At 40.9% G+C, this 50,893-nt stretch overlaps 1 protein-coding gene across 1 annotated transcript; it reads left to right on the forward strand.

Moving 5' to 3' along the window:
* Nucleotides 1-2,242: 2,242 nt before the first annotated feature.
* LOC128644602 (microtubule-associated serine/threonine-protein kinase 3-like) lies at nt 2,243-32,723 on the forward strand (the record flags this gene model as incomplete). The annotated part of the gene is made up of 6 exons (XM_053697148.1): nt 2,243-2,355; nt 4,188-4,342; nt 14,633-14,835; nt 31,884-32,084; nt 32,290-32,516; nt 32,601-32,723. Coding segments are annotated over 6 exons (1,022 nt in total), but the record flags the coding sequence as incomplete, so codon positions are not given.
* Nucleotides 32,724-50,893: the final 18,170 nt, after the last annotated feature.

Raw genomic sequence — 50,893 nt, forward strand, 5'->3', positions numbered from 1 at the left:
TACAAGCAACCAAGGATTTCCATCAAACATCTTCTTTATTTGTAGTTTATTCTGGAAAGCGTAGGGGTCAAAAAGCTACAGCTACCTCTCTTTCTTTTTGGTTGAAAAGCAGCATCCGTTTGGCATACAAGACTGCTGGACAGCAGCCTCTTGAAAAAAATTACAGCTCATTCTACTAGAGCGGTGGCTTCCACATGGGCTTTTAAAAACGATGCTTCTGTTGAACAGATTTGTAAGGCTGCGACTTGGTCCTCCCTTCATACTTTTTACAAATTTTACAAATTTGATACTTTTGCTTCTTCTGAGGCTATTTTTGGGAGAAAAGTTCTTCAAGCAGTGGTGCCTTCTGTTTAGGTATCTGTCTTGTCCCACAAGTAAGGATGAATCCATGGACTTGTCTTATCTAGTAGAAGAAAAGGAAATTTATGCTTACCTGATAAATTGATTTCTTCTAAGATACGACGAGTCCATGGCCCTCCCTGTCATTTTAGACAGATTATATTTTTGTTTTCAAACTTCAGTCACCTCTGCACCTTTTTTAGTTTCTCCTTTTTCTTCCTATACCTTCGGTCGAATGACTGGGGGGTGGAGTCAAAGGAAGAGCTATATAGACAGCTCTGCTGTGGTGCTCTTTGCCACTTCCTGTTAGCAGGAGGATAATATCCCACAGGTAAGGATGAATCTGTGGACTTGTCGTATCTTAGAAGATATCAATTTATCAGGGAAGCATATTTTTTTTTTTTTTAAAGAGTATGAAAGAAAATACAATCTACAGTTAAGTTAGTTAAAGGTAAACTTTCATGATTCACATAGAGCATGCAGTTTAAAGGGACAGTCTAGGCCAAAATAAACTTTCATGATTCAGATAGAGCATGTAATTTTAAACAATTTTCCAATTTATGCCGATAAGGCTGTCCGCACTGGGTAGGGATCTCTCTCTAAGGTTGTGTCTGATTGCAACATTAATCAGGAGATTGTAGTTCCTTCATTGTGTCCTAACCCTTCTTCTTCAGAAGAACGGTTACTTCATAACTTGGTTGTGGTTCGAGCTTTGAAGTTTTATCTTCAGGCTACTAAGGATTTCAGACAGACTTCAGCATTGTTTGTTGTCTATTCGGGGGAAGCGCAAAGGGCAGAAAGCTTCTTCCTCTTCCCTATCTTTTTTTTGGCTGAGGAGCATGATTCGCCTGGCTTATGAGACAGCAGGACATAAGCCTCCTCAGAGGATTACAGCTCACTCAACTAGAGCTGTGGCTTTTTCTTGGGCCTTCAAGAATGAGGCCTCTATGAAGCAGATTTGTAAGGCGGCTACCTGGTCCTCCTTACATACTTTTTCAAAGTTTTACAAGTTTGACGTGTTTGCTTTGGCTCAAGCAGCTTTTGGGAGAAAGTTTTGCAGGCTGTGGTGCCCTCAGTCTAGGATCCGCCTCTTTTTAACCCTCCCATTTTCATTCAGTGTCCTCTAGAGTTTGGGTATTTGTTTCCCACAAGTAATGAATGAAGCTGTGGACTCTCCTTGTATTAAGAAGAAAAACATAAATTATGCTTACCTGATAATTTCATTTCCATCTGTACGAAGAGAGTCCACGGCTCCCGTCCAGTTCTTCGTTGGGCAGACCTAAATTTTCTTTTGCTTTTTATTCTGGCACCATTTATACCCTGATATTTCTCCTACTGTTCCTTGTTCCCTTGGCAGAATTACTGGGGGATAAGGGGAGTGGGGGAGGTATTTAAGCCTTTGGCTGAGGTGTCTGTGCCTCCTCCTGGTGGCCATGTTCTTCATTCCCACAAGTAATGAATAAAGCCGTGGACTCTCTTTGTACAGGTGGAAATAAAATTATCAGGTAAGCATAATTTTATGTTTTTTCACATTCTTAGAAATATGCAGAGGCCTACCCTGTCATACTATTTTGTTTGTATGATATTTCCCTACTGGGGACAGCCATCTGACTTCCATTCACTATAGATTCTCCCATGTCTCTCTGTGAAATGATGAAAGGTAAAGGGGAAAGATGTGTATGTGGGAAAGGGGAGGCATCCATTAAAAAGTTTAAGTGCTTACTACCTTCTTCAAGGACAAAATAGAACTGTACTCACACTTATACAACAAGTGTCACAAAACAAATTTTATCGCTTAGTATTATTGATTTTTTTTTGCTTACTTTGACTTCTGTCACCTAGACTAAGTGCACATTATTTAGCAGGCTCAAGTTTAGCCTTCATATTTCTACTCCTTTTCCAGCTCGATCTGAGCGTTATCACCACCTTGCATCAGAAGAAGATGAAGAGACAAATGATGAAGAGACCTCAGTGGAAATTCGTCAGTTCTCATCCTGCTCTAACCGCTTCAGTAAGGTACGTCATTAATATCGTTTCAAAAGAGCTGGTTCCTTCACTGGGTAAACAAGCTGTGTACTAAAGAGTGACCACCTGCACATTGCATAGAAAGCTTAAACAGTAGAACAGTAAAAACCTGTCAGTTATTATTACTTACGTCTATTCTAAATTTTAATCTTTCTAATAAACTGCAACTTAATACCCGGATTTAAAATCTGTTACTTTTTTCCCCTATACGTACAATAATCTCATTGTCATTTAGAGGTTTCTAACAACTCTTTGATGTTATCCCTCCACAGCATGTAAAAATTAGCTTGTTAAAGGGACATAAAAGTCAAAAATAAGTTGTCATGCTTGTGATATAGCAATTTTTAGAAACGTAAGTTTACTTCTATAATCAAATGTATTTTATTCTCTTTGTATACTTTATTAAAAAGAATACTTGGTGAAAGGGATAATAACCCCACCTTTTTTCTTTTAAGGTTCAGATAGAGCATACCATTTTAATTAACTTTCTAATTTACGTCTATCAATTTTTCTTCGTTCTCTTGGTATCTTTATTTGAAAAGCAGGAATGTAAGCTTAGGAGCCGGCCCATTTTTGGTTCAGAACTTGGGTAGCGCTTGGTGATTGGTGGCTAAATTGATAATAGGAGTAAATTAGAAAGTTGCTTAATATGAGTCATAAAAGAAAGTTTGGGTTTCATATCCCTTTCATTTTTTTTAAAGCAAATTCAAGAATATTAATGTATTGAGTCTTACCCTGAATTTTAAGTCTTGCCGCTTACTCTGAATCTTAATTTCTTTTTAAGGAAAAAACTGAAATGCTCAATAAGTGTATAAAGCAAGGCCATTATTGTTCAGAGGTTATTTATAATACATTTGAATAAATAAGTAGTCTTATGGAATATATGGGACCTAGCTTTGCATAAAGGACTCCATGATGAATAACTATTCAGACAGATTACACATTGCCTTAATGGTTTTTGTTTTTCTCTAGTTATTGATAAAATTGTAACCAGATGTTTAACGTTGTTAACTGTCATGTTTTCTGTGTGATACTGGTTTTAATAAAATGAAAAAATACTTAGGTAGGCTTCAGAGCAGCAGTGCACTACTGGGGAGATAGCTGGTAATTGGTGGCTATACACATATGCCTCTTGCCATTGGATCACATGATCTGTTCAGCTAGCTCCCAGTAGTGCATTCCTGTTAACAATGTGTTTAAAGAACAATTAAAAACAGTATAATTGCATAACCAACATGTATATAATAAAGACAATTATATACCGCTTACTCTGTATCTTAAATAAGCAGTAGATTTTAGCTATACGTATCCACTGTGAACTCTTGTAAATGCTCAGTGGGAGCTGGGGCCTCCATAAACTGTGCATATAGAAAGACTGCACAATTTTATAATGGAACTATACAAACTCATGCTCTATCTGAATCATGACTTTAATTTTGAATTGTGTTCCTTTAACCCCTTTGCAAGCAATAGTTCAATAATAAAAGGCTCTTAAATACATTAGAATATTTTATGTGCCTTTTTAAAATAGCTTTTTTGAATATAATTTACAGGTATATCACATATTTTGCTTTCACTGCCTTCTATACCTTTGCATTTAGACACTGTTATAGCATTTATTGAGGACTGAGAAAAAGAAAGGCTGAAGATTCCTTTCTGTAGTATTGGGTCACACAGTTAGGAATGTTTTTGTTGTTTACAAAATGGAAATCCCATGAGCCTCTAATGTTGGATTACAGCTCTGTATGTCTTTAGAGATGCCCCCTCCCGAGAGTGGAGATGAGTTTCTTTTCATACCGGCTTTGTCTTTTTTCCATTACCAGGTATACAGCAGCTCTGAGCACCTAGCTACTCAGCTCAACCTCAGCTTCTCCTCCACTGAGAGAAGCCACAGTGATGAGAAGGAGGAGCGAGGGGAGAAGTGGGAGAGGATCACATCTGGAGAAGAGGATAAGGGCCGGCTCTTTAATGAGACTAGGTAAGAGTAAAATTAACAGGCATTTGCTATAGTCAAATTGTCAACTTAAAGTTATGGTAAATCCAAGCGTTAAACGCTAGAATTTACCATCACTAAAAATCAAGGGGGGTTTAAGTGATCAGTTCTAAAATAAAAGGGTGTTCAGCTCACCCTTCCTGTGCCTTTGTCCAGCCCTAAATAGAGCGGCTCCAGCCGCCTACGGCACATTGGTCTCCTTCAATGAGGTGACGTTTGCACCTCTGAACCAATATCCATGCATGCCAACTGACAGTGTTCTGTATGCACGCATGGCTATTGGTTCAGAGGTGCAAGTGGCACCTCATTGCTAGAAGACCGATGTGTCATGGGCGTCCGGAGCCCCTGAGTTTAGCGCTGTGCAACGGCACAGAAAGGGTGTGTTTAGCACCCTTTTTTAATTTTTTGGTCTGATCACTTTAACTCCTCTTGATTTTTAGTGATGGTAAATCCTAGTGTTTAAGGCTTGGATTTACCATCACTTTAATGATGCAAAGCATAATCATAGTTGGAAATAAAAATAAAAATTCTAATAACTAAATAAGAGAATTGCTCATAATTTCTTTGCATTTACCTAATTAGATTGCTATTTTAGTGGCTGACAGACAACATAAAAGCTAACCATGTCTCATCCGCATTTAAGGAACATTTACTTAATTGAATTTACCATAACATATTTAATGTTGTATAGTTTACTTTGCATAACATTTTTATTTATTTATTCTCTTCATTTTTTTCATTCTCATTTTAACTAGAGCAGGTATTAGTAAACTGGTTAGCTAATAAGCTTTACAAATTAAGAAAATGAGACCTTTCATATCAATGTAATGGCATTTGGGTGGACATGAACAATTTTCTGAATAATTTTTTTATATTGTCACAATGCAGATTTTTCTCAAGCCTTTTACCTGAGATTTAATGTATACGTCATTGCTTCATGCCGTATAAGAGGCTATATACGCACCATTTCTCCAACATAGGTGTGTCCGGTCCACGGCGTCATCCTTACTTGTGGGATATTCTCCTCCCCAACAGGAAATGGCAAAGAGCCCAGCAAAGCTGGCCACATGATCCCTCCTAGGCTCCGCCTACCCCAGTCATTCTCTTTGCCGTTGTACAGGCAACATCTCCACGGAGATGGCTTAGAGTTTTTTAGTGTTTAACTGTAGTTTTTATTATTCAATCAAGAGTTTGTTATTTTGAAATAGTGCTGGTATGTACTATTTACTCAGAAACAGAAAAGAGATGAAGATTTCTGTTTGTATGAGGAAAATGATTTTAGTAACCGTAACTAAAATCCATGGCTGTTCCACACAGGACTGTTGAGAGCTACTAACTTCAGTTGGGGGAACAGTATGCAGTCTCTTGCTGCTTGAGGTATGACACATTCTAACAAGACGATGTAATGCTGGAAGCTGTCATTTTCCCTATGGGATCCGGTAAGCCATGTTTATTACGATCATAAATAAGGGCTTCACAAGGGCTTATTAAGACTGTAGACTTTTCTGGGCTAAATCGATTCATTATTAACACATATTTAGCCTTGAGGAATCATTTTATCTGGGTATTTTGATATAAGAATATCGGCAGGCACTGGATTAGACACCTTATTACTTAGGGACTTTCCCAAAGCATAAGCAGAGCCTCATTTTCGCGCCGGTGTGGCGCACTTGTTTTTGAGAGGCATGGCATGCAGTCGCATGTGTGAGGAGCTCTGATACTTAGAAAAGACTTTCTGAAGGCGTCATTTGGTATCGTATTCCCCTTTGGGCTTGGTTGGGTCTCAGCAAAGCAGATACCAGGGACTGTAAAGGGGTTAAAGTTTAAAACGGCTCCGGTTCCGTTATTTTAAGGGTTAAAGCTTCCAAATTTAGTGTGCAATACTTTTAAGGCTTTAAGACACTGTGGTGAAAATTTGTACAATTCCTTCATGTTTTTTCGCAATTGCAGTAATAAAGTGTGTTCAGTTTAAAATTTAAAGTGACAGTAACGGTTTTATTTTAAAACGTTTTTGTACTTTGTTATCAAGTTTATGCCTGTTTAACATGTCTGAACTACCAGATAGACTGTGTTCTGAATGTGGGGAAGCCAGAATTCCTATTCATTTAAATAAATGTGATTTATGTGATAATGACAATGATGCCCAAGATGATTCCTCAAGTGAGGGGAGTAAGCATGGTACTGCATCATTCCCTCCTTCGTCTACACGAGTCTTGCCCACTCAGGAGGCCCCTAGTACATCTAGCGCGCCAATACTCCTTACTATGCAACAATTAACGGCTGTAATGGATAATTCTGTCAAAAACATTTTAGCCCAAATGAACACTTGTCAGCGTAAGCGCGGCTGCTCTGTTTTAGATACTGAAGAGCATGGCAACGCTGATACTAATATCTCTGAAGGGCCCCTAACCCAGTCTGATGGGGCCAGGGAGGTTTTGTCTGAGGGAGAAATTACTGATTCAGGGAACATTTCTCAACAGGCTGAACCTGATGTGATTGCATTTAAATTTAAGTTGGAACATCTCCGCATTCTGCTTAAGGAGGTATTATCCACTCTGGATGATTGTGACAAGTTGGTCATCCCAGAGAAGCTATGTAAAATGGACAAGTTCCTAGAGGTGCCGGGGCTCCCAGAAGCTTTTCCTATACCCAAGCGGGTGGCGGACATTGTTAATAAAGAATGGGAAAGGCCCGGTATTCCTTTCGTCCCTCCCCCCATATTTAAAAAATTGTTTCCTTTGGTCGACCCCAGAAAGGACTTATGGCAGACAGTCCCCAAGGTCGAGGGAGCGGTTTCCACTTTAAACAAACGCACCACTATACCCATAGAGGATAGTTGTGCTTTCAAAGATCCTATGGATAAAAAATTAGAAGGTTTGCTTAAAAAGATGTTTGTTCAGCAGGGTTACCTTCTACAACCAATTGCATGCATTGTCCCTGTCGCTACAGCCGCATGTTTCTGGTTCGATGAGCTGATAAAGGCGGTCGATAGTGATTCTCCTCCTTATGAGGAGATTATGGACAGAATCAATGCTCTCAAATTGGCTAATTCTTTCACCCTAGACGCCACTTTGCAATTGGCTAGGTTAGCGGCTAAGAATTCTGGGTTTGCTATTGTGGCGCGCAGAGCGCTTTGGTTGAAATCTTGGTCGGCTGATGCGTCTTCCAAGAACAAGCTACTTAACATTCCTTTCAAGGGGAAAACGCTGTTTGGCCCTGACTTGAAAGAGATTATCTCTGATATCACTGGGGGTAAGGGCCACGCCCTTCCTCAGGATCGGCCTTTCAAGGCAAAAAATAAACCTAATTTTCGTCCCTTTCGTAGAAACGGACCAGCCCGAGGTGTTACGTCCTCTAAGCAAGAGGGTGATACTTCTCAAGCCAAGCCAGCTTGGAGACCAATGCAAGGCTGGAACAAGGGAAAGCAGGCCAAGAAACCTGCCACTGCTACCAAGACTGCATGAAATGTTGGCCCCCGATCCGGGACCGGATCTGGTGGGGGGCAGACTCTCTCTCTTCGCTCAGGCTTGGGCAAGAGATGTTCTGGATCCTTGGGCGCTAGAAATAGTCTCCCAAGGTTATCTTCTGGAATTCAAGGGACTTCCCCCAAGGGGGAGGTTCCACAGGTCTCAGTTGTCTTCAGACCATATAAAAAGACAGGCATTCTTACATTGTGTAGAAGACCTGTTAAAAATGGGAGTGATTCATCCTGTTCCATTAAGAGAACAAGGGATGGGGTTCTACTCCAATCTGTTCATAGTTCCCAAAAAAGAGGGAACGTTCAGACCAATCTTAGATCTCAAGATCTTAAACAAGTTTCTCAAGGTTCCATCGTTCAAGATGGAAACCATTCGAACTATTCTTCCTTCCATCCAGGAAGGTCAATTCATGACCACGGTGGATTTAAAGGATGCGTATCTACATATTCCTATCCACAAGGAACATCATCGGTTCCTAAGGTTCGCATTCCTGGACAAGCATTACCAGTTTGTGGCGCTTCCTTTCGGATTAGCCACTGCTCCAAGGATTTTCACAAAGGTACTAGGGTCCCTTCTAGCTGTGCTAAGACCAAGGGGCATTGCTGTAGTACCTTACTTGGACGACATTCTGATTCAAGCGTCGTCCCTTCCTCAAGCAAAGGCTCACACGGACATCGTCCTGGCCTTTCTCAGATCTCACGGATGGAAAGTGAACGTGGAAAAGAGTTCTCTATCTCCGTCAACAAGGGTTTCCTTCTTGGGAACAATAATAGACTCCTTAGAAATGAGGATATTTCTGACAGAGGCCAGAAAAACAAAGCTTCTAGACTCTTGTCGGATACTTCATTCCGTTCCTCTTCCTTCCATAGCTCAGTGCATGGAAGTGATCGGGTTGATGGTAGCGGCTATGGACATAGTTCCTTTTGCGCGCATTCATCTAAGACCATTACAACTGTGCATGCTCAGTCAGTGGAATGGGGATTATACAGACTTGTCTCCGAAGATACAAGTAAATCAGAGGACCAGAGACTCACTCCGTTGGTGGCTGTCCCTGGACAACCTGTCACGAGGGATGACATTCCGCAGACCAGAGTGGGTCATTGTTACGACCGACGCCAGTCTGATGGGCTGGGGCGCGATCTGGGGATCCCTGAAAGCTCAGGGTCTTTGGTCTCGGGAAGAATCTCTTCTACCGATAAATATTCTGGAACTGAGAGCGATATTCAATGCTCTCAAGGCTTGGCCTCAGCTAGCGAGGGCCAAGTTCATACGGTTTCAATCAGACAACATGACAACTGTTGCGTACATCAACCATCAGGGGGGAACAAGGAGTTCCCTAGCGATGGAAGAAGTGACCAAAATCATTCTATGGGCGGAGTCTCACTCCTGCCACCTGTCCGCTATCCACATCCCAGGAGTGGAAAATTGGGAAGCGGATTTTCTGAGTCGTCAGGCATTGCATCCGGGGGAGTGGGAACTCCATCCGGAAATCTTTGCCCAAGTCACTCAGCTGTGGGGCATTCCAGACATGGATCTGATGGCCTCTCGTCAGAACTTCAAAGTTCCTTGCTACGGGTCCAGATCCAGGGATCCCAAGGCGGCTCTAGTGGATGCACTAGTAGCACCTTGGACCTTCAAACTAGCTTATGTGTTCCCGCCGTTCCCTCTCATCCCCAGGCTGGTAGCCAGGATCAATCAGGAGAGGGCGTCGGTGATCTTGATAGCTCCTGCGTGGCCACGCAGGACTTGGTATGCAGATCTGGTGAATATGTCATCGGCTCCACCTTGGAAGCTACCTTTGAGACGAGACCTTCTTGTTCAGGGTCCGTTCGAACATCCGAACCTGGTTTCACTCCAGCTGACTGCTTGGAGATTGAACGCTTGATCTTATCGAAGCGAGGGTTCTCAGATTCTGTTATCGATACTCTTGTTCAGGCCAGAAAGCCTGTAACTAGAAAGATTTACCACAAAATTTGGAAAAAATATATCTGTTGGTGTGAATCTAAAGGATTCCCTTGGGACAAGGTTAAGATTCCTAAGATTCTATCCTTCCTTCAAGAAGGATTGGAAAAAGGATTATCTGCAAGTTCCCTGAAGGGACAGATTTCTGCCTTGTCTGTGTTACTTCACAAAAAGCTGGCAGCTGTGCCAGATGTTCAAGCCTTTGTTCAGGCTCTGGTTAGAATTAAGCCTGTTTACAAACCTTTGACTCCTCCTTGGAGTCTCAATTTAGTTCTTTCAGTTCTTCAGGGGGTTCCGTTTGAACCTTTACATTCCGTTGATATTAAGTTATTATCTTGGAAAGTTTTGTTTTTGGTTGCAATCTCTTCTGCTAGAAGAGTCTCAGAATTATCTGCTCTGCAGTGTTCTCCTCCTTATCTGGTGTTCCATGCAGATAAGGTGGTTTTACGTACTAAACCTGGTTTTCTTCCAAAAGTTGTTTCTAACAAAAACATTAACCAGGAGATTATCGTACCTTCTCTGTGTCCGAAACCAGTTTCAAAGAAGGAACGTTTGTTGCACAATTTGGATGTTGTTCGTGCTCTAAAATTCTATTTAGATGCTACAAAGGATTTTAGACAAACATCTTCCTTGTTTGTTGTTTATTCTGGTAAAAGGAGAGGTCAAAAAGCAACTTCTACCTCTCTCTCTTTTTGGATTAAAAGCATCATCAGATTGGCTTACGAGACTGCCGGACGGCAGCCTCCCGAAAGAATCACAGCTCATTCCACTAGGGCTGTGGCTTCCACATGGGCCTTCAAGAACGAGGCTTCTGTTGATCAGATATGTAGGGCAGCGACTTGGTCTTCACTGCACACTTTTACCAAATTTTACAAGTTTGATACTTTTGCTTCTTCTGAGGCTATTTTTGGGAGAAAGGTTTTGCAAGCCGTGGTGCCTTCCATTTAGGTGACCTGATTTGCTCCCTCCCTTCATCCGTGTCCTAAAGCTTTGGTATTGGTTCCCACAAGTAAGGATGACGCCGTGGACCGGACACACCGATGTTGGAGAAAACAGAAATTATGTTTACCTGATAAATTACTTTCTCCAACGGTGTGTCCGGTCCACGGCCCGCCCTGGTTTTTTTAATCAGGTCTGATAATTTATTTTCTTTAACTACAGTCACCACGGTACCATATGGTTTCTCCTATGCAAATATTCCTCCTTAACGTCGGTCGAATGACTGGGGTAGGCGGAGCCTAGGAGGGATCATGTGGCCAGCTTTGCTGGGCTCTTTGCCATTTCCTGTTGGGGAGGAGAATATCCCACAAGTAAGGATGACGCCGTGGACCGGACACACCGTTGGAGAAAGTAATTTATCAGGTAAACATAAATTCTGTTTTCCTAACATAGATTTTCAGTTGATGCTTTAAGTTTTGCTGCTAATGATGTAGATACTAGCCTTGAAAGTAAATGCATAGCAGAAAAAGCAGCCATATAGATCAAATATTCAAAACGATGTTGTTAGAAATGTGTTGAAATAGTTACAGATTACATTTCACACAATATTACCTTAGTACTGCCTAACATGCAATAAAAGGTAATACACTTGTAATACCATCTATCACCTACACCAGTTATGGCTATCCTTGGTCCCCTGATGTTTCAAAACTACGTTTCCCATGATGCTCAACTAGAATGCAGGTGCTAAGGTTAGCCATCACGGATTTCAGGCAAATCACACAGCGCTACCTACTGGAATTACAATGTGGCAAACATTCTTCCAGTAGTGATATCAACCGCCTAACCCAGCACTGCTATTAAAAACAAGTGCTAACCTAAGTGTCACCTCTCTAGGTGTGGTGGAATTTACTTATTTTGTGCTAAAAGACTTATACAATGTGACATATAGATTGGAGGGTAAACATTTTTTGTCCTTGAGGAACCCTAAGCCTTTTGCCATCCGATGTCTAAAATTAACTAGCTGTGCCTGGTACCTTTTTAACATCAAGAGCTACAAAACGCCTTGTTATTGTAGCGTCCCTCAGTTTCCACTTTTTAAATGATCATAGACTCGTATGGATGCTAAAGTCAAGAGTTTTGTATAGCACGGAACTTAGTATAAATGAGTAATTGGCAAATACACAATAATAAAAAAAAACAATACAATAGCACTTACTTTGTGTTTGAAATGAGCAGTAAAATATTTTCTGGCAAATTTCAAAGTTAATCCAATTTCCCTCCCCCTGTGTCATGCAACAGCCATCAGCCAATTACAAGATTCATTTATGTGTATATTGTGCACTTTTGCACAGAATAATTGAAACACAGGGCCGCCACTAGAAATGTTGGGGCCCCTGACTTAACCATTAATCAGCCCCCCCCCCCCCTCCTTTGACATGTGCAATTTTTGACCAAGTGACTAAAACGTATATGCACTTTATTCTTAAGTGTCTATTTAAACTTGGAAATGTTGTAAAGGTAGTAACATACAGACACACTCATACACTGAAACACACACACTCACACATAAGGATTCACATATAGACACTCTAGCCGACATGAAAAGAAACACACTCAGACACCCAAACAGACACTCAGCACTTGTTTACATTGACCTGACAAGTAATGAGGTAAACTACAGTTTTGTAAAAAAAAAAAGAGATTTAGAAAACAAAGTTTCTGATTATCTGTTTGTAAAGGAAGATGCCAACTAAATCATGACAACAGCATGCAGTGGCTGAAAGGAAGGGCCCTGAACTGCCTAAATAATAATTTAAAGGTTAAATGGTGGATTGGTGACTTTCGGAAAGGTCTCATTAGTCTCAAAGTCTGTAGAAAAATTTGAATATTCAGTAGTAAGGTCAAAATGTCCTAAAAAGGAACAGACAATGGACACACACACACACACACAAACTCAAGCTTGCACATACACCCAAGGAAACACCGACAGAGACAGCCTCAGAAAACACACAAAGACATACACACACACAGAGACACCCACAGAAAACACACAGACATACACACACAGAGAGACAACTACATAAAACACAGAAAGACATACATACACACACCCTCACTGAGACATCCACAGAAAACACACAAAGACATACACACACCCTCACTGAGACATCCACAGAAAACACACAAAGACATACACACACCCTCACAGAGACACCAACAGAAAACACACACCCTCACAGGGACATCCACAGAAAACAGACATACACACCCACCCTCACAGAGGCATCCAGAGAAAATACACAAAGACAAACATAGACACACCCTCACAGAGACACCAATAGAAAAAGCTCAGACATATGCACACACCCTCACGGACATCCACAGAAAATGCACAAAGACATACACACCAACCCTCACAGAGAGACCCACAGAAAAAAAATACATACATACTCATAGAGACACAAATCAAAGCATAAAGCCATGAACACAGACACCCACAGAAACACTCACAGGAGGAAACATTTATGCACCTTGCATCCCCTAAATCAACAGTGTGTGACATGCATGATAAAAAATTGCAGAAATTAAGAGATCACTTTTTAAAGAATCATATTTGTAAATGTGCAAACAAAAATAATTCTGTGAATTCAAAATTGTACATTAATGATCTGGGTAGATGGCTAGATAAAGAAAAGTACTTTTAAAAGGTTGACATATGTTTGTTTTTTCCCCATTTTCCCCAACCAAGAGCACCACTTCAAATATAGTGTACAAATGTTCCCATCTGTCAGCTGTACTTATGGCTTTTGAAAATGCTGTACTCTATATGGTCTTGGTGGAACCATAAGCTGTGGTACTCATACCATTAGATCTGGTTAAATGCAGGATTTAGGCTTGTTGGTATGTATTTCAAAATTGTCAGCTGTAGTGTAAACTGAACAGTTTTAAGTTAACCTGTCTCATTTCAAACACTTAGCAATCTTAGTCTGAGAGTATAACATTTTATGCAGACGTAAAAATCTTAGATAAAATGCCTCCTTGCATCTGGAAAGTCCTTGCATAAAGGGGCAGTAAACTGGAATGTAATTAATGGTAGGTGCCCTTTTGGCAGATATGCATTTTATTTATATATATATATATATATATCTGACAAAAGGGCATCTTCCATTTGTGTATTGCAGAGGAAACATTTCTGCATGGTTTTAAATATAGAATTTCTACAGCATTGTCAAATAATCATAAATACACTGCTGCTAAAAAAAAAAGTGTTTTTATGGACCCCTGGCCCCACCATACAACTACTACAACACTGAAGTTACAATCTGAAATTGCACAAAGAAATAAAAAAACACTTGCTAAGTAAGTCCTACCTCCTCTGCAAATGAAAGTGATCTGCCGTCTTACTCAGGCACACACTGTACAAACAAAGTGACAAGTCTGTCTCACACTGTGCATAGTGGTTTAGTGCACACTCAGAAATCCTCTCAAATGCTAATACTTTACTCCTTGTAATAACATTTCCCATGCTCGATTAGCACTCTGCTGTAGTACCCACTGGTGGCTGACAAAATTAAAATATTTTTTTTTTTGTTCTTGCCTCATGGGGCCCCCTGGCCCATTGGGCCCCTGACAGGAGTCACCCCTGTCACTTCCTGATTGCGGCCCTGTTGAAACATATCGGAAAGTTTTTTTGTTTTTTTTAAATTGCATAGTTTATATAAATCATGATACTTTTATTTTGACTTTAGTGGCCCCTAAACTTGGGTAATTATCTTCATGACTGACCTTTTATATCCCTTGTCTTGCCAGTTACATTATTCCTTGAGAACCTTTTTGTTTTTAAACACAAAGACAAGTGAATGTGAGTCAAGCTTTTTTGTTGTCTTTGTAGATTACGTTCATGGACATCTTCTGGTTCCTCCCACCATTCATTTTTAAGTGATCGCAGTACCAGCCCCTGTGTCCTGACCAGCACCTGCAGCCTGGACACCATGCCTAAATTTGCATTCTCATCAGAAGATGAAAACTCTGACCATAAATCTGAAAGACCCAGCTTTATAATAGGAAACACCTCAAAACCTACTTCACTTTGTGGTAAGGGTAATGACCTGAGAAAAATGCGCTCTTTTGTTATAGCAATTTATTTTTTTATACATTTTCTAGGTTTATTTAATATTTAAGCAATTTTTAGTTATCTTTTATACATGCAAAACAAAAAAACTTGGCTCACCTTAGTAGCACTCGCCAACAAAGACAAGCCCTTTAAGTAGGAGCTGGACAGAAAACCCATGCAGATGTATTTTAATATGCCTATGTTAAAGGGATATGAATGTTAAAATTTAAACATGCATTATTCAGAAAAACTGTAGAATTTTAAACAACTTTCTTATTTCTAATATCAGTTACTTATTTTTACTTTGTATCCTATTGTTGAAACATCACTCCTTTCCATGAGAGCATATTAAAGCAGACTCCGAGGTTTGTACTTGTCTTGAGCACTTTAGTGCTCAAGCGACACATACACGCTCCTGAGCCTACCTAAGTATGTTGTCATGGAAATATGCTATGTTTCTACAAAGTAGGTTAAAAGAAGGTCAATTTGATATATGCTATATATGATTTTGCTATACTTCTCCAAGGAGCGTTCCCTGCATTTCTGGATGTGAAGGAAATACAAGCTCATTGCAATATAGCACTGCATAACATGACTATTATGCTGCATTTATGCTTTGTATTTTATATTACTTTGCTCTTCAGATTAAGTTTTATTACATTTAAACTTTGGACTTTATATTTTGTATTTTATTTTGTATACAACAGTGTATTTATTTAGGATCATGATTTTACAATTTCTGATTATGCTTTCACAGTTTCTGTGTAGCTTTAACAAATTAGGATCATACTTTGTATTTAAATGTATCTTCTGCAAATTGCATTGCACTTTGTTTTTAATCTTTTAAAATAAAATTGAAAAACTGACCGCTCCAGTTCCCCAGAGAGCTTCTTTACTTTATATGGGCTCGATAAGCAAATGAGAAAATGATAGTGCAGACTTCACAGTGGCTGAAATCACTGAATTCTATAGGAGAAATGGCGGAATCTGAGAGATGTCTTCCATAGAGAATGGAAAATACCTGGGGCTGATATAAAGCCTCAGTTTGCATCAATTACAAATTAAACTGAAATCTTTTACTACAACTTCATTTTGCCTATAGTTTAGTATCCATTACTTTTCTGTCAGCTACATACAGCTGGTGAGAAAAATCAGTGAGACCGGCTTGTTTAAAATTCATACAGCATTTCACAAGACTTGTGGGAGAGCTTCAGACATACCCTGGGAAACTCCCCTGTTCAGCCCAGGGAACTGCTCTGTCACTCCCACTTTCTGAAACTTTTATTTTACAATAGAGAAAATACTAAGTGCAATGTAAGTTGAAAAATATAGACAGAAATACAAAAAGTATTATCCTTATTTGTTAAAGTGACACAAACTTTCAAAACATAATCAGAATTTGTAAAATCACAGCTGGATCTAAATCTTAAATGTATTAACAAATAAAATGGTAAGTTCAAAGCTTGAATTTAATAATACTGAAAAGACCCAATCTGATGTGTAAAGTAATCTAAAAGCAATGCAGTAAGTCAGGACTCGACAAACCCTGGAGCCAGGTAGCTACTGACTCCTAGAATTTTACCTCTGGCTCCTAACTTTTTGGATTATTCTCCAATTTCTACATATAATTACCACTGTCTGGCTCCTAAAAGTATGACTGGCTCATAAATATTCATACTGGCTCCTAAATTTTAAACAAATTGGTCAACACCTGCAGTTAGTGTAACAAAACTCTCATAAAATGTAGTGCTGTATTGCACGGTGCTTGTCTTTCCTTCAGATTCAGAAATGAGAGATCTTGCAGTGCTGGAGAATTCAGCCCTTTTTCTTTAAACATTCAGTGGGTTCAGCCCCTGTGTAGTCTGCACTACAATTATTCTCCAACTAGGAGAATCTTTGATCATCAGGCCCCATGCAAGAACTTTTTCTTCACCCCAGTTGCACTTCCCCCTGCATTGTCACCATTTCTACCCCATAAAACTGGGCTTTGCAAGTACACAATTCAATAATAATTATTCCCAAAATAGTGCTTTATAAGCATGCGTCTAGCAGACATACTGGCATTTATTATTAAACACTTTGTTCATAAACCCTGTTGTGCTATCAGCCTTGATTCTGGCAAATAAATTACACCTATTTTACTTTATTGTCTATAACTCTTGATACCGAATATGTACTTTAACCTTCTTACACCAACAAGGAGCTTATGAAATGAAAATCATAACATCCTTTGAAATTTTCCTCCTTTGCCAAAGTTGTAAAAAAAAAAACAGCAGTAGCACCATGACAGTTCTGTTTTTGTTAGAAAAGCAGAAATATCTTATGAAATAGTTAGGAATTATAGGACATATGACTGCACTTTTTGGCCTCCTTACTAGCATAGACATTGAGCAGGTTTCAGCAGCCCTATTTTTTATTCTTATTTTATTAGAAGTGTGACGTTTCCCATAATCTAGTACCCTGCTATTTAGGAACATTGTACAGCTTCAAAAGCCTTTATCCAAACTACTTTAATAGTTTGGAATTTTTCAGACTATTTTAATGGAACCGCTTGGAGAGGGGATGGGACCAACATTGACTTATTCCATTTAGGTGTCATAATACAGCTTATACATGCAATCTAAAGTTAGTTTTCTATAACATTTTTTGAATACCTTTTTATACATAGTACCATCAGAAAGATTTATGCAATATTTATATTTAATAAAGGTTTCCTTCTTAAGATAGGGAGAGTCCACGGCTTCATTTCTTACTGTTGGGAAATACAACACCTGGCCAACAGGAGGAGGCAAAGACACCCCAGCCAAAGGCTTAGATATCCCTCCAACTTCCTCATCACCCCAGTCTTTCTTTGCCTTTTGTTACGTTAGGAGGTGGCAGAGAAGTGGCAGAAGATTCAGAGATTCCTGAAAAAGGGTATCTGCCCTTCGAGATAGGACTGTATTTTAAGTAGTCATGTCAACCTCTCAGTGAGAGTGTTGATAAAAGTTAGAGTCTGGAGATGCAGGGAAAGGTTTTCTGTGAAACCATCCAGACTACTGCTAACAGCTCCTAAGCAATCAGTGTTGACGAGTTTCACTGCCTGCTTTCTCTCACTCAAGTCCATGTCAGGATCACTGCTAAAAGACTGTTACACTTGAGAGGCTGTGTTCTGTTCCACAGCATGGATCCTGGAGGTAAGATTGTTTAAATTTTTACACATAAAACGCTATAACAGGGTTACAGTGTGGCTCCTTTATACTTTGATAGGGTCCAGGGTTAATGTCCTCTGAAGGGAGTTTATTGAACAGTTGGGGTTAATTAATCAGTGTATTAATTATTTACATGCTGCTTTGTGTGATTTTTTTCCTGGGCTGATAGACTGTGTGTTTTTGGCTGGAGCAAACAGGTTTCACTTTCGTTTTTGAAAGTGTTGCACAGCTGCTATTACTTGCTGTACTTAACTCTGTTAATTTCCCCCATTCTGCCTTAGACTTGAACCTGAGGAGAGCGTTTCCTCTGTTTACTGTCTAGGAGGTTCTGAGTGCCCCAGCCATTGGGAGTATAAAGGTGCAGTTTTCTATGATAAAAAACGTTTTTATTTGTGTCCTTCTGTGGGTATAACGTGAGCTTTGGAGGAGTCTGACATGTTAGAAGGTACTCCTTCTGTACTAAATCATACCTGTTTATATTGTGAGGAGGCCGTGGTTTTCCCGCCCACTCAATTATGTTCCACATGCCTTAACACCGTTATAAAGTCTAAGAAGGGAGACAAACAAGCCTGCTAAGGATCTTAGTCCCTCTGAGCCGTCTACCTCTCAGGACTCTGTGTCCCGTAAGATTACTACCTTGCTACATTATCCACTCCACATGCAGTTCCCCATAGCACATCTAATCCTCATCCGGAGGGGGCCTTATTCCTGTGGACTTTGCCACGCAGTTACAAACGGCGGTTTCTGCGGCCCTCAGTGCATTACCTCGCTCTAACAAATGCATGAGAAAGGTTAAACATAGTTCTCCTGACCCGGAGTCATCTAAATATTTATCGGATTTAGCTATTAGTCTGTTATCCTATGATGAGTTAACCTCTGTAGCTTCAGAGGGTGAATGTTCTGGGTCGGAGTCCTCAGCGTCTAAGCCTCCTGCTGCAGAGGAACCGTCCTTTTAGATTTAAAATTGAGCACTTGCGTTTTTTATTAAAGGAGATTCTGTCTACGTTAGAGGTTCCAGAGGCCGCGCTGGCCGAAGAACCTATGATACCTAAAGTCGACAGAGTTTACAAAGACAGGAAAGTTCCTTTTACTTTTCCTGTGCCGGTTAAAATGGCGAACATTATTAAGAACGAATGGGAAAGAATTGGTTCTTCCTTTTCCCCCTCGTCTTCTTTTAAAAAGTTGCTCCTGGTCTTGGACTCTCAACTTGATTTGTGGGGCTCCATTCCTAAGGTGGATGGTGCTATCTCTATGCTTGCTAAACGTACTACTATACCTGTTGAGGATAGTTCTTAGTTCACAGAGCCAATGGATAAGAAAATAACCTTTCTGAGAAAAATGTTTCAACACACAGGATTTTAGTTTCAACCGGAGGCTGCAGTTGCGGCTACCTACTGGTGAGGCTCTTTGTCGGAAATCATTGAGGTGCAGTCTCCCCTCAAGTCAGAATTAAAGCTCTGAGAATTGCTAATTCTTTTATCTGTGATGCGAACATGCAAATTAATTGCCTAAATGCAAAGGCCTCTGGTTGAAGTCTTGGTCTGCGGATATGACTTCTAAGTCCAGACTCCTTTCTCTTCCCTTCAAGGGAAAGATTTTATTTGGTCCATGCCTGAACTCCATTATTTCTACGGTTATCGGAGGCAAGGGTGCCTTCCTACCGCAAGATAAGAAGTCTAAGGGACGACAATCTTCTAATTTTCGTTTCTTTCGTTCTAACAAATCCCAACGACAACAATCCTCCAAGCCTTAGCAACCCAAGAGTACTTGGAAGCCGGCTCAGTCCTGGAATAAATCCAAGCAGAATAAGAAGCCCACCCAAAACAAATCGTCATGAAGGGGCATCCCCCGATCTGGGATCAGATTGTGTAGGGGGCAGACTGTCTCTTTTTTCAGATGTCTGGTTCAAGGACGTACAGGATCTGTGGGTCCTGGAGGTGGTATCTCAGGGATATAAGATAGGGTTCAAATCTCATCCGCCAAGAGGCAGATTTCTTTTCTCAAATCTGTCTACCAGACCAGAAAAGAGGGATGCCTTTCTCGGGTGTGTCTGGGGTCTATCCTACTTAGGAGTTGTTGTCCCAGTGCCTATCGAAAAAAGAGGTTTGGGGTTTTATTCGAACCTTTTCGTGGTCCCAAAGAAGGAGGGAACTTTCCGCCCAATTCTGGACCTAAAGTGCTTAAACAAATTTCTCAGTGTCCCTTCCTTCAAGATGGAGACAATAAGGTCCATCCTTCCTTTAATTTAGGAAGGCCAGTTTATGACCACTATAGATCTGAAGGAAGCTTACCTTCATGTTCCAATCCACAGGGAGCACTTTCAGTTCCTGAGGTTTGCATTCCTGGACCAGCACTTCCAGTTCATTGCCCTTCCATTTGGCGTAGCTACTGCCCCAAGAATCATTACGAAGGTTCTGGGGGCTCTTCTAGCCATTGCCAGAACTCAGGGTATTGCAGTAGCCCCATACTTGAATGATATTCTGGTTCAAGCACCATCCTTTCATCTTTCGGAAGAATTCTCGGAGTCCCTTCTGGATGGAAGATAAACTTGGAAAAGAGTTCTCTTATCCCTAGTACCATGGTGTAATTCCTGGGTACTATAATAGACTCCATATCCATGAGGATATTTCTAACAGACCAGAGACGTTGCAAGCTATCTTCAGCATGTCTTGCCCTCCGGACCTCTTTGAGTCCTTCTGTGGCTCAGTGTATGGAGGTGATTGGTTTCATAGTGTCCTGCATGGACATCATTCCTTTTGCCAGGTTCCGTCTCAGACCTTTACAACTGTGCGTGCTGAGACAGTGGAACTAGCAGTGCCCTGGAGCAGTGTCCTGGAGGTTCAAACTCATATTTCTGTTTCCCCCATTACCTCGAGTGGTGGCCCGCATCAAGCAGGACTGGGTGTCAGTAAACCTGATTTCTCCATCGTTGCAGGGAAGGATGTGGTTCACGGATCTAGTGGGGATGTCCTCATCTCCTCCCTGGAAGTTACCTTGTCGCAGAGACCTGCTGATACAAGGTCCTTTTGTTCATCAAAATCTAGATTCTCCGAGACTGACTGCATGGTGATTGAACTGTTAGTCTTAGCCAAGAGAGTTTTCTTTCAGAGTGTCATTGATACTGTTATTCAAGCTCGTAAACCAGTTAATCGGCGTATCTACCACAAGGTGTGGAGGATCTACTTATTCTGGTGTGAAGAGTGTGGTTTTTCCTGGCACAGAGTTAAGGTTGCCAGGATCTTATCTTTTATCCAGGATGGGCTGAAAAAGGGCCTTTCTGCTAGTTCCCCGAGGGGACGGATTTCGGCCCTGTCGGTTTTATTGCACAAGAGACTGGCTGAGCTTCGAGGCGTGCAGTCTTTTGTTAGTGCTCTCTTTAGGATCAGACCTGTGTTTAGATCTGGGGCTCCTCCTTGGAGCCTAAATCTTGTTCTTCAGGTATTGCAACAGGTTCCGTTTGAGCCTCTGCATTCCGTTGACATTAAATTGTTTTCTTGGAAGGTTCTCCTTTTATATGCTATTGTCTCTGCACACAGAGTTTTTTGAGATCTCTGCTTTGCAATGTGAGCCCCCTTATCTGATTTTTCATGCAGATAAGGCAGTTTTACGTACTAACTTAGGTTTTCTTCCTAAGGTTGTGTCAGATCGCAACATCAATCAGGGGAGATTGTGGTTCCTTCCTTGTGTCCTAATCCTTCATCGAAGGAACGCTTACTTCACAATTTGGATGTGGTTCGCGTGTTGAAGTTCTATCTTCCGGCTACTAAGGAGTTTAGACAATCTTCCTCTTTGTTTGTTGTCTATTCGGGAAAGCGTAAAGGGGCAGAATGCTACTTCAACTTCCCTATCTTTTTGGTTAAGGAGTGTCATGCGCTTAGCTTACGAGACAGCGGGACATCGTCCTCCTGTGAGGATAACGGCTCATTCCACTAGAGCAGTGGCTTCCTCTTGGGCCTTTAAGAACGAGGCCTCTATGGATCAGATTTGTAAGTTGGCTACCTGGTCCTCCTTACATATTTTTTCAAAATTTTACAAGTTTGATGTTTTTGCTTCAGCTGAAGCAGCTTTCAGGAGAAAAGTTTTGCAGGCTGTGGTGCCCTCAGAATAGGGTCCGCCTCTTCCTTTTTGCTCCCTCCCGACAGGGCCGTCTTTAATATTGACTGGACTCTGGGCAAAAATTTTCTTTGCCCCCCCCCCCCCCACCCCATGCAATTTCGCTCTCCACCCCAACATCCCAAAAAACAACTAAATCAATTTATTTTATAATTGTTTTCAAAATTATTAGCCCAGTAGTGGATCATCCACTGCTGGGCTAATCATTTAAAAAAAAAAATTGCAATATGTGAAACTGTACCTAAGCAGTATTAATAAGCAAATAAATATATAAATTCCTCCACTGTGGATTTATTTAATATTCTTTTGAATGTGATTCTGGTGTGAGGTTAGCTGGTTAAATATATTTAGGGCAGCCAACAGGAGCAAAGCAAGTTAAAGACTGAGGAGGAAGCATGGAGGTGCAGACAAATATAAGTTTACTGACTGGAACAGCAGAACTGCTATGGGAAACTGTAAAATCTGAGACAGAGAGAAAACAAAAACTATAAAAATAAACCTTACATTAATGTTTAAAGTATCAGCATGACACTATACATCAGCCACAGCAGCACATGTTACTTCTTTGCTAGGGACAAGTTCCCTCTCACCCTGCACTAGACAATGCTGCATGGGGAGGGGCATGTGTGCACTCACTTATTCTTCCCACTGACACCTTTCTACAAAGCACTGTTCCCCTAACAAACTTCAGTTAGTTTATCTTGGCCACAGCAGAAAGAGCAGGGCTAAGGGGACCAGCAGACTGGATGCTGTCTTCCCAAGGCTGCATGGCTACAGTGTGAGATGTGTCATACAGCCTCAAGACTGAAAAGAGAAGTGTATGCAGCTGCACAGATGTTCAAATCCTCATGTGCCTGCCGCTCCAGCTTTCTGCTGCATGTGCCTACAGTCAGCCCTACCCAGAAACAATCCCCACCACCAGAGCAGTTACCTGGTAACAGTGGTAACCCCAGTAGGACCTTTTCTGATGCAGTGGGAATGGCTGGATGCCAAGTTAGCGCTTTGCATTCAGTGCTGCACAGTGCACATCTAAAACAGCATATGGCTATAGCTTGGCATGTCACATGACACTGGCACGGTCTGGCACAGTTTTTTTTTTTTTAAATATATAAGCAGAGTACTTTTGACTGTGACAGTATTATGACTGAATGTGTGTGTTCCCCATGTCACATCAGCCGTCTGGTATAAACCATAAAAAAAAAAAAATTTTTTTTTTTTTAGGACTCTTGGGCCCCTCAACAGAGACTGGGCCCTGGGCAGCTGCCCCTTTTGCCCTGTGTTAAAGATGGTCCTGCCTCCCGATATTCATTCAGTGTCCTCTGGAGCTTGGGTATAGTTTTCCAAACAGTAAGGAATGAAGCCATGGACTCTTCCTATCTTAGGAAGGAAAACAATTTATGCTTAACAGATAAATTCCTTTCCTTCCAGATAGGTAGAGTCCACAGCCCCCGTTTGTTTGTTTTTTCTTGTCTATGTGCGGTCCCCTATTATTTATTTTATTCTTCTGGCACCATTTATACCCTAATGTTTCTCTTACTTTTCCTTGTTCCCTCAGCAGAATGACTGGGGTAATGAGGAAGTGGGAGGGATATTTAAGCATTTGGCTGGGGTGTCTCTGCCTCCTCCTTGTGGCCAGGTGTTGTATTTTCCAACAGTAAGGAATGAAGCCGTGGACTCCGGACAGAAAGGAATTTATCTGGTAAGCATAAATTGTGTTTTTTATGAATTTACTGTTAAAATTTTACATTCCAATGATCTGAACATAGCAGAATATGTTGTAAGTATTTTTAAATAGATATATATTTCTCCAACATAGGTGTGTCCGGTCCACGGCGTCATCCTTACTTGTGGGATATTCTCCTCCCCAACAGGAAATGGCAAAGAGCCCAGCAAAGCTGGTCACATGATCCCTCCTAGGCTCCGCCTACCCCAGTCATTCTCTTTGCCGTTGTACAGGCAACATCTCCACGGAGATGGCTTAGAGTTTTTTAGTGTTTAACTGTAGTTTTTATTATTCAATCAAGAGTTTGTTATTTTAAAATAGTGCTGGTATGTACTATTTACTCAGAAACAGAAAAGAGATGAAGATTTCTGTTTGTATGAGGAAAATGATTTTAGCACCGTAACTAAAATCCATGGCTGTTCCACACAGGACTGTTGAGAGCAATTAACTTCAGTTGGGGGAACAGTGTGCAGTCTCTTACTGCTTGAGGTATGACACATTCTAACAAGACGATGTAATGCTGGAAGCTGTCATTTTCCCTATGGGATCCGGTAAGCCATGTTTATTAAGATAGTAAATAAGGGCTTCACAAGGGCTTATTAAGACTGTAGACTTTTTCTGGGCTAAATCGATTCATTATTAACACATATTTAGCCTTGAGGAATCATTTATTCTGGGTATTTTGATATGATTATATCGGCAGGCACTGTTTTTGACACCTTATTCTTTAGGGGCTTTCCCTAATCATAGTCAGAGCCTCATTTTCGCGCCGGTATGGCGCACTTGTTTTTGAGGACAGCATGGCATGCAGCTGCATGTGTGTGGAGCTCTGATACATAGAAAAGTCTTTCTGAAGGCATCATTTGGTATCGTATTCCCCTTTGGGCTTGGTTGGGTCTCAGCAAAGCAGATTCCAGGGACTGTAAAGGGGTTAAATATAAAAACGGCTCCGGTTCCGTTATTTTAAGGGTTAAAGCTTCCAAATTTGGTGTGCAATACTTTTAAGGCTTTAAGACACTGTGGTGAAATTTTGGTGAATTTTGAACAATTCCTTCATACTTTTTCGCAATTGCAGTAATAAAGTGTGTTTAGTTTAAAATTTAAAGTGACAGTAACGGTTTTATTTTAAAACGTTTTTTGTGCTTTGTTATCAAGTTTATGCCTGTTTACAATGTCTGAACTACCAGATAGATTGTGTTCTGACTGTGGGGAAACCAAGGTTCCTTCTCATTTAACTATATGTATTTTATGTCATAAAAAAATTTAGTAAAAATGATGCCCAAGATGATTCCTCAAGTGAGGGGAGTAAGCATGGTACTGCATCATCCCCTCCTTCGTCTACACCAGTCTTGCCCATACAGGAGGCCCCTAGTACATCTAGTGCGCCAATACTCCTTACTATGCAACATTTAACGGCTGTAATGGATAATTCTATCAAAAACATTTTAGCCAATATGCCCACTTATCAGTGAAAGCGCAACTGCTCTGTTTTAGAAAATTCTGTAGAGCATGAGAACGCTGATGATATGGTTTCTGAAGGGCCCCTACACCAGTCTGAGGGGGCCAGGGAGGTTTTGTCTGAGGGAGAAATTTCAGATTCAGGAAACATTTCTCAATAAGCTGAACCTGATGTGATTACTTTTAAATTTAAGTTGGAACATCTCCGCGCTCTGCTTAAGGAGGTGTTATCCAATTTGGATGATTGTGATTATCTGGTCATTCCAGAACCACTATGTAAAATGGAAAAGTTCTTAGAGGCCCCGGGGCCCCCCGAAGCTTTTCCTATATCCAAGCGGGTGGCGTACATTGTTAGTAAAGAATGGGACAGGCCCGGTATACCTTTAGTACCTCCCCCCATATTTATAAAATTGTTTTCCTATAGTCGACCCCAGAAAGGACTGATGGCAGACAGTCCCCAAGGTCGAGGGGGCGGTTTCTACTCTACACAAGCGCGCCACTATACCCATAGAAGATAGTTGTGCTTTCCAAGATCCTATGGATAAAAAATTAGAAGGTCTGCTAAAGATGTTTGTTCAGCAAGGTTCCCTTCTACAACCAATTGCATGCATTGTCCCTGTCACTGCAGCCGCGTGTTTCTAGTTTGATGAGCTAGGAAAGGCGATTATTAGTAATTCTTCTTCTTATGAGGAGATTATGGACAGAATTCGTGCTCTTAAATTGGCTAATTCTTTCACCCTAGACGCCACCTTGCAATTGGCTAGGTTAGCGGCGAAAAAATTCTGGGTTTGCTATTGTGGCGCAGAGCGCTTTGGTTAAAATCTTGGGCAGCGGATGCGTCTTCCAAGAACAAATTGCTTGACATTCCTTTCAAGGGGAAAACACTCTTTGGCCCTGACTTGAAAGAGATTATCTCTGATATCACTGGGGGCAAGGGCCACGCCCTTCCTCAGGATAGGTCTTTTCAAGACCAAAAATAATCCTAAGTTTCGTCCCTTTCGCAGAAACGGATCAGCCCCAAGGGCTACGTCCTCTAAGCAGGAAGGTAATACTTCTCAAGCCAATCCAGCCTGGAGACCTATGCAAGGCTGGAACAAAGGAAAGCAGGCCAGGAAACCTGCCACTGCTACCAAGACAGCATGAAATGCGGGCCCCCGATCCGGGACCGGATCTGGTGGGGGGCAGACTCTCTCTCTTCGCTCAGGCTGGGGCAAGAGATGTTCTGGATCCTTGGGCGCTAGAAATAGTCTCCCAAGGTTATTCTCTGGGGTTCAAGGGGCTTCCTCCAAGGGGGAGGTTCCACAGGTCTCAGTTGTCTTCAGATCACATAAGAAGACAGGCATTCTTACATTGGGTAGAAGACCTGCTAAAAATGGGAGTGATTCATCCTGTTCCATTAGGAGAACAAGGGATGGGGTTCTACTCCAATCTGTTCATAGTTCCCAAAAAAGAGGGAACGTTCAGACCAATCTTAGATCTCAAGATCTTGAACAAGTTTCTCAAGGTTCCATCGTTCAAGATGGAAACCATTCGAACACTCCTTCCTTCCATCCAGGAAGGTCAATTCATGACCAAGGTGGATTTCAAGGATGCGTATCTACATATTCCTATCCACAAGGAACATCATCGGTTCCTAAGGTTTGAATTCCTGGACAAGCATTTCCAGTTCGTGGCGTTTTCTTTCGGATTAGCCACTGCTCCTAGGATTTTCTCATAGGTACTAGGGTCCCTTCTGGCGGTGCTAAGACCAAGGGGCATTGCTGTAGTACCTTACTTGGACGACATTCTGATTCGAGCGTCGTCCCTTCCTCAAGTAAAGGCTCACACGGACATTGTCCTGGCCTTTCTCAGATCTCACGGATGGAAAGTGAACGTGGAAAAGAGTTCTCTATCTCCGTCAACGAGGGTTCCCTTCTTGGGAACTATAATAGACTCCTTAGAAATGAGGATTTTTCTGACAGAAGCCAGAAAAACAAAACTTCTAGACTCTTGTCGGATACTTCATTCCGTTCCTCTTCCTTCCATAGCGCAGTGCATGGAAGTGATAGGTTTGATGGTAGCGGCAATGGACATAGTTCCTTTTGTGCGCATTCATCTAAGACCATTACAACTGTTCATGCTCAGTCAGTGGAATGGGGACTATTCAGACTTGTCTCCAAAGATACAAGTAAATCAGAGGACCAGAGACTCATTCCGTTGGTGGCTGTCCCTGGACAACCTGTCACAAGGGATGACCTTCCGCAGACCAGAGTGGGTCATTGTCACGATCGACGCCAGTCTGATGGGCTGGGGCGCGGTCTGGGGATCCCTGAAAGCTCAGGGTCTTTGGTCTCGGGTAGAATCTCTTCTACCGATAAATATTCTGGAACTGAGAGCGATATTCAATGCTCTCAAAGCTTGGCCTCAGCTAGCGAGGGCCAAGTTCATACATCAACCATCAGGGGGGAACAAGGAGTTCCCTAGCGATGGAAGAAGTGACCAAAATCATTTTATGGGCGGAGTCTCACTCCTGCCACCTGTCTGCTATCCACATCCCAGGAGTGGAAAATTGGGAAGCGGATTTTCTGAGTCGTCAGACATTGCATCCGGGGGAGTGGGAACTCCATCCGGAAATCTTTGCCCAAGTCACTCAACCGTGGGGCATTCCAGACATGGATCTGATGGCCTCTCGTCAGAACTTCAGAGTTCCTTACTACGGGTACAGATCCAGGGATCCCAAGGCGGCCCTAGTGGATGCACTAGTAGCACCTTGGACCTTCAAACTAGCTTATGTGTTCCCGCCGTTTCCTCTCATCCCCAGGCTGGTAGCCAGGATCAATCAGGAGAGGGCGTCGGTGATTTTGATAGCTCCTGCGTGGCCACGCAGGACTTGGTATGCAGATCTGGTGAATATGTCATCGGCTCCACCATGGAAGCTACCTTTGAGACGAGACCTTCTTGTTCTAGGTCCGTTCGACCCACTCCAGCTGACTGCTTGGAGATTGAACGCTTGATCTTATCAAAGCGAGGGTTCTCAGATTCTGTTATTAATACTCTTGTTCAGGCCCGAAAGCCTGTAACCAGAAAAATTACCACATAATTTGGTATATCTGTTGGTGTGAATCTGCAGGATTCCCTTGGGACAAGGTTAAGATTCCTAAGAGTCTATCCTTCCTTCGAGAAGGATTGGAAAAAGGATTATCTGCAAGTTCCTTGATGGGACAGATTTCTGCCTTGTCTGTGTTACTTCACAAAAAGCTGGCAGCTGTGCCAGATGTTCTAGTCTTTGTTCAGGCTCTGGTTAGAATCAAGCCTGTTTACAAAATTTTGACTCCTCCTTGGAGTCTCAACCTAGTTCTTTCAGTTCTTTAGGGGGTTCCGTTTGAACCCTTACATTCCGTTGATATTAAGTTATTATCTTGGAAAGTTTTGTTTTTGGTTGCAATTTCTTCTGCTAGAAGAGTTTCAGAATTATCTGCTCTGCAGTGTTCTTCTCCTTATCTGGTGTTCCATGCAGATAAGGTGGTTTTGCGTACTAAACCTGGTTTTCTTCCAAAAGTTGTTTCTAACAAAAACATTAACCAGGAGATAGTTGTGCCTTCTTTGTGTCCTAATCCAGTTTCAAAGAAGGAACGTTTGTTGCACAACTTGGATGTAGTTCGTGCTCTCAAATTTTACTTAGCAGCTACTAAGGATTTCAGACAAACTTTGTCTTTGTTTGTTGTTTATTCTGGTAAACGGAGAGGTCAAAAAGCAACTTCTACCTCTCTCTCCTTCTGGATTAAAAGCATTATCCGATTGGCTTATGAGACTGCCGGACGGCAGCCTCCTGACAGAATCACAGCTCACTCCACTAGGGCTGTGGCTTCCACATGGGCCTTCAAGAACGAGGCTTCTGTTGATCAGATATGTAAGGCAGTGACTTGGTCTTCACTGCACACTTTTTCTAAATTTTACAAATTTGATACTTTTGCTTCTTCTGAGGCTATTTTTGGGAGAAAGGTTTTGCAAGCCGTGGTGCCTTCCATTTAGGTGACCTGATTTGCTCCCTCCCTTCATCCGTGTCCTAAAGCTTTGGTATTGGTTCCCACAAGTAAGGATGACGCCGTGGACCGGACACACCTATGTTGGAGAAAACAGAATTTATGTTTACCTGATAAATTACTTTCTCCAACAGTGTGTCCGGTCCACGGCCCGCCCTGGTTTTTTTAATCAGGTCTGATAATTTATTTTCTTTAACTACAGTCACCACGGTAACATATGGTTTCTCCTATGCAAATATTCCTCCTTAACGTCGGTCGAATGACTGGGGTAGGCGGAGCCTAGGAGGGATCATGTGACCAGCTTTGCTGGGCTCTTTGCCATTTCCTGTTGGGGAGGAGAATATCCCACAAGTAAGGATGACGCCGTGGACCGGACACACCGTTGGAGAAAGTAATTTATCAGGTAAACATAAATTCTGTTATATATATACATACACACACACCTATATATAATTTTATATATATTGTACCAACATACCATCAGATATATGTAGAAATATGTATTTATGAATAAATGGAACATATTCTGCTATGTGAAGAACATTGGAATGTGAAATATTCATAATTTCATGTTTGGATAGCACCCTTGAGAATATACGGGTTAGCTCGCGAGTGGGATGTTAGTTTTTTCCCACTTTTTTTGCTCCATTGACTTTTATGGAGGGAATACGTTGAGGTGCATACATCATAGCGTGTGAGCGAAAAACTGTTTACTTTCAACTTGTCATATGAGCACAGTTAGCACGTTGGCAAAAGCACTTAATAGCGTTCCACTTGTAATCTAGCCCAAAACGTTTATACAAAATAAAATCATATTGCAATATAACTTATTTAATATGTTTGTTTTTGTTGCAAAATAACTCTAAATATAATTTTAGTTGCACTTCCTCTAGAGTTCCTCTATCATACTTAAAGGTACAGTTTATCAAAAAAATTCTCCCAGTGATCCATTTTACCTGCTGGAGTGTATTAAATTGTTTACAAGTATTTCCATTACCCTTATATTAGCATTTAAAATAGTTAATTTTAGCCTGTGGTATCCCCACCTATCCTAAAAGTTTTTGGCCTTAAGGTTGAGCTGTGTTAAGAAATTACGCTCCCAGTGGGTTATAGAGCCAGTAGATTAAATTAGTTAATTAGGGTATATAAGAGATAAGGTAATAAAATGTTAATTTTCCATTGTTCTCTCCATGTATTGGTGATTGGTTTACAGACAGATATAAGATAATCATGTATATGTACACTATGTGATAAAGTATCTGATTATATCTGATTATGCCTACTAAAGTATCTGATGATATCTGATTATACCTACAAGCCCAACCCATGTTATTAAGTTGTGGCTTCAAAACATAAAATCAGATAATTCATATACACAAACAAATATACTCTGCAGGTGGTAAAAAAAAAGTAATTGGAAACAAATTAAGGGAAAAACAATTTTATAGTATACTGTTCCTTTAAGTGTGGTAAAATGTACATGACCCTGCTTCATTTCTACACAGCGATTAGATAGATGACAGCACAAATGTACTTTTGTCCCTAATTTATTACAGAAAAGGAGACTAGGTATATGGATTCCTATAATGTGTATCCATGAACTTGCAAAAAACAAACAAAAATGTAATTGTGCCCATAAATTAGCAGTTACATTATTTTGGAACCTTTCTTGTGCAGTGCAATGCTTAATTGCAGTTATATGATCAGAGTTAAAGGCTTTAAAACCACATTGGTTTCCAAGGACAATATCTATTCTACTATCTTACTGTATTTGAATCAGGTTGTTTAAGCCACCCAACTGAACCTATTAGTATATCACTTTCTAAGGCAGGGGTTTATAATTATTAAGCATGTGCATTTGGATCATTTGTGATTATCCAAATGTGGTAGTAGGCAGCTGCTCGCAGCATTTGCCTCTTTTCGGAGCTGGATTCCTTCTTGTGAAAGTGCAAATCCAGATCTTAGTGTGTTGTACTTTTTCAAGAAGAAATCTGTCTCCGAAAAAAGCTGAATGCAGTGTGAAACCACCTTCTTCCGCTTTCGGATCATCACAAATTATCCAAAGTATTGAGAAGCCAGGAAACGTTTTTCTGTATGGTATATAAGGTACTAACTAGAATCTCAAATACCCAAAATACCCTTCCTGTTGTAAATTTGAGTGTAATGTTCATTTAACTAACTTAAACTGATACAAAACTAGTATTTTGTCTTTAATGATTCAGATAGAGCATGCAATTCTAAGCAACTTTCTAATTTACTCCTATTATCAATTTTTTCTTCGTTCTCTTGTTATCTTTATTTATAAAGCAGGAAAGTAAAGCTTAGAGCCGGCCCATTTTTGGTTCAGAACCTGGGTAGCGCTTGCTGATTGGGTTTATGAAACAAGAAATTGGGTTTAGTATCCCTTAAAAAAACTGCTGTATTTGTTTTATTTATTTTTCTAATTTTTATGTTTTTGTAGTTTTATATTGTTTTAGACATATTGTGCCAGAATTAAATTCTTGATTCCACACTTCATGCAGCAGATATCGTCAGCTTAAGCCGGACTCGTCTGCGAAGCAACAGCACTGGAGCTAAGAACTCTTCACCACGCATGCTGGAGGCTGGACTCGGCCGAAGACTACGGCATCAAAGGGATACTCCTGATAGGCAGAGTTTATCACCAGGAAACAGAGTCCCCAAATCTGCTTCAGTCTCTGCTCTATCACTGATCATCACCTCTGGTGAGTATCTCTGCCATTATCCAATATTACGATTGTGCTACAATTGCGCAAAGCATGTTACATCATAGTTCTTTATCTGCTGGTAGCCATTTCGTATTTTATTGATTTATGTTTGTTGCTCATAAGCAGACATCAGTGAAGATAGTTTTGTGAAAGTTTGATTTCTATTTAAAGGTGTCAACTTCAATGTTTTCCTCCCCCATAGATGATTTTGGCAGTGGATCTCTCATAAGCCCTATATCCCCGCGCTCTCTCTCTTCCAATCCTTCCTCACGAGATTCCTCCCCCAGCCGTGACACAACTATTGCAGTATCCAGCTTGCGCCCTCCTATCATTATTCATAGCTCTGGGAAGAAATATGGCTTCACTCTTCGTGCTATCCGTGTTTACATGGGAGAGAGTGATGTATATACTGTTCATCACATGGTCTGGGTAAGATGCTTTGTTACTAGATTGCCTTGTAAGGGGGACAGATTGTGCTTTATAAAAAAAATAACTATGGCTTCCTGATTTCAGAGTGTAGAGGATGGAAGTCCAGCCCATGAGGCTGGTCTAAGGGCTGGTGATCTGATTACACATGTGAATGGGGAGTCTGTCCTTGGGCTAGTACACATGGATGTGGTGGAACTCCTGTTGAAGGTATGTACATGTTCTGTATTACTTTAGCAATGTAACTACTAATATTACATTAATTTTAAATGACATGTATCTCTTAAACTCTACAGTTTAGGACAATTTGGTCTCCACTGTAAAATCTTATTTCCTTAAGAAATCTATGATCTATTATCATGTAACACAGGGGTTAGCAACCTTGGCCCCCAGATGTTTTGTAACTACATTTCCCATGATGCTGAGACACTCTTTAGGCTGTCTGAGCATCATGGGAAATGTAGTTCCAAAACATCTGGGGGCCTAAGGTTGCTGACCCCAGATGTACTATTACCCAAACCTTACCTTTTTTTTTTTTGCCTTCCATACAAGTAAAAGGGCAATTATAAATTATGGATAATCTTACCTGTTAATAAAATCAACCTAAAACAACTAAAAATATTTAATAGGTTGTGTAATTATGTATAGTGTCCAGACACTTTATGTGAGAATAACTGATCTAAGCGCAAGGAGGAGGTTATTCTGTGGATCTAGTAGAGCACCTCTTAATCAATAAGATCGCTGCTACTGTTAAGATGTAAGAATTCTATTTTTAATATTTTTAAACAGTACTATTTTTTTCTGTAGAGAAAAAAAATATTACTCCAAAAGTCCAGCTGACATAATTTTTTTATATAAGGTAGTGATAACAGACGGTCTATTTCTTTCATGTAATTAGCAAGAGTCCACGAGCTAGTGACGTATGGGATATACATTCCTACCAGGAGGGGCAAAGTTTCCCAAACCTCAAAATGCCTATAAATACACCCCTCACCACACCCACAAATCAGTTTTTACAAACTTTGCCTCCTATGGAGGTGGTGAAGTAAGTTTGTACTAGATTCTACGTTGATATGCGCTCCGCAGCAGGTTGGAGGCCGGTTTTCCTCTCAGCGTGCAGTGAATGTCAGAGGGATGTGAGGAGAGTATTGCCTATTTGAATTCAATGATCTCCTTCTACGGGGTCTATTTCATAGGTTCTCTGTTATCTGTCGTAGAGATTCATCTCTTACCTCCCTTTTCAGATCGACGATATACTCTTATATATACCATTACCTCTACTGATTCTCGTTTCAGTACTGGTTTGGCTTTCTACAAACATGTAGATGAGTGTCCTGGGGTAAGTAAATCTTATTTTCTGTGACACTCTAAGCTATGGTTGGGCACTTTGTTTATAAAGTTCTAAATATATGTATTCAAACATTTATTTGCCTTGACTCAGAATGTTCAACTTTCCTTATTTTTCAGACAGTCAGTTTCATATTTGGGATTATGCATTTGAATTATTCATTTTTTCTTACCTTCAAAAATTTGACTCTTTTTTCCCTGTGGGCTGTTAGGCTCGCGGGGGCTGAAAATGCTTCATTTTATTGCGTCATTCTTGGCGCGGACTTTTTTGGCGCAAAAATTCTTTTCCGTTTCCGGCGTCATACGTGTCGCCGGAAGTTGCGTCATTTTTTGACGTTATTTTGCGCTAAAAATGTCGGCGTTCCGGATGTGGCGTCATTTTTGGCGCCAAAAGCATTTAGGCGCCAAATAATGTGGGCGTCTTATTTGGCGCTAAAAAATATGGGCGTCGCTTTTGTCTCCACATTATTTAAGTCTCATTTTTCATTGCTTCTGGTTGCTAGAAGCTTGTTCTTTGGCATTTTTTCCCATTCCTGAAACTGTCATTTAAGGAATTTGATCAATTTTGCTTTATATGTTGTTTTTTCTCTTACATATTGCAAGATGTCTCACGTTGCATCTGAGTCAGAAGATACTACAGGAAAATCGCTGTCTAGTGCTGGATCTACCAAAGCTAAGTGTATCTGCTGTAAACTTTTGGTAGCTATTCCTCCGGCTGTTGTTTGTATTAATTGTCATGACAAACTTGTTAATGCAGATAATATTTCCTTTAGTAAAGTACCATTGTCTGTTGCAGTTCCTTCAACATCTAAGGTGCAGAATGTTCCTGATAACATAAGAGATTTTGTTTCTGAATCCATCAAGAAGGCTATGTCTGTTATTTCTCCTTCTAGTAAACGTAAAAAATCTTTTAAAACTTCTCTCCCTACAGATGAATTTTTAAATGAACCTCATCATTCTGATTCTGATGACTCTTCTGGTTCAGAGGATTCTGTTTCAGAGATTGATGCTGATAAATCTTCATATTTATTTAAAATGGAATTTATTCGTTCTTTACTTAAAGAAGTATTAATTGCTTTAGAAATAGAGGATTCTGGTCCTCTTGATACTAATTCTAAACGTTTAGATAAGGTATTTAAATCTCCTGTGGTTATTCCAGAAGTTTTTCCTGTTCCTAATGCTATTTCTGCAGTAATTTCCAAAGAATGGGATAAATTGGGTAATTCATTTACTCCTTCTAAACGTTTTAAGCAATTATATCCTGTACCGTCTGACAGGTTAGAATTTTGGGACAAAATCCCTAAAGTTGATGGGGCTATTTCTACCCTTGCTAAACGTACTACCATTCCTACGTCAGATGGTACTTCGTTTAAAGATCCTTTAGATAGGAAATTTGAATCCTTTCTAAGAAAAGCTTATCTGTGTTCAGGTAATCTTCTTAGACCTGCTATATCATTGGCTGATGTTGCTGCAGCTTCAACTTTTTGGTTGGAAACTTTAGCGCAACAAGTAACAAATCATGATTCTCATGATATTATTATTCTTCTTCAGCATGCTAATAATTTTATCTGTGATGCCATTTTTGATATTATCAGAGTTGATGTCAGGTTTATGTCTCTAGCTATTTTAGCTAGAAGAGCTTTATGGCTTAAAACTTGGAATGCTGATATGGCTTCTAAATCAACTCTACTTTCTCCAACATAGGTGTGTCCGGTCCACGGCGTCATCCTTACTTGTGGGATATTCTCTTCCCCAACAGGAAATGGCAAAGAGCCCAGCAAAGCTGGTCACATGATCCCTCCTAGGCTCCGCCTTCCCCATTCATTCTCTTTGCCGTTGTACAGGCAACATCTCCACGGAGATGGCTTAGAGTTTTTTGGTGTTTAACTGTAGTTTTTATTCTTCAATCAAGAGTTTGTTATTTTAAAATAGTGCTGGTATGTACTATTTACTCTGAAACAGAAAAGTGATGAAGATTTCTGTTTGTAAGAGGAAAATGATTTTAGCAACCGTTACTAAAATCGATGGCTGTTTCCACACAGGACTGTTGAGAGGAATTAACTTCAGTTGGGGGAAACAGTGAGCAGACTTTTGCTGCTTGAGGTATGACACATTTCTAACAAGACTATGTAATGCTGGAAGCTGTCATTTTCCCTATGGGATCCGGTAAGCCATTTTTATTACATAAGAATAAAGGGCTTCACAAGGGCTTTTAAGACTGGTAGACATTTTCTGGGCTAAAACGATTGATATATAAGCATTTTTAATACTTCATAGCTTTGAGGAATTATTTTATTCTTGGGAATTATGTAAAATAACCGGCAGGCACTGTATTGGACACCTTGTTCTCTAGGGGCTTTCCCTAATCATAGGCAGAGCCTCATTTTCGCGCCTCTATTGCGCAGTTGTTTTTGAGAAGCATGACATGCAGATGCATGTGTGAGGAGCTCAGATACATAGAAAAGGCTTTCTGAAGGCGTCATTTGGTATCGTATTCCCCTTTGGGCTTGGTTGGGTCTCAGCAAAGCAGATACCAGGGACTGTATAGGGGTTAAACATAAAAACGGCTCCGGTTCCGTTATTTTAAGAGTTAAAGCTTTCAAATTTGGTGTGCAATTCTTTTAAGGCTTTAAGACACTGTGGTGAAATTTTGGTGAATTTTGAACAATTCCTTCATACTTTTTCACATTTGCAGTAATAAAGTGTGTTCAGTTTAAAATTTAAAGTGACAGTAACGGTTTTATTTTAAAACGTTTTTTGTACTTTGTTATCAAGTTTATACCTGTTTAACATGTCTGAACTACCAGATAGACTGTGTTCTGTATGTGGGGAAGCCAAGGTTCCTTCTCATTTAAATATATGTGATTTATGTGACACAAAATTTAGAGAAAATGATGCCCAAGATGATTCCTCAAGTGAGGGGAGTAAGCATGGTACTGCATCATCCCCTCCTTCGTCTACGCCAGTCTTGCCCACACAGGAGGCCCCTAGTACATCTAGTGCGCCAATACTCCTTACTATGCAACAATTAACGGCTGTAATGGATAATTCTATCAAAAACATTTTAGCCAAAATGCCCACTTATCAGCGAAAGCGCGACTGCTCTGTTTTAGAAAATACGGAAGAGCATGAGGACGCTGATGATATTGGTTCTGAAGTGCCCCTACACCAGTCTGAGGGGGCCAGGGAGGTTTTGTCTGAGGGAGAAATTTCAGATTCAGGGAAAATTTCTCAACAAGCTGAACCTGATGTGATTACATTCAAATTTAAATTGGAACATCTCCGCGCTCTGCTTAAGGAGGTGTTATCTACTCTGGATGATTGTGAGAATTTGGTCATTCCAGAGAAATTATGTAAGATGGACAAGTTCCTAGAGGTCCCGGGGCCCCCCGAAGCTTTTCCTATACCCAAGCGGGTGGCGGATATTGTAAACAAAGAATGGGAAAGGCCCGGCATACCTTTCGTCCCTCCCCCTATATTTAAGAAATTGTTTCCTATGGTCGACCCCAGAAAGGACTTATGGCAGACAGTCCCCAAGGTCGAGGGGGCGGTTTCTACTCTAAACAAACGCACCACTATACCCATAGAAGATAGTTGTGCTTTCAAAGATCCTATGGATAAAAAATTAGAGGGTTTGCTTAAAAAGATGTTTGTTCAGCAAGGTTACCTTCTACAACCAATTTCATGCATTGTTCCTGTCACTACAGCAGCGTGTTTCTGGTTCGATGAACTAGAAAAGGCGCTCAATAAAGATTCTTCTTATGAGGAGATTTTGGACAGAATTCATGCTCTCAAATTGGCTAACTCTTTCTCCTTAGACGCCACTTTGCAATTGGCTAGATTAGCGGCGAAAAATTCTGGGTTTGCTATTGTGGCGCGCAGAGCGCTTTGGCTAAAATCTTGGTCAGCGGATGCGTCTTCCAAGAACAAATTGCTTAACATTCCTTTCAAGGGGAAAACGCTGTTTGGCCCTGACTTGAAAGAGATTATTTCTGATATCACTGGGGGTAAGGGCCACGCCCTTCCTCAGGATAGGTCTTTCAAGGCTAAAAATAAACCAAATTTTCGTCCCTTTCGCAGAAACGGACCAGCCCCAAGTGCTACATCCTCTAAGCAAGAGGGTAATACTTCTCAAGCCAAGCCAGCCTGGAGGCCAATGCAAGGCTGGAACAAAGGTAAGCAGGCCAAGAAACCTGCCACTGCTACCAAGACAGCATGAGATGTTGGCCCCCGATCCGGGACCGGATCTGGTGGGGGGCAGACTCTCTCTCTTCGCTCAGGCTTGGGCAAGAGATGTTCTGGATCCTTGGGCGCTGGAAATAGTCTCCCAAGGTTATCTTCTGGAATTCAAGGGGCTTCCCCCAAGGGGGAGGTTCCACAGGTCTCAATTGTCTTCAGACCACATAAAAAAACAGGCATTCTTACATTGTGTAGAAGACCTGTTAAAAATGGGAGTGATTCATCCTGTTCCATTAGAAGAACAAGGGATGGGGTTCTACTCCAATCTGTTCATAGTTCCCAAAAAAGAGGGAACATTCAGACCAATCTTAGATCTCAAGATCCTAAACAAGTTTCTCAAGGTTCCATCGTTCAAAATGGAAACCATTCGAACAATTCTTCCTTCCATCCAGGAAGGTCAATTCATGACCACGGTGGATTTAAAGGATGCGTATCTACATATTCCTATCCACAAGGAACATCATCGGTTCCTAAGGTTCGCCTTTCTGGACAAGCATTACCAGTTTGTGGCACTTCCGTTCGGATTAGCCACTGCTCCAAGAATTTTCACAAAGGTACTGGGGTCCCTTCTAGCGGTGCTAAGACCAAGGGGCATTGCAGTAGTACCTTACTTGGACGACATTCTGATTCAAGCGTCGTCCCTTCCACAAGCAAAGGCTCACACGGACATCGTCCTGGCCTTTCTCAGATCTCACGGGTGGAAAGTGAACGTAGAAAAAAGTTCTCTATCTCCGTCAACAAGAGTTCCCTTCTTGGGAACAATAATAGACTCCTTAGGAATGAGGATTTTTCTGACAGAGGCCAGAAAATCAAAACTTCTAAACTCTTGTCAAGTACTTCATTCTGTTCCTCTTCCTTCCATAGCGCAGTGCATGGAAGTAATAGGTTTGATGGTCGCGGCAATGGACATAGTTCCTTTTGCGCGAATTCATCTGAGACCCTTACAACTGTGCATGCTCAGTCAGTGGAATGGGGATTATACATACAAGTAGATCAGAGGACCAGAGATTCACTCCGTTGGTGGCTGTCCCTGGACAACCTGTCACAGGGGATGAGCTTCCGCAGACCAGAGTGGGTCATTGTCACGACCGACGCCAGTCTGGTGGGCTGGGGCGCGGTCTGGGGACTCCTGAAAGCTCAAGGTCTTTGGTCTCGGGAAGAATCTCTTCTCCCGATAAATATTCTGGAACTAAGAGCGATATTCAATGCTCTCAAGGCTTGGCCTCAGCTAGCAAAGGCCAATTTCATACGGTTTCAATCGGACAACATGACGACTGTTGCGTACATCAACCATCAGGGGGGAACAAGGAGTTCCCTGGCGATGGAAGAAGTGACCAAAATCATTTAATGGGCGGAGACTCACTCCTGCCACTTGTCTGCAATCCACATCCCAGGAGTGGAAAATTGGGAAGCGGATTTTCTGAGTCGTCAGTCATTTCATCCGGGGGAGTGGGAACTCCATCCGGAAATCTTTGCCCAAATTACTCAGTTGTGGGGCATTCCAGACATGGATCTGATGGCCTCTCGTCAGAACTTCAAGGTTCCTTGCTACGGGTCCAGATCCAGGGATCCCAAGGCGACTCTAGTAGATGCACTAGTAGCACCTTGGACCTTCAAACTAGCGTATGTGTTCCCACCGTTTCCTCTCATCCCCAGGCTGGTAGCCAGGATCAATCAGGAGAGGGCATCGGTGATCTTGATAGCTCCTGCGTGGCCACGCAGGACTTGGTATGCAGACCTGGTGAATATGTCATCGGCTCCACCATGGAAGCTACCTTTGAGACAGGACCTTCTTGTTCAAGGTCCGTTCGAACATCCGAATCTGGTCTCACTCCAACTGCCTGCTTGGAGATTGAACGCTTGATTTTATCAAAGCGAGGGTTCTCAGATTCTGTCATTGATACTCTTGTTCAGGCCAGAAAGCCTGTAACTAGAAAAATCTACCATAAAATATGGAAAAGATATATCTGTTGGTGTGAATCTAAAGGATTCCCTTGGGACAAGATAAAAATTCCTAAGATTCTATCCTTTCTTCAAGAAGGTTTGGAGAAAGGATTATCTGCAAGTTCTTTGAAGGGACAGATTTCTGCTTTGTCTGTGTTACTTCACAAAAAGCTGGCAGCTGTGCCAGATGTTCAAGCTTTTGTTCAGGCTCTGGTTAGAATCAAGCCTGTTTACAAACCTTTGACTCCTCCTTGGAGTCTCAATTTAGTTCTTTCAGTTCTTCAGGGGGTTCCGTTTGAACCCTTACATTCCGTTGATATTAAGTTATTATCTTGGAAAGTTTTGTTTTTGGTTGCAATCTCTTCTGCTAGAAGAGTTTCAGAGTTATCTGCTCTGCAGTGTTCTCCTCCTTATCTGGTGTTCCATGCAGATAAGGTGGTTTTGCGTACTAAACCTGGTTTTCTTCCGAAAGTTGTTTCTAACAAAAACATTAACCAGGAGATAGTCGTGCCTTCTTTGTGTCCGAATCCAGTTTCAAAGAAGGAACGTTTGTTGCACAATTTGGATGTAGTTCGTGCTCTAAAATTCTATTTAGATGCTACAAAGGATTTTAGACAAACATCTTCCTTGTTTGTTGTTTATTCTGGTAAAAGGAGAGGTCAAAAAGCAACTTCTACCTCTCTCTCTTTTTGGCTTAAAAGCATCATCAGATTGACTTACGAGACTGCCGGACGGCAGCCTCCTGAAAGAATCACAGCTCATTCCACTAGGGCCGTGGCTTCCACATGGGCCTTCAAGAACGAGGCTTCTGTTGATCAGATATGTAAGGCAGCGACTTGGTCTTCACTGCACACTTTTACTAAATTTTACAAATTTGATACTTTTGCTTCTTCTGAGGCTATTTTTGGGAGAAAGGTTTTGCAAGCCGTGGTGCCTTCCATCTAGGTGACCTGATTTGCTCCCTCCCTTCATCCGTGTCCTAAAGCTTTGGTATTGGTTCCCACAAGTAAGGATGACGCCGTGGACCGGACACACCTATGTTGGAGAAAACAGAATTTATGTTTACCTGATAAATTACTTTCTCCAACGGTGTGTCCGGTCCACGGCCCGCCCTGGTTTTTTTAATCAGGTCTGATAATTTATTTTCTTTAACTACAGTCACCACGGTATCATATGATTTCTCCTATGCAAATATTCCTCCTTTACGTCGGTCGAATGACTGGGGAAGGCGGAGCCTAGGAGGGATCATGTGACCAGCTTTGCTGAGCTCTTTGCCATTTCCTGTTGGGGAAGAGAATATCCCACAAGTAAGGATGACGCCGTGGACCGGACACACCGTTGGAGAAAGTAATTTATCAGGTAAACATAAATTCTGTTTTCCATTTCTTTCCAGGATAACAAATTATTTGGTTCTCAGTTGGATTCTATTATCTCAACTGTTACTGGTGGGAAAGGAACTTTTTTACCACAGGATAAAAAATCTAAAGGTAAAAACAGGGCTAATAATCGTTTTCGTTCCTTTCGTTTTAACAAAGAACAAAAGCCTGATCCTTCATCCTCAGGAGCAGTTTCAATTTGGAAACCATCTCCAGTCTGGAATAAATCCAAGCCTGCTAGAAAGGCAAAGCCTGCTTCTAAGTCCACATGAAGGTGCGGCCCTCATTCCAGCTCAGCTGGTAGGGGGCAGGTTACGTTTTTTTCAAAGAAATTTGGATCAATTCTGTTCACAATCTTTGGATTCAGAACATTGTTTCAGAAGGGTACAGAATTGGTTTCAAGATGAGACCTCCTGCAAAGAGATTTTTTCTTTCCCGTGTCCCAGTAAATCCAGTGAAAGCTCAAGCATTTCTGAATTGTGTTTCAGATCTAGAGTTGGCTGAAGTAATTATGCCATGTCCAGTTCCGGAACAAGGGATGGGGTTTTATTCAAATCTCTTCATTGTACCAAAGAAGGAGAATTCCTTCAGACCAGTTCTGGATCTAAAAATATTGAATCGTTATGTAAGGATACCAACGTTCAAGATGGTAACTGTAAGGACTATCTTGCCTTTTGTTCAGCAAGGGAATTATATGTCCACAATAGATTTACAGGATGCATATCTGCATATTCCGATTCATCCAGATCATTATCAGTTCCTGAGATTCTCTTTTCTGGACAAGCATTACCAGTTTGTGGCTCTACCGTTTGGCCTAGCTACAGCTCCAAGAATTTTTACAAAGGTTCTCGGTGCCCTTCTGTCTGTAATCAGAGAACAGGGTATTGTGGTATTTCCTTATTTGGACGATATCTTGGTACTTGCTCAGTCTTTACATTTAGCAGAATCTCATACGAATCGACTTGTGTTGTTTCTTCAAGATCATGGTTGGAGGATCAATTTACCAAAAAGTTCTTTGATTCCTCAGACAAGGGTAACCTTTCTGGGTTTCCAGATAGATTCAGTGTCCATGACTCTGTCTTTAACAGACAAGAGACGTCTAAAATTGATTGCAGCTTGTCGAAACCTTCAGTCACAATCATTCCCTTCGGTAGCCTTATTCATGGAAATTCTAGGTCTTATGACTGCTGCATCGGACGCAATCCCCTTTGCTCGTTTTCACATGCGACCTCTTCAGCTCTGTATGCTGAATCAATGGTGCAAGGATTACACAAAGATATCTCAATTAATATCTTTAAAACCGATTGTTCGACACTCTCTCTAACGTGGTGGACAGATCACCATCGTTTAATTCAGGGGGCTTCTTTTGTGCTTCCAACCTGGACTGTAATTTCAACAGATGCAAGTCTCACAGGTTGGGGAGCTGTGTGGGGATCTCTGACGGCACAAGGAGTTTGGGAATCTCAGGAGGTGAGATTACCGATCAATATTTTGGAACTCCGTGCAATTTTCAGAGCTCTTCAGTTTTGGCCTCTTCTGAAGAGAGAATTGTTCATTTGTTTTCAGACAGACAATGTCACAACTGTGGCATACATCAATCATCAAGGAGGGACTCACAGTCCTCTGGCTATGAAAGAAGTATCTCGAATTTTGGTTTGGGCGGAATCCAGCTCCTGTCTAATCTCTGCGGTTCATATCCCAGGTATAGACAATTGGGAAGTGGATTATCTCAGTCGCCAAACGTTGCATCCGGGCGAATGGTCTCTTCACCCAGAGGTATTTCTTCAGATTGTTCAAATGTGGGAACTTCCAGAAATAGATCTGATGGCGTCTCATCTAAACAAGAAACTTCCCAGGTATCTGTCCAGATCCCGGGATCCTCAGGCGGAGGCAGTGGATGCATTATCACTTCCTTGGAAGTATCATCCTGCCTATATCTTTTCGCCTCTAGTTCTTCTTCCAAGAGTAATCTCCAAGATTCTGAAGGAATGCTCGTTTGTTCTGCTGGTAGCTCCGGCATGGCCTCACAGGTTTTGGTATGCGGATCTTGTCCGGATGGCCTCTTGCCAACCGTGGACTCTTCCGTTAAGACCAGACCTTCTGTCTCAAGGTCCTTTTTTCCATCAGGATCTGAAATCCTTAAATTTAAAGGTATGGAGATTGAACGCTTGATCCTTGGTCAAAGAGGTTTCTCTGACTCTGTGATTAATACTATGTTAAAGGCTCGTAAATCTGTATCTAGAGAGATATATTATAGAGTCTGGAAGACTTATATTTCTTGGTGTCTTTCTCATCATTTTTCTTGGCATTCTTTTAGAATACCGAGAATATTACAGTTTCTTCAGGATGGTTTAGATAAGGGTTTGTCTGCAAGTTCCTTGAAAGGACAAATCTCTGCTCTTTCTGTTTTTTTTCACAGAAAGATTGCTATTCTTCCTGATATTCATTGTTTTGTACAAGCTTTGGTTCGTATAAAACCTGTCATTAAGTCAATTTCTCCTCCTTGGAGTTTGAATTTGGTTCTGGGGGCTCTTCAAGCTCCTCCATTTGAACCTATGCATTCATTGGACATTAAATTACTTTCTTGGAAAGTTTTGTTCCTTTTGGCCATCTCTTCTGCCAGAAGAGTTTCTGAATTATCTGCTCTTTCTTGTGAGTCTCCTTTTCTGATTTTTCATCAGGATAAGGCGGTGTTGCGAACTTCTTTTGAATTTTTACCTAAAGTTGTGAATTCCAACAACATTAGTAGAGAAATTGTGGTTCCTTCATTATGTCCTAATCCTAAGAATTCTAAGGAGAAATCGTTGCATTCTTTGGATGTTGTTAGAGCTTTAAAATATTATGTTGAAGCTACTAAATCTTTCCGAAAGACTTCTAGTCTATTTGTTATCTTTTCCGGTTCTAGAAAAGGCCAGAAAGCTTCTGCCATTTCTTTGGCATCTTGGTTGAAATCTTTAATTCATCTTGCCTATGTTGAGTCGGGTAAAACTCTGCCTCAAAGGATTACAGCTCATTCTACTAGGTCAGTTTCTACTTCCTGGGCGTTTAGGAATGAAGCTTCGGTTGATCAGATTTGCAAAGCAGCAACTTGGTCCTCTTTGCATACTTTTACTAAATTCTACCATTTTGATGTATTTTCTTCTTCTGAAGCAGTTTTTGGTAGAAAAGTACTTCAGGCAGCGGTTTCAGTTTGAATCTTCTGCTTATGTTTTTCATTAAACTTTATTTTGGGTGTGGATTATTTTCAGCAGGAATTGGCTGTCTTTATTTTATCCCTCCCTCTCTAGTGACTCTTGTGTGGAAAGATCCACATCTTGGGTAATCATTATCCCATACGTCACTAGCTCATGGACTCTTGCTAATTACATGAAAGAAAACATAATTTATGTAAGAACTTACCTGATAAATTCATTTCTTTCATATTAGCAAGAGTCCATGAGGCCCGCCCTTTTTTTGTGGTGGTTATGATTTTGTATAAAGCACAATTATTCCAATTCCTTATTTTATATGCTTTCGCACTTTTTTATCACCCCACTTCTTGGCTATTCGTTAAACTGAATTGTGGGTGTGGTGAGGGGTGTATTTATAGGCATTTTGAGGTTTGGGAAACTTTGCCCCTCCTGGTAGGAATGTATATCCCATACGTCACTAGCTCATGGACTCTTGCTAATATGAAAGAAATGAATTTATCAGGTAAGTTCTTACATAAATTATGTTTTTCTGTGACACTCTAAGCTATGGTTGGGCACTTTTATATAAAGTTCTAAATATATGTATTCAAACATTTATTTGCCTTGACTCAGAATGTTCAACGTTCCTTATTTCAGACAGTCAGTTTCATATTTGGGATAATGCATATGAATAAATCATTTTTTTCTTACCTTAAAATTTGACTTTTTCCCTGTGGGCTGTTAGGCTTGCGGGGGCTGAAAATGCTTCATTTTATTGCGTCATTCTTGGCGCAGACTTTTTTGGCGCAAAAATGTTTTTTCTGTTTCCGGCGTCATACGTGTCACCGGAAGTTGCGTCATTTTTTTACGTTTTTTTGCTCCAAAAGTGTCAGCGTTCCGGATGTGGTGTCATTTTTTGCGCCAAAAGCATTTAGGCGCCAAATAATGTGGGCGCCATTTTTTGGCGCTAAAAAATATGGGCGTCACTATTGTCTCCACATTATTTAAGTCTCATTATTTATTGCTTCTGGTTGCTAGAAGCTTGTTCACTGGCATTTTTTCCCATTCCTGAAACTGTCATTTAAGGAATTTGATCAATTTTGCTTTATATGTTGTTTTTTCTATTACATATTGCAAGATGTCCCAGGTTGACACTGAGTCAGAAGATACTTCTGGAAAAACGCTACCTGGTGCTGGATCAACCAAAGTTAAGTGTATCTGCTGTAAACTTGTGGTATCTGTTCCTCCAGCTGTTGTTTGTAATGAATGTCATGACAAACTTGTTAATGCAGATAATATTTCCTTTAGTAATGTTACATTACCTGTTGCTGTTCCATCAACATCTAATACTCAGAGTGTTCCTGTTAACATAAGAGATTTTGTTTCTAAATCCATTAAGAAGGCCATGTCTGTTATTCCTCCTTCTAGTAAACGTAAAAGGTCTTTTAAAACTTCTCATTTTTCGATGAATTTTTAAATGTACATCATCATTTTGATTTTGATAATGGTTCCTCTGGTTCAGAGGATTCTGTCTCAGAGGTTGATGCTGATAAATCTTCATATTTATTTAAAATGGAATTTATTCGTTCTTTACTTAAAGAAGTCTTAATTGCATTAGAAATAGAGGATTCTGGTCCTCTTGATACTAAATCCAAACGTTTAAATAAGGTTTTTAAATCTCCTGTAGTTATTCCAGAAGTTTTTCCTGTCCCTGATGCTATTTCTGAAGTAATCTCCAGGGAATGGAATAATTTGGGTAATTCATTTACTCCTTCTAAAGTTTTAAGCAATTATATCCTGTGCCAGCTGACAGATTAGAGTTTTGAGACAAAATCCCTAAAGTTGATGGGGCTATCTCTTCTCTTGCTAAACGTACTACTATTCCTACGGCAGATAGTACTTCCTTTAAGGATCCTTTAGATAGGAAGATTGAATCCTTTCTAAGAAAAGCTTACTTATGTTCAGGTAATCTTCTTAGACCAGCTATATCTTTAGCGGATGTTGCTGCAGCTTCAACTTTTTGGTTAGAAGCTTTAGCGCAACAAGTAACAGATCATAATTCTCATAGCATTGTTAATCTTCTTCAACATGCTAATAACTTTATTTGTGATGCCATCTTTGATATCATTAGAGTCGAGGTCAGGTATATGTCTCTAGCTATTTTAGCTAGAAGAGCTTTATGGCTTAAAACTTGGAATGCTGATATGTCTTCTAAGTCAACTTTGCTTTCCCTTTCTTTCCAGGGTAATAAATTATTTGGTTCTCAGTTGGATTCTATTATCTCAACTGTTACTGGAGGGAAAGGAACTTTTTTACCACAGGATAAAAAATCTAAAGGTAAATTTAGATCTAATAATCGTTTTCATTCCTTTCGTCACAATAAGGAACAAAAGCCTGATCCTTCACCCACAGGAGCGGTATCAGTTTGGAAACCATCTCCAGTCTGGAATAAATCCAAGCCTTTTAGAAAACCAAAGCCAGCTCCCAAGTCCACATGAAGGTACGGCCCTCATTCCAGCCCAGCTGGTAGGGGGCAGATTACGTTTTTTCAAAGAAATTTGGATCAATTCAATTCACAATCTTTGGATTCAGAACATTGTTTCAGAAGGGTACAGAATTGGCTTCAAGATAAGGCCTCCTGCAAAGAGATTTTTTCTTTCCCGTGTCCCAGTAAATCCAGCGAAAGCTCAAGCATTTCTGAAATGTGTTTCAGATCTAGAGTTGGCTGGAGTAATTATGCCAGTTCCAGTTCTGGAACAGGGGCTGGGGTTTTATTCAAATCTCTTCATTGTACCAAAGAAGGAGAATTCCTTCAGACCAGTTCTGGATCTAAAAATATTGAATCGTTATGTAAGGATACCAACATTCAAAATGGTAACTATAAGGAGTATCCTGCCTTTTGTTCAGCAAGGGCATTATATGTCCACAATAGATTTACAGGATGCATATCTGCATATTCCGATTCATCCAGATCACTATCAGTTTCTGAGATTCTCTTTCCTAGACAAGCATTACCAGTTTGTGGCTCTGCCGTTTGGCCTAGCAACAGCTCCAAGAATTTTTATAAAGGTTCTCGGTGCCCTTCTGTCTGTAATCAGAGAACAGGGTATTGTGGTATTTCCTTATTTGGACGATATCTTGGTACTTGCTCAGTCTTCACATTTAGCAGAATCTCATATGAATCAACTTGTGTTGTTTCTTCAAGATCATGGTTGGAGGATCAATTTACCGAAAAGTTCATTGATTCCTCAGACAAGGGTAATCTTTTTAGGTTTCCAGATAGATTCAGTGTCCATGACTCTGTCTCTGACAGACGAGACGTCTAAAATTGATCTCAGCTTGTCGAAACCTTCAATCACAATCATTCCCTTCGGTAGCCTTATGCATGGAAATTCTAGGTCTTATGACTGCTGCATCGGACGCGATCCCCTTTGCTCGTTTTCACATGCGACCTTTTCAGCTCTGTATGCTGAACCAGTGGTGCAGGGATTACACAAAGATATCTCAATTAATATCTTTAAAACCGATTGTACGACACTCTCTGACGTGGTGGACAGATCACCATCGTTTAGTTCAGGGGGCTTCTTTTGTTCTTCCGACCTGGACTGTAATTTCAACAGATGCAAGTCTGACAGGTTGGGGAGCTGTTTGGGGGTCTCTGACAGCACAAGGGGTTTGGGAATCTCAGGAGGTGAGATTACCAATCAATATTTTGGAACTCCGTGCAATTTTCAGAGCTCTTCAGTCATGGCCTCTTCTAAAGAGAGAATCGTTCATTTGTTTTCAGACAGACAATATCACAACTCTGGCATACATCAATCATCAAGGAGGGACTCACAGTCCTCTGGCTATGAAAGAAGTATCTCGGATACTGGTATGGGCGGAATCCAGCTCCTGTCTAGTTTCTGTGGTTCATATCCCAGGTATAGACAATTGGGAAGCGGATTATCTCAGTCGCCAAACGTTACATCCGGGTCAATGGTCTCTTCACCCAGAGGTATTTCTTCAGATTGTTCAAATGTGGGGACTTCCAGAAATAGATCTGATGGCTTCTCATCTAAACAAGAAACTTCCCAGGTATCTGTCCAGATCCAGGGATCCTCAGGCGGAAGCAGTGGATGCATTGTCACTTCCTTGGAAGTATCATCCTGCCTATCTCTTTCCGCCTCTAGTTCTTCTTCCAAGAGTAATCTCCAAGATTCTGAAGGAATGCTCGTTTGTTCTGCTGGTGGCTCCAGCATGGCCTCACAGGTTTTGGAATGCGGATCTTGTCCGGATGGCCTCTTGCCAACCGTGGACTCTTCCGTTAAGACCAGACCTTCTGTCGCAAGGTCCCTTTCTCCTGTTAAGTGTGGTCAGTCCACGGGTCATCATTACTTCTGGGATATTATCTCCTCCCCTACAGGAAGTGCAAGAGGATTCACCCAGCAGAGCTGCCATATAGCTCCTCCCCTCTACGTCACCTCCAGTCATTCTCTTGCACCCAACGAATAGATAGGATGTGTGAGAGGACTGTGGTGATTTAATTAGTTTATTACCTTCAATCAAAAGTTTGTTATTTTATAATAGCACCGGAGTGTGTTATTCATTCTCTGGTAGAATTTGAAGAAGAATCTACCGGAGTTTTTTTCTATGATTTTAGCCGGAGTAGTTAAGATCATATTGCTGTTTCTCGGCCATCTGAGGAGAGGTAAACTTCAGATCAGGGGACAGCGGGCAGATTAATCTGCAAAGAGGTATGTAGCAGTTTGTTATTTTCTGACATGGAATTGATGAGAAAATCCTGCCATACCGTTATAATATAAACTCAGCCTTAAATGCAGTAGATGTAGCTGGTATCAGGCTGTCATGTATGTATATTTTACACTTCAGTATTCTGGGGAATGGTACTTCACTGGATTTATACTGTATGCATAGACTTAACCTAATTTGCAGGGACTTGCAATAGGTTTTAAATAACAATTAATTTATTGAGGTTAAACGTTTTTTTGCTGGCATGTAAAAACGTTTATTTCTCTGAGGTACTGGGTGAAAAAATGTTTTGGGCACTATTTTTTCCACTTGGCAATAGTTTTGTTTAAATTAAAGCAGTTCACTGATCTCTCTCACTGTTATGTGTGAGGGGGAGGGGCCATTTTTGGCGCTTTTACTACGCATCAAAAAAACGTTTATTTTTTCTGCTGCTTGGGTTAGTTATCCTTTGCTAATGGGAACAATCCTTTGCTAAAATTGTATATTTCTGACAAAGATTGATGCTATAACTTAATTATTTTCAACTGTCATAATTTTTTCTGTGCTTCTTATAGGCACAGTTCGTTTTCATATTATTGTAAATTACTTGAAAAAGCATTTCCAAGTTGCTAGTTAATTGCTAGTGTGTTAAACATGTCTGATTCAGAGGAAGATACATGTGTTATATGTACTAATGCCAAAGTGGAGCCCAATAGAAATTTATGTACTAACTGTATTGATGCTACTTTAAATAAAAGTCAATCTGTACAAATTGAACATATTTCACCAGACAACGAGGGGAGAGTTATGCCGACTAACTCGCCTCACGTGTCAGTACCTGCATCTCCCGCTCGGGAGGTGCGTGATATTGTAGCGCCGAGTACATCTGGGCGGCCATTTCAAATCACATTACAGGATATGGCTACTGTTATGACTGAAGTTTTGGCTAAATTACCAGAACTTAGAGGCAAGCGTGATCACTCTGGGGTGAGAACAGAGTGCGCTGATAATATTAGGGCCATGTCAGACACTGCGTCACAGGCGGCAGAACATGAGGACGGAGAACTTCATTCTGTGGGTGACGGTTCTGATCCAAATAGATTGGATTCAGATATTTCAAATTTTAAATTTAAGCTGGAAAACCTCCGTGTATTACTAGGGGAGGTGTTAGCGGCTCTGAATGATTGTAACACAGTTGCAATACCAGAGAAAATGTGTAGGTTGGATAAATATTTTGCGGTACAGGCGAGTACTGATGTTTTCCCTATACCTAAGAGACTTACTGAAATTGTTACTAAGGAGTGGGATAGGCCCGGTGTGCCGTTCTCACCCCCTCCGATATTTAGAAAAATGTTTCCAATAGACGCCACCACACGGGACTTATGGCAAACGGTCCCTAAGGTGGAGGGAGCAGTTTCTACTTTAGCTAAGCGTACCACTATCCCGGTGGAGGATAGCTGTGCCTTTTCAGATCCAATGGATAAAAAATTAGAGGGTTACCTTAAGAAAATGTTTGTTCAACAAGGTTTTATATTGCAACCTCTTGCATGTATTGCGCCTGTCACGGCTGCAG

The sequence above is a fragment of the Bombina bombina genome, unplaced genomic scaffold (assembly GCF_027579735.1).
Source record: "Bombina bombina isolate aBomBom1 unplaced genomic scaffold, aBomBom1.pri scaffold_1739, whole genome shotgun sequence".
Taxonomy (NCBI): domain Eukaryota; kingdom Metazoa; phylum Chordata; class Amphibia; order Anura; family Bombinatoridae; genus Bombina; species Bombina bombina.